The sequence below is a fragment of the Phragmites australis genome, chromosome 6 (assembly GCF_958298935.1).
Source record: "Phragmites australis chromosome 6, lpPhrAust1.1, whole genome shotgun sequence".
NCBI lineage: Eukaryota > Viridiplantae > Streptophyta > Magnoliopsida > Poales > Poaceae > Phragmites > Phragmites australis.
The window spans coordinates 37,715,112-37,787,200 of NC_084926.1; the positions used below are offsets into that span (position 1 = coordinate 37,715,112).

Below are 72,089 nucleotides of genomic sequence, written 5' to 3' on the forward strand. Positions count from 1 at the left end.
TCAACGGTAGGGATGGATCCGTCTTTGTTCACATGTGTACACGGTACCGATTAAATTTTTATTTTTTAATTATCTATTATATGTATTAGTTTATGTGATATTCTCTAGTTTAACTAGTGAGATATCTAAACTTCTAGCAGATCTATTTAAGATATCCGATTATTTTATTCTAAACTCACGATTGATCAATTTTGAGACGTAATTATTTTTATTCTAATTCTGTCAGTGATAATGACCAGCTCCAGCCAACGGGAACCAACCCAGCATCCAGTCACCTCAACGCATGGAATCAATGGAGCCGGCTTTCTTTCGCTGTCCATCTCTGCTCGGTAGTACGTACTGGCATGGCACGAGCTGCGCATGACCCACCAGTCGGGGATCGAAACCTCCGCTCCGATGCCTTTGTTGTGGTTGGTGAAGCACTGATGAGGCTCTAAACGATAAGTGAACTTATAAAATACTAGCTATATTTTCTCTTAATTATCATTTAAGATATCGATACGGTCATCAACATGTATATTTAATTATTATTTTTAATAATTATCTCTTGTTAAAATTTGATAAAAATTAGATGATTTTAAAATATTTTTCATGATAAATTTATTACTATTATTTTTATGTGCTAAATTTTAATGATTTTGTGTATATTAGTGATTCAAAATAGAGGTAAGTATAGGTGAGCAATAGCCTCACTGAAACTAATTAAAGCTGGCCACACCTATTTGTTAGCGAACCATAAAGAGGTACTACAGTACTGCCCCCTCACATTGAATTCCGACGCTGAAAATTGAAGTGCCGCTCCATGATTATGTTTCATTGCAATCTTAAGTTAGCGACAACGGTTTGTCGAACCATGACTCGTACTTGGATCAGACCTGTGTTTTTGGCCCTTGTTTTCAACCGTACGATCACTCCTTTTCTAGCTGTCTCAACTGTCCGATTAGGAATTGAATGGCCAAAATTAAAGTGATCAGTGACCATGGGAGGCAGCCGATCTTTTATATGATCACCCTAGTGTGTTGATCGGTGGTTAAAGGGTGTGATTGATTGTTCGTATAAGTATCTTGTCTGTATTGATTATATATAGGTAGAGGAGAAGTAGGTTAAATAGAATAGTATGTGTTGAAAAGAATAGTATTTGTTTAGTTGTATCTGTTTGGATGAGTCGAGTTGAGTTTTTGTTTAGTTGACCAAATTTAAGAGTGTGATTGGCTGTTTATATGGGTATTGTCCGTATAGATTGTATATGTAGTTGAGGGGAAGCAGGTTGAGCAAAATTATATTTATTGAAAAAAATAGTGTTTAGTTGGTTGTATCTATCTAGACATACTGAGCTGAGTTTCTGTGTGGTTAACTGAATCTGAGACTACATGAACGGATGCAAGAGTTGAGTCTATAATTGGTTATTTGCATAAAGATGATTTTATGGTACTGATAAATAGGTCTGTCTGCATGAGCGGATGCATGTTCCTGCATCCACCGGGACAGGCTGAGGAGGGAAGCTTGAATCCCAGGTCAGATTGCAGACGTATATTTGCATTTACTGGGCCAGGTTGGAACAGTGAATGTGGATAATTAAATACGTTTCTCTTTGAGATTATACGCATCCCCTTGTATGGATCGGTGACGTCCTAAGAGGGGGTGAATTAGGATACTTAGAACTATTTTGACTCTAAAAATAACACAAGATAAACCTATATCAATACTATCCAAATATACTCTATGTTTATCTAGTATGTCCCATCGACTATATTGGCATTAATCATCAAACTCACAAATATAGCCTAATAGAGCCATTTTCCTTACAATCTCCCCCCTTTTGTTGATAGATGACAATACAACCAAAGCAAATGGTAAATAATAAAATGATACCAAATGTAAAGATCATAAGTGAGCACAAAGTCTTACCATATTGCTTGGATGCATATTCTTACCAATTAGTCCCCTTTGTTGTGGCTCCCCTTTTCTCTATTACCATTATCTCCCTTGATCGACTTATGCAAGAACTTCTCTTTTATCGATCTAGGCGCCTTATATTGCTTCTAGCATCTTCTTATTCTCTCTCTTTGTCAAACTTCGGCATTCCTAGACCATCTTGCTTGTTGCTATAATGTCTCTTACCTTGTTACTTGTTTTTTTTTTTTTTACTTTGGTCGTCCAAATTCTCCCGCTTTGTCAACAGTTCCCAAAAAGGACTATATGAACTCAAAGAGAAAAATAATAGAACACATGGGAGAGAGCTTCACAAATCATGATCTAATTGAAAGAATACCAATTGAGTGGATATCACTACAAATTGAGCAATTCAATTGTAAGTTATGAAAGTATATGGATCACAATTTATGAAACTTGCATAATATAGTCTAAACTCTCACTATATGTGTATACATATGATAAAAATAAAATATATGCATAACTAAACAATATGTCAAGATAGAAAGTTTAAGCTATATTATGCATGGAGATAGCTTAAATGAATAAAGATTTGACAGTGATACTAATTGAAGCATTTGAGCATTACATACCTCCGGGGACATGTTGATTACTCTATAAGACTACAAAAGATATCACTAACAACACATATTAGTCTCAAAATCACAATCCATAGGGTAAGCTCCCCTTAAATATGTGCATACAAGTGTTGAATATTTGTGAGATATATGCACTTGTTATTGATAACAATGAAGACTTATCATATAGATTGGATCATGGCACATAAAAGATATCAATTGTAAAACTAGTGGCATAAAAGAAACCTATCACTAATAAACCATGTAGGTTGCTCATGGATAAGAGAGAAATACAAGCAACCTACCATATGAGACTTACACTAGGTATTGTAATAAATTAAAATGAACACATGCAATCTAAATTAAATTTGCACAATAATTGTTCATAATTAAAAACAAAGGTATCATGAATGTTATTAAGTGTATTGAATTTCTTAAGCTCTTTAGATTATTTCTTAAGGGCCCTTTGTTACTCATTGATCAAATAAAGAAGTTCATCATAGGAGGGAGAATTCTTATCGGATTCATCATCACTTACATTGTTATCCATATCTTTGGCCATAGGGCACTTGTGAGATAGCTTGCGAGACAACTTATATGATGATGACCTCAAGGAAGAGCTTTTCTTGGATGGGAGGATGGTGAAGCTTTCATCACTTGAGCTTGATTCTTCATCATCGCTCACTCATCTTCCTATGATTGCAAATGTTTTAGCTCTTCCCCTTGTCTCCCTCTTAGTCTTGGTCTTTTTCTTCTCCTTCTTGATATGATCAATTGTTTTGATCAATTGTTTTGATCAAGTCTTTCATAGAGATTGGGTGATCAATCTTGGCATTAATATTCTTGATGTTCTTCTCTACTTGTGAGATGAGCTGGCAACTTCGGGATCCATCTCTTCATCGCTTGAGGTGCTTTGCTCATCTTCTTCATAGCTCTCTTCATCTTTATCTTCATTATCTTCACTTGAGCTTGACTCTTGCTCTTGTCTCCTCATCATTACCTTCATGTGTTGACATTAAGCTTGCTTGCTTGTGAGAGCAAGATTTTTTGGCGTCGGATGAGGAAGAAACTTCCACCTCCATGTTTATTGTCATCTCATGGGCGGTGATATTGCCGAGCACTTAACTTGGAGTCATCTTCTTAATGTCATTATCGTCGTAGATGATGGAGACGATCAACTTGTACTTTGGAAGAAGTTGAAGTATTCTTCTCACCACTTGGTCATCTTCAATTATCGTCAAACCTAACTCATTGATCTCATTAACAATAATATTCAAACGAGAATACATATCATTAGCACTTTCATGGGATAGTTGCTTGATGTCATTGAGCTTAGTTACAAGCACATGATATTTCTTATTGCGCATATCATTTGTGCCTTTATGTATTTCAATGATATTAGTCCAAATATCATGTGCATTGATGAGAGAATAAACACGATTAAATGCATCAGCACATATAGATGATAAAATGATACTCTTTGCCAATGCATCTAATTGCCTCTCTTTGTTGGTGATGTGAGGTTTCATTTCTTCCTCGGTGACTCTCCAAACATCTAAGCCTCTAGCTTGCAAATAATAAGATGTTAGAATTTTTCAACACGGAAAATTTGTGTCATCGAAAAGTAGAGCACTATAGAAATCCATTCCAATCCCGAACGTCACAACTCTAGGATGTTAAGCCTATCAAGAGCACGAGACTCTGATACCACTTGTAGAGATCAGTGACGTCCTAAGGGAGGGGTGAATTAGGACACTTAGAACTATTTCGGCTCCAAAAATAACACAAGATAAATCTAGATCAATACTATCTAAATGTGTTTTAGATTTATCTAGTGTGTCTACTCTACCAATCAAAAGAGCTTGTAGCCTATCTAAGAAGGTAAATTATAAGAATGTAAATGTGGAAGAAGCTTGAGCAACCTATCTAGATCAATGCACCAAGTCAGAGGGTCAACAAGCTAGATCGATGTAAATACGGAAGAAGCTTGAGCAACCTATCTAGATCAATGCACCAAGTCGGTGAGTAAACAAACTTGAGCAACTCCGGCTCAAGTGGCCGGTGAGTCACCAAGACTTCAAGATGCTGATGTACCAAGATGTACAAACTTGGATCACTCATTGATCCACTCTATAGGCAGCAATCACCTAGCAACACACTCTCTAGGCCTATAAGCACTAATCACTCTCTAATATTGTGCTTAATTGCCATGGATGATCACTTTAAGCACTTTGGTGACTTGTATGTGTATATGAACTTCTCTAGACTCCAGCTGCACGCCACACCTTCAAATGACTGAGTGAAGGGGTATTCATAGCCTCAAACCCGCGCACTAGTTGTTAATTGAACGACTCTGAAAAGTTGTTAATACCGGATGATCTGGTAAGAACAGTAGTACTAACACCGGATCATTCGGTGAGTACACTCTCACAAACTAGACGTTGGAACTCCACTCAAGCCACTATGAACACCAGACACTCTGATGTATACTCCTTCTTCATCATCGGACATTCCGGTGAGTATACCTTAGCCATCTAAGCCAACATCTTCTCTATGTAAATTGCTCCAGTGCCTTCTCCGGTGCTTATCAATCTATCACCGGACTATCCGGTGAGCAATCACCACAAACATGGCCTGATAGGGCCATTTTCCCTACACCCCTGGACCAAGTTGCTCTCATGCAGGCAAACAATCAGACCCTAAGGTCATATGAGCGGATGCAAGAATTCATATTGTGATTGGTTGTTCACATGAAGGTGATTTTATAACACTAACAAGTGGGCCAATCTGTATGAGTAGATGCAGAAGTCTGTATCCGTTGGGTCAGGCTATAGAGGGAACTCAATTCGAGTATCCTTTCTGGCCCAGGTTGTAAGCGTATGTACATTTACATTCGTCGAGTCAGGCTGAAACAATGCATGTGATAAACCAAACATGTTTCTTTCTAAGATTATACGTATTCACTGAGCCAGGATCCTACAACCAATCAGCCCCTAGATGATCACAAGTCATATAAAGATAATTTTATGACAAATCTACTATCATTACGAAAAAAAGGGTCTTCTAGTGACCTTATATTTTGCATATGTAGATGTTGTTAAGTGTCTCGAGCTTTTGAAGTGACCTTTATGAAGGGTCACTGAGAGGGAAACAAACTCTATAGGACCTGATATAAAAAGACCTCTGCAAGACTCTGATCCACACTATGCGTCCCTAATCCAACAGTTGAGAGCGGTGCACGTGAAGAAGAGGGACACGTGTCATGCTAAGAGCGGGGTCTTTTAAAGAACTCCTATAGAATTTATTTCCCATAGGGGGGGGGGTCACAGGATGAAGAGTCAAGAAAAATACTGGGTGACCCTTGGTGAAGTGCCACAATTTGATGACCCTTGCTTGGTGACTCTTACAAGTGTCACATGTTATATTATCTACTATGATATGTATTTCATATTTTTCAAATAATTTCTTTACCTAATCTGGCATCATTTCTACAAATGCTGGCATTATTATTCAAATTCCTTTGTTCCACTAGCCTTGCTAAAGAGTTGATCATTGCTGAAGAATAAGATGTATATCCAATACCAAAAATGAGGTATCTATTTTTTCATATTACACCGCACTACATCTTCTATCTATAATAAATAATAAAAGAGCGAGTTTGGCAGATCCAAAAGATTTTTGCCATCCATCCCCCCCCCCCCAATCAAATGGTACACTGGCTCCAATGTTGTATCCCATCAAACACCAAACACGATTTGTATGGAAAGTCACAATCAATTAGCTGATTAGCAATCAACCTTCTCCTCACACGTCGTCCTTGATTACTGCATAGTTACGTACTCTCTTTCCTTATGTCACTCTATTTTCAAAACTAAAATTAAGATAAATGATCACCGGATAATAAAAGGCCAAAGTCAATCCATGATGGGTTCTATTTCCTTTTCTTCCTCTCTTGCAAAAATATGGCAAGATCTTCAACGATTGTGTTCTCTTTCCTTCTCTTACTCTATTTCAAAAATTCAACCACAATCTCTAGTCCCTACATCCGCCCAGACGGATCAGCAGGTGGCCATCTCAACTATGGTCACACACCGATCTGTTGGTGATATTCCCTAGTGGCAACATAGAGATGATTATATCACGTCTATGTTTATGTAATTTTAAATAATATGTTATCTGGTTCCTTAAATAATTATCATTTACATTGATTCATAAGTATGTGACTTGTTTATGAAGTTTTTTATTTTATTGTGATGTTATTCTAAATGATCCCTAGTCTTATATCATTATATGGGACAATAATGATTCACAGACTAGGATATGTATTGATTGATGATCATATTTTACAGTTTATAGATATAGAGATATCAAATCAATAATGTAAACATATGTTGGAAAACATGATGTCAGATAGACCCACTTTGAGACATTGCTAGGATTGTTATATGATATGTCATCAATTGTAATTTTAAATGATGTACTTGCAAGATCCTTAGATATGAGATCATTATTGATTTCCAAAATGTGTACTGACACACTTAGAGGCTGCCAAATGCTACTCCATAATTGGGTCACCATAAAGGTAGTTTTTTGGTTTGCCATAAAATATGTCGTGGGGTATGAGTGATCAACATAGAATTTGCCCCTCCTATATGACGGGAGAGATATCTCTGGACCCCTCAATGTGGTTGGATTAGAAAGTGTATGGCCATGCCAATGTGATTAAAGAGTTAATCATGAGGTTAGTATTCTGCTACAAGATTAAGTGAATAGTCCAGCTATCAAAAGGATGGAACGTGACTCACCTTAAGCTTGACTGGTATCGTGAGGCAAAGAGATTGGTGCGTGTATCAAGGTTCAGTCGATATGACCTTTATGTATAATCGGGAGTCAATATGCCCTACTAGGGACCACTACTGATTTTAGTTTGGAAAAGGGTTTTCAAGTTGTGTAGTTTATACATGAATCTAACGGGTCACACACTTAATGGGTTGGAACAACATATATGGATTGGATCGGTTAGTGAGTTTGATTGGATCGAGATCCATTAGGGATTAGAGTCCTCATGGGCTACCAAAGTGGAAGCCCATTAGTGAAATCTATATAAGGAGAGATGTGGGGTGAGGGCACGCATGGTTGAGCCACTCCAAACCCTAGTTGTGCCCCTCCACCCGACCTCTTGAAACCCTAGTTGTGCGCGCGGTGTTAGCACACTAGCGTTCGGTGTTCCACTCCAGGACGTGTGAATATCGTAGAGACGCTGCTACTATTGCAATGCTAATTGGCTTGGCGACTAGAACTCGAGATGGTTGCCGATTTGACTTCTGTTCCGAGTAGGAAGTTGGATCACACCTGACAAGGAAGTCGATTGTTCTGAGTACGAAGTTAGAACACACCCGATAAGGAAGTCGATCGCCTATATCTACTAGAGGAGGAGATTGCATGGATGGGATAACTACCCACCTGAATTCGACTACTTCCTCTACTTCGACACGCATAATGTTGGACTAGTCTGCTCTAACTCTTCTTTTGTTGTGCTGCACGTCAAGTGGTAACTATCTATGATCCCCTACTTGTATGATTTCCTGGTTGAACGTGGTAAATTTTTTTATTTGCCCTATCGTAGCCTACCCATTCCCCATCACAATCACCTTCGTGGATTAATGCTTGTTACCTCCTTAGTGCGGGCCACCTCCGCTCATTGGTTCTCGCTCACCACATCAACACTGGCCACCTCCGCTGATCGCAATGACTATCTCCTCAACGCTGACCATCTCCATGCCGTGCGGCCACCTGAATTTGATCGTGTATGTAAATCCTTCTTTTATTATACTATATTTTTTTACTACTTTAGATTGCTATATTCGAGATTTATTCCGTATGTGTATATAACACGTGTGTAGTTGATAGTATCACAAAATTAGGGAGAGAAAAAAAGAATGTAGACTACATCTCTAACTTCATTTGTCCAACTGTGTTCTATATATCCTTGTTGTAGAAACTGTGAAGTTCCTCCAAACTTCAGTTGAGCATGCCATTCTGTTCAGGAGCATGAGCATCCAGCACCCAATTTGTTGTTCAACTTTCTTGCAACTTGCCAAAGAAAATCAAGTCAGCGAATTGAAGAGACAAACACAGTAGTGTTTAATGCGCTGAGAACTTAAACATTATTTGTACTTTGGATGTATGCAACTTCATTCACATTAATTTGCCGATACCTCAACAATGCTGCATCATATTTCTGATTTTTTTAATAAAGAAAATACAACTTTCGGCATATACAGCTATTTCATAAATGTGAGTACCCGTCGAGCAGCTTCCACATCACAGTAACCCTAACCAATGAAGCTATTCCTAATACACGAAAGAAAAGGTGACACTTAGAAGTTCATATGTTTTGAGAAATGCATATTTTCCCACATTCTACATATTTATTTGTTGTCATATCCACAAATGTGTCGTTTGGAAGAGTCACCAACACTACGAGTGATGGCCCTTGTTTAAAGCATCATACAAAAAGTCACCAAGTACCATGAAAACTCTTTGGAGAGTCGCCCATAGGTCACCATCTCAAAAACCTAAAAATTGTTGGTGACACTTTGACCGGAAGCAAGTAATAAATAGCGTTTGTAGTGGTCGCTATTGCGGTAGCGGACCCCTGCTGCCACCACGTCGAGGTAGCAGGCCAAAAGTAGCGGGTTGTAACTTTGCGGCCGCAATATCATTTAGCAAACCGCAATTGTGGGCCGCAATTGCACTTATCAGGCCGCAACAGACCATTAACTTATGATGTGCAGAACCTAGCGTTAATCTTGAGTCCGAGAGGAGACGCCGCCACCTCCAATACAAACCTAGCGTTGAGTCCATGAGGACTGAGGAGTCGCCGCCACCTCCAATCCCGTGCTTGTGCTCCATGACCGCTGGTCTCACCGTATTTCATTGTCGTCGTCCACGCTCCAATCCAGTGCTTGTGCCCTCCATAGCCTCCGCCCATTGGCCCACCGTCGGTCGCGCTCCAATCCAGACATCCAGTGCTTGTGTCCTCCACAGCCGCCAGTCCATCGGCCGCAACCTAGGGTCAACCCTCAACCGTGAGTCCACCGTGAGGACTAAGGAGCCGCCAGCCCGCTGCCTGCTCGCCATGAGGACTGAGGAACCATGAATCTAGACATGCAGTGCTTGTGCTCTTGCTCCACAATGCCGGCATGTCAGCTACCAGCACCGCCGATAAGATCTTCCAAACATACTTTACAAGACTTCGGATTTGCTAATGAATTTTGCCAACAGATCTATTTTGCTTGTTATTCATTGTTTTCTAGTTGCTATTTGCTATCTTACAATGTTGTTAACTCAAGTATCATGATCTATACTCAAAATTTTGAGTATTTTTTTAAATTTCGCTATTAGAACTTTATATCCGCAATATCGCCTGCTATCCATAATCCGCACTTCGACACCAATCCACTACCACTCAGTTGTCTGCTATTTATTAGCTTGACTGGGAGTCACTGAGAAAAGTCGATTTGTATTTGCAAAAAAAAAAATGTATACTTTAGTTTAGACCTATTCAAATTTTGTGTTAGATTTTGAAAAACCCGACGGGAAAACCACAAGCCCGACGTCGGACTGGGCTTCTAGGGCGAGCCTAACCCGACAATATTTTTTGGGCCAGGATTAGGCTTTTCTAAGCTTTTTTGGGTTTCAAGCCTATTTTTTTTAAGCCTGAGCCTGGCTAAAAAATCTACAGACTGAAAAGTTAAACCTAAACCTAGACCTGTGCACTGGTCGAGCCGGGCTATTTTAAGCTAGGCTGCCCATGAGCAAGCCTACTTTAGTTCATATTAGTTGGCAAAGTCTTTAAAATTTCGCTACTCGTATTCTGAAGTGAAATATATTTTGGAACAAATCAAATACGTAACTGTCACTCTTATATTTGTGATAAGGTTTCCCCGAGGAAAGAATAGTACTTCTGATAAGGCTCTATTTTCTTTCCCTCTCTGGTGGGTAGTTGGAGTCGAACTCAGTTTTTACTTCCAACCCTTCGATCACGCTTCTCAGATAAAGTATCCCTCTACAAATCATCTCAAGATGCAAATACCCCTTACAAATAAATAATTATATTTAACACCCTACAAGTCTAACTCCAACGAACAAAATCCCACTGAATGTGCTTAGACTATCCATGTCAACATAACTTCCATGATTTGACATTGTCTGCTGCATGTAGATTCATAAGGGGGAGGACGTAATATTGATGGTATTAACTGTGCATTAAATCCTGACAGATCTACTATTTCATTTTAATTTGCCCCACCAACTAGACCAAATGAGAAGTCCAATTAATCATAATATGTTGTTAAACCCTCTTTCCATCCTTTAGTTTATATATGTAAGTCTACATACAAAACTCAAGTACACATCACAATAAATATGTTGATGTGAGATCTAGTAAGAACTCTTAAGAGAGATTTTGTATCGAAATTAGACTTAAGGGTCGTAAATGTAACTATTTTACTTGTAGAGAATATCTGCAACTTCAGCTGACTTGCAGAGGATATTTGCAATTCCAGATAAAGTTATAATCCAGATTAGCATTTCCACTGAAGCAGTACCTTTGCACGGTAATCTCTGGATAATTACCTCGAATTACTACACTAACAAGATGCACCAGCCAGAAGGCCGAGTCAATCCAAACGGCATGGAAAGCGATAGCGACGAGTAGGCGCAAGAGAAGTTGGCGTGGCGCCAATAAATAGGCGCCCGGGTCATCGGCCAAACCATCGCCCCCTTGTTTTTCTCTCTCCCTCTCTCTGTTCAGTTGCCTCTCTGCTCTCTCTGGCACCTGCCTCTCCTGCGCCCCGTCTGAGTGTACCACACGAAGAAGAGAGAGAAGGAGATGGCAGGAGGAGGCGACAACTCCCAGACGAATGGAGCTCACGACCAGAGGGCCATGGAAGAGGGCAGGAAGGAGGAGTATGCTGACCAGGGCTGCGCCGGCATGGCCACCTCCGTGCCCTTCATCCAGAAGGTGAGGCGAGATGAAAGATACAGTTCTTGGCTTCTTCTCCTCCTCCTTACTGTGCCATGCATGTCTCAGTGAAATGATCCTTCATTTTTTGAGATCAGAAGTGAATTTCAACTTATCTTCTGATCTACTCTTGTCACTACCTATAGAAATAGGAGTTATCTAGGCTTTTGCGCTGCCTTTTATTTGATCTTTACTTGCAAAGTGTTGTAGATCCTACCATACATAGCATACCAACAAAAGAAGAACTTCCAATCCAGGGATGCTGCACCAGTTGGCACATCCATGGAAAGAAATAATGTCACACCAAATCTGTTACTAGCTAGCGCCCACCTAATGCCTTGTTTGCATCTGGAGCCATGTCAAAATCAAGTCCCAAAATGCCATGAACAGTCCTGAGCGGCACTCGCATCACAGGATCCGTTCTTTTGTCGGTGACTGTTCGCAACGACCTCGGACAATGCTGCCCTTCGTTTTCTGAAACTAAACTTTTATGCGTCGTGCAGATCCTCGCGGAGATCTTCGGCACCTACTTTCTGATCTTCGCGGGGTGCGGCGCGGTGACGATCAACGCGAGCAAGAACGGGCAGATCACGTTCCCGGGGGTGGCCATCGTGTGGGGGCTGGCCGTGATGGTGATGGTGTACGCCGTCGGCCACATCTCCGGCGCGCACTTCAACCCCGCCGTCACCTTCGCGTTCGCCACCTGCGGCCGGTTCCCCTGGCGCCAGCTCCCGGCCTACGTGCTGGCCCAGATGCTGGGCGCCACGCTCGCCTCCGGCACGCTGCGGCTCATGTTCGGCGGGCGGCACGAGCACTTCCCGGGCACGCTCCCCGCCGGGTCCGACGTGCAGTCGCTCGTACTCGAGATCATCATCACCTTCTACCTCATGTTCGTCATCTCCGGCGTCGCCACCGACAACAGAGCCGTAAGAATTTGCAGGATTTTGATCGTGATCTTTTTTTACTTTACTTACTACTAGTAACAAATTCCGTATAATAATTGATAATTAACCAACTAATAATTAACAAACCTGCTTAAAAATAGTGTCCAATCTGATGAAACAAGTGTTGCTGTGCATGCAGATCGGGGAGTTGGCAGGGCTGGCCGTCGGTGCAACCATCCTGCTTAATGTGCTCATTGCTGGGTAAGTACACTACACTTCATATGACATCATCTCAATTAATCTTGACAAAATTCATAGGAATTCAATTCGGCCTAGAGTTCACTCATGTTCAAAACAGAAATATGTAAACTTTTTAAAATTTTCACATTTTACATGATGACTAGCACCAAAATAGATTAATGAGCTGAAATTTTTTCGAGTCACAAGAAAAGAAAATACTACCTCCAGTCATAAATACACATTTTTTGATAAAACACAGTCTCTCATTCATATTTTTTACCACTATTTTATAATAGAATATAATTATAAATTACATTGAATTTATGATATTATAAAAATATTTTTCAAGATAAATCTACATATATGATTTTAAGGTTTTTAAATTAAATATTTTGAAAGGTATTGTTAGTCAAACTTTCAAAATTTTAACTGAACTTCTTCAAAATGACAATGACATGCATTTAATTATAACCGAAGGGAGCTGCACCGCATGGTTTGGTGTGGCTGTCCTTTTCAGTAGGGGAGTTTTAAGGAGCCATGAAGACCGTCATGTGTGAGGACTTAGGAGTGATGGCGCGGCTTTGAGTGCGCGCTGCCCTGGTTGGTGAAGACCAGCGCACCAGCACTAATGTGAACGTGATACTACCAGGACCGTGAAGTGTGTGCAGCCTTGTGAACACTCACACAGCCAATGGTGCTGCTCCTGACTTGTGGAAAAATATTCTCCGGACTCTAATAAACACGGTTGATTATTATTTTTGACAACTATTTTTTAGTAAAAGTTAATAAAAATTAGATAATATTAAAGTATTTTTTATGATAAATTCATTACTATCATTTTTATATGTTAAATTTTAATATTTTGTATATATTAGTGGTTAAAATTTTTAAAGTTTAACTATACGTATTTTAGGACAACATCTATTTTAGAACGGAACGGAAATAGTATATGTTTGGAACTTGTTGGAACGGTCTCACGTTGATTTTGGAAGGGCAATAAATCTTAACTTAAAAGCGAGAAACCCCTTATCTCATTGGCTAATTTTCAAGGTGTGGAAAGACCCGTCCGATACTACAAAACTGGATTCCTGCTCTACTACCTTGCCCCAAAATAGATGTCTTTGTCATGAAATACTTCTAGATCACCACGTTATATCTTTTTTTAAAATAGCTTTAATTTGTTCATACGTTCCAAGTGTAAATTTGGCACACGATCGATCTTCTTTTTTTGTTGACTACCAAGGGAAAAGGAAAGAAACGAAAAGAAAGCTTATGACGTACGCGGTTGTGCGTTCTGATCTTCTCCTTGATTCTGGCAGGCCTGTCTCGGGGGCGTCGATGAACCCGGCGAGGAGCGTCGGCCCGGCGCTCATCAGCGGCCAGTACAGGTCGATCTGGGTGTACGTCGTCGGCCCGGTCGTCGGAGCCGTGGCCGGAGCCTGGGCCTACAACCTGATCCGGTTCACCAACAAGCCCCTCCGCGAGATCACCAAGAGCGGCTCCTTCCTCAAGAGCATGAGCAGGATGAACTCCTCCGCCTAGCGGATCGACTCACTGCAGGCCATGCTGTGCATGCAATGATCGAGGCACCAGTACTGGGCGTGTATCAAGCAGGGGATCAGAAGTTTACCCTGGTGACGGGGTATTTTAGTAATTTAGCCTAGTATGACCAACCTATTCACCTATGAAAGTACGTATGTATATTTTTGTGTGTGGATGGAAAGGTACGTTTTGGACTATGTGGTAGGGTTGATCAAGGTGATCCCTTGTATGCTTAGCCTTTTCAGTGTGAAAGAGGATCGTTTAACTCTTGCATTGTGTGACATTCTATGCATGCTTAGCCTTATTCCCCATAGCTCCAGTTTTTAAGAGGGAAATAATACTTGTTTCGAAGCATAGGGCTAATGCTACTATCTCTTAGCCCTCCTAGACTCCTACTACAAATATACTTCCAAGTAAGTTTGTTTTGACATCAACACGATCCACAGGCAAGGGTGAATTCAGAGCCACGAAGTAGAGCAGAGGGCCTCTGCTTTTACGCTACTTTGCCCCTGAGTTTGCATCTGCAAGACTGCAAAGAATGATTACTGAAACAAGTCTATTCGCTGTGAAGTGATACAGTAGCTGAAAATGCCTCGGTGTTTCTTTAGAGTTAACCAATAGATAGGGATCCCAAAGTCATTTTCTGAGTAAATGGTCGAGAACTGAAAATGCAATAGTATTACCATGAAATGGTAGAACTGTTTGATTCGACCATTGCATTCTACTGGTAGAGGCGAACGGTACCTCGCCATTCCAGTTCGTCGCAAAAACCAGGCTTTCGATTGACCACTAGGAAGAGAAAGGCGACACAACTCATCACTAAATCATTTGCCATGTGACGTGACCAAAGAAACATATATGCAGAGAACATAACATGTGTAACGGTGATATTTTAAAAGGAGATAAATTAGAACACTTAAAAATTTAAAATAAATTGACTTTAAAAATTTTACAAGATAAGCTTATCTCAATTTTGATCTAAAGATGCTCTAGATTTATCTAGCGTATCTACTCTACCGCTCAAGAGGATTACAAGCTACTCTAACTAGATAAATTGTAAGTATGTAAATGCGGAAACGTAAATAAGGTAGAGAGACAAATTCGACATAAAGGATTTTTATTTCATGGTATCGACGGCATGAATACCACTCTTAATCCACATTGAAACTCCATAAAGGATATGCTTCTGGTCGGCACGACTTTTTTAGTCACGGTTCTTGAGCTACTAAGTCACCAAGATAAGGTTTCAAGCACGATAATCCATCAAGCTACCAAGGCAAGGTCTCACCACTAGCATCTCTTCTGGTTATTTGCCACCGTAATCACTTCGAAGCTTAAGCCACCAAGACAAGGGTCTTCGCGTCTCCGTACACGTGTTTTGCAACCACTCTACTCCAAATCAGAGGGTCAACAAGATTGAGCCACCAAGACCCAAGATGCCGACGAGTCACCAAAACTTCAAGACGCCGACGTACCACTCGGTACAAGCTAAGATCACTTTTTGATCCCTTCTTTAAGCTGCAGCACCTAGCTACAACTCACTCTAGGCCTATAAGCATTAAGTACTCTCTAATCTTATACTTAATTATCTTGGATGATCATTTTAAGCATTTTGGTAGTTTGGATGCCTTCTCAAGTGTATATGAGCTTCCTCTAGACTCTAGCAGCATGCCACACCTTTAAATGACTGAGTGGAGAGATATTTATAGCATCAAACACACTAACTAACAGTTTTTCCAATGACTTATAAAAGTGGTTAACACCGGATAATCCGGTGAGAATAGTAGTACTAACACCGGATCATCCGGTGAGTACAACATCAAAAACTAGTCGTTGGACTTTTACCCAAAGCCTCTGTGAACACCTCCGGTGTGCCTTCAAATCCATCACCAGACCTTTTGGTGAGTTATCTTGAGTCATCTGAGCCTTTGCAGCCTCTCTGTGTAAATTACTCCGGTGCATTCATTCGGTGTTCATTCCATTCATACCGGACCATCCGATGGGTTAAACCTTCTTTTTTCTGGAAATGCTCCGGTGCAACTATCTCTGTGATCACCAGACTATCCGGTGAGTTAATCTTCATTCTTCAGCACTGGCAGTCGTCTTTGCAAGAAATGCTCCGGTGTTATATACTTGTGTGCACAAACCAAGCAACGGACCTTCCGGTGGGTTGATCTTTAATCTTCTGCACTTGCATTCTTCTTTACAAGAAATGGTCCGGTGTTACCTTATGCAGATCACCGAACTATCCAGCGAGGTCCCCAACCTCTGTGCACAATGCTCCAGTGAGTGTAAATTCATCTGCATTGGACCTTCCGGTGATATCAATTCTCCTGAAAGTTCTTTAATTCAATCAAACTTTGTCCCGACTACAGTGACTTATTGATATATTGCATCCATGAGACCTACTAACATATATTCTTGACAAACATATTAGTCCCAATAACTATAGTGTTATTAATCATCAAAATCACAATCATAACTTAATAGAACCATTTTCACTACAATCTTCTCATTTATGGTGATTGATGACAACACAACTAAAACAAATAGCAAATAATAAACGACCCCTTCACTCAATCTCTCTCACCTCTCTCCATACCCCTATAATGATGGTAGAGTCAGGGGGCTCCAAAGCATGATACCAATTGTAAATAGCACAAAACCTTACCACATTGCTTGGATACATGTTCTTACCATTTAGTCCACTTTATTGTGGATCTCCCTTTCTCTATTATCACTATCTTCCTTGATCGATCCATGCAAGAACTTCTCCCCTTTGTCAACCTAGGTGCCTCATATTGCTTCTTATATCTTCTTTTCTCCTCCTTTGTCAACTTTGAAATTCATAAACATCTTGTATATTTCTTCTTACTTTGGTCATCAAACTTCTCCTCATTTTTCAACAATCTCAAAAAGGGCTACAAACATATATGAAATTCAAGGAAGAGCATTAGAGAATATGGGAGAAAGCTTCATAAATCATGATCCATATGAAATGATACCAATTAAAAATATATACCGGTTGTAAGGATATGAGGCATTGATATCAATTGAAAGAGACAAACAATAATCATAATTTATGAAACTCACATGATATAATCCAAATTCTCCTTTATGTGTGCATACATATAATAAAACCTACTTATGAATACCACTTGTAGAAATATAGCAATATATGCAAAATCTAGACAATAAGTAGAGGTAGAAAGTTTATGTTATATCATGCATGGAGGTAGCTTAAATGTAAAAATGAATTAACAATGATACGAATTAAAGCTTTTAAGTATTGCATACCTCTAGGGACATATTGATTTCTTCATGAGATTACAAAAGACACATCTAACAACACATGTTAGTCTTAAAATCAAAACCTATAAGATATACTCCTCATAAATATGTGCATACAAGTTTTGAATACTTGTGAGACATATGCACTTGTTATTAATAATAATGGGAAGAATACCCTATATATTGGTTCATGCCATATAAAAGATACCAATTAAAGGTGACCAAATGGGTCGAGCCAAATGAGCCGGCACGACAGCTAACGGGCCAGGTCAGCGCGGCACAACAGCTTGGGTCGTGCCTGGGCCAGAGCGGCAGCACGACGGGCCAGCACGGCACGATCTATTTAACTTTTTCTATTTTCTAATATCTTATATAATCTGTTTAGATCTAATACTATATATGATGTGTGATGCAATGGTAGTGTGTTTGACTCCCAAGCAAAAGATCATGTGTTCGATTCCGGATGAAAGCAAGTTTTTGTGTTTTTCTAATTTTTCGCGGGCTGACAGGCCAAAAAAGGTCATCGGGCCTACCGTGCCGCGGGTCAGCATGGCACGGCACGGTCTTAAGTGGGTCGTGTCTGAGCTGGAGTCGCGGTACGTGGGTTGGCACAACATGGCACGTTTAGCTGACGGGCCTAAACAGGCTATGCCTAAACGAGCCCTGCCTCAATAGGCCCGTGCCGTGCCAAGCCGCCTATTTGGCCACCTCTGATACCAATTATGAAACTGATGCTATAAATAAAATCTACAACTAATAAACCATATAGGTTGTTCATAAGAAAGAGAGAAACATAAACAACTTACCATATGAAAACCTATATTAGGTATTACAATAAATTGAAATATGCACATACAATTCTAAACAAGGTAAATGAGCTATAACAATTAAAAGAATTTGCATCTATCTCCATTACCTTTGCCTTATTTACCTTGCAATACCCTCGTGTAGCTGTGTGGATGTTTTGATTTAGTTTTCTGACGTTTGGCCTTTTTTGTGGAGCGAAATTATTGTTCACAGTTTGGCGAATTGTAGCTTCTGTTTATATGTTCATGTGTTTGCTATCTGTAATGCTGTGTAATTATCATTTCTTGAGTTCCTAGCTGCGCAGATGTGTGTGTTTCACGATGTTATCAGTTTATATGTTCATCTGTTTGTTCTGTTTGTATATGGTAATTTGGTTCTGATGACTAGTTGGTCAATTCTTCTCAGGTTTACAGACACGCAGAGCCACCATGTCGCGGCACGGAAGGAGAAGCAGCTTGAGACTCTGCAGGCTGCTCTTGGGCTGGACACTGAGGGTGTAAAGAAGGGGGATGTAGAAAGTGATGTGGAGTCTGGGGAGCTTGTTCCTGGGAAGTACTCTAAAGAGTTGGATACTGCTGGGCAGAGAGATAGCGAGGCTTTAAAGGATGGCAAAAAGGATGCAAAGAAGGTAAAGAAGGAAACAGGGAATGATGGAAGAATTCGCAGCAAAAGTTCTAAGAAGAGTAAGCATAAATATGATTCAGACCATGAACATGACAGGAAGAAGAAGAGTTCTTGCCATGGTTCAGAAGATGATTCTGAGACTGATTATGATGCGAAGAAGGAAAAGAAACACATAAAGAAATCTCGTCATGATTCAAATGACGATTCTGCAGATGATTGTTACGAGAAGGAAGAGAAACACAGCAAGAAATCTCGTCATGATTCAGATGATGATTCTGAAACTGACCGTAAGAAGACAAAACCAGGAAATGGCCATCATCATGATTCCGAGTCTGATTTAGATAGTGATCATGGAAAGAAGAAAACAAAACGTGCGAAGAACAATCATGATGAGAGAAAGAAGATACCAGAGAAGAGCTCTCATCATGACTCTGAGGATGAAAAGCCCAGGAAGAGCAAGTACAAGGAGAGTTCTCATCAAGACACTGAGGATGAGAAGCCTACAAAGAACAAGTACAAGGATAGTTCTCGTCATGACTCTGAGGATGAGAAGCCTACAAAGAGCAAGTACAAGGATAGTTCTCGTCATGACTCTGAGGATGAGAAGCCTAGAAAGAGCAAGTACAAGGGTGGTTCTCGTCATGACTCCCAAGAGTGATGACTCTTATAGTGACTCGCAGAGTGATCATGATCAGAACAAGCAGAAATCTGTTACGAAGAGCAAGTATTCTGCTGAATCTGATAGTGATTCGGACAATGACCATGGTGAGCGATCCAAATATGTGAAGATTTCGCACAACTCTGAACACTATAAGTCTGGAATGGATGTTAAGGACCAATACCTTGATAAATTGAAGAGTGACTCAAGGAATGATGACTACATAAAGAAAAATTCTGTGAAGAGTTCTCACCATTACTCTGAAGATGAGAAGCAACCTAGCAAGGTCCTTCAGAAAAACAAGTATTATCATGTTTTTAAGGATGATAAACAGGTGCAAAAAGGTAAAGAGGAGTAGGATGACTCTAGGAAGGACATTGATAAGCGCAAGAGGCACGGCACTGATTCAGATTCTGAATTGGATGGTTATGCCCGTGATACGAAAAGACAATTGAATTCTGTAGGGGTAAAAAAGAGAGGACTTTTACAGTACACCTAAATGAGTGTATACCATCCATTTTCTTCATCCGGTGGTTTAGATTGGCCCAATGATACTCTATCGCCCATCAGTATCATAGGTATCATTAAAGAGTATCATGGGTATCATAAGGGTAGGATTGAAAAAAAAACTATAATAAACTTGTAAATTATATGTTTAATTAGGGAAGATCAAAATATTAGTTTATTCTTCGGATAAGCTTTCACTTATTCTGTTTATTTCATTTATTAGGGTTTCCACTCTCCGTCGATCGGTCGATGATGGGTGGCGAAGGTTCGAAGTCCGGTCAGTCAATGACGTAATTACTCCTAAGGGTATCAAGATAATTACAATAATACCTACTAAAATAGACGGTTGGATCACAACAATGATACTCTCCATCATCTTAGTATTATGGTGTACTGTAAAGGTGCTCAAAAAAGAATGTGCCACAGAAAAGAATGGTGCTGGCTCAAGCGAGAGTTCAGATTACAGCGGTAGCAGCAGTAGTGAATCAGATTTTAGTGCTGACAGCTATGAGTTAGAGGAATGAAAAAGGATTCAAGATGAGGGAAGGAGCTTGATAAACAAAAGCAGAGGGAGGAAGAGAGAAAGGAGCTGGAGAAGCAAAAGCAGAGCGAGAAGAGAGAAAGGAGCTGGAGAAGCGAAGTCAGTGGGAGGAAGAGAGGGTGGAGCTAGAGAAGCAAAAGCAGAGGGACAGGGAACAAGAGAGAGAGGGAGAGCATGAGAGGCACAGGGAGAGAGAGCCAGATAGAAGGAAAGATGGAAATGGCGCGGAGAGAGACTACAAAAGAAAACTTGGAGAAGATAGGTATGACCCAAATTCAAGTATAGTTAGAGAAGATGGAAATCAGGATCGACAAAATAAAGATGACAAGAGGGATGAAGAGCAGCGCAGAACTAGAGATGTGTATAGGCAGGACTCCAAAAGGTTTCGATATGATAATTCTTATCATCATTCAAGGAGGGATGAACAACGCTATTCTAGAGATGATTATTAGAGACAGGAGGCATTGTTGAATGCAAAAAGTATATGAAATTCATGTTTGTGTTATTTCTGGAGCTTACTATCCGGCAACAGTAAGCTTTTGCTTTCAGGATATGGAGCTTTTAATCTTACGTATGCTTATTGCACATTTTCATCCGTTTGGATGGTGCATTTCAGTATTTGCAGCCTTTGTGTTTACTATCTTCATTTCTTCGGTGCATATTTATGAGTTTATCTCACCAGGCTTTAGTGCTTCCTTTGCAGCCACGTTGGGTACTTTGAATCAAAAGAGAGACATCTTCTTGGACGAGGCCTGTCGATTTTGTGCGCACACTGAACTTTCAGTCGCCTAACAGAAGATCTTTGCTGCGGCAGTAAAATTCAGTCACCTAGCAGAAGAACTTCGCTGCAGCATTAATTAGACTAACGTTTAAGTTTGTATCGACTTCTTCTAAGTTGTCTGTTGTCATACTTGAAATATGCAATGCGGTGGATATATTGCATCGAGATATAGGCCCTGTTCGGTACAGGGTTCGTTATATTCCCTGTGGTACTAAATTTTCCCATCTGATTGGTTTGCGACGAAGGATCATTATTTTGCTTTCAATGTTCTCATGAACCCATCAGCTTCAGTCTTCAGCCCATCTGCGTATTTTAGGTTCTGTTAGGTAAGTATTTCTCTTGCGCATTGTTGATTGAAAATCAATATGCCAAGCAAGACTTATTACCGCATTTGGTTTATATCTTTGATTTCTGTAGAAGCCAGATCAGACGATCACGAATAAAAGAGTCGATCATGCCAGAGCACTGGCCCATGAGCTACGTTTATTGTATCTCTTCACCTTCCGTGCTTAGAAAAGTTTAAGGTACGCAGGACGCGACCACAAAGATAAACACCACCACATGCCTTTCGACAGTATTTACATTGTAACGGTGCAGTTCCACGAGCATTATTGCCGATATACGTGACAGCAGAAGGCCTACAGCTCCAAGTTCGCACCTCTTTGGCCTTGTGGGCATACAGAATGCCCACTTGTTTATTGCGTAAACTGGGGTGGTGTAAGTTGAACTCTTCTACAGGGCAGAACCTGAACGGCGACGTCTTGTTGCGTTGGAGGTAGCAATCTGGCCGAGCTGCTCGCTCTGGCTTGGCGGCGTTCGTTCTCTCACAGGGGTGTAATGCCTCAGCCAAGCACCAGTGTATACCTGAAGAAATGACAGACCATCAGCATCAGGAGCAATGTTAGACAAGCTGGAGAAAATATGGTCAGTCAAGTCACTGATGCCACAGTTTATGTGTTCTTGCAAACCGCAACATGTTGAAAGAAAATATTTGCTCTTCCAATTTTAAAACAATGACAAGATGAAGTATACGAAGTACATGTGGTAATCTGTCTATGGTTTTTTATTAGCTAATAACTCATTTAGGGAGTACACATTGGTTTCATAAACAGAAGTAATAGTGCTAGATAATTTTTTGCTATCTACTGACCTGTTGGGGCCTCATAATCTTAGTGTCGGGATCATCAAGTGACTCTTTCCAATGTGCTAACCAACCAGCCATGCGAGGAATTGCAAACAGAACAGGGAAAAACTCTGTAGGGAATCCCATTGCCCTGAAACCAATGCAATAACAATTAACTGCTGCAATAACAAAAGGAGGAAAAGAAAATCACGAGTATCTCCCAACTGATGTACCTATATATTAGACCAGAGTAGAAATCCACATTTGGATACAGCTTCCTCTTGATAAAATATTCGTCTGACAGTGCTGCCTTCTCCAGAGCAATAGCAACCTGGCTTAGCATGAAAAACAATGTAAGGATTCCCTATTGGTTTTGCCAAAGCACTATTGCTGTTGCACACAGGCCACCATGTGTAGAATCCCAACTTTAAGAGAAGCACAGTACTCCTAGAAGTATCATTTACTTGAGTGAATTCTTAAGCATTTAGTGAACCAAAAACTAGTTATGTAGCAAAATGGTTGAGTAAACACCTAAAGAGTATATTAATCATCGCTTGTGGATTTTGTCCAATGAACTTCTCTAGACTGAACAATAATCTTTGAGACAACAACCATATGAGCTAGCAACAATCTACTAGGAACTAGGGATGCCAAAACGTTCCACAGTTATATATCTCACTGAGTTTCAGATCCCAAGTGAGTGATAAGTTGCATTTCATCTTACTCAGTTCTACAAAGTCAAGATTAAACCTTGGGTACAAGAAAGGTTCATATTGTAATTTTGCAAAAGTACACATGACAATGCAATTGTCATTTAGCACCCTATACATAGTCAGAGCAACTCTATTTCCTGATTACTACACATTGCATGAACGGTTGAACGCTTGGCCAAATGTATCACTAATTAAAACTAAGGTTAAATAAAGTTATCAGAAAATATTTCTTGGACACAGTTAAACAGATGAATAAAGCTAACCTCAATAAGAGGATCCCGCCCGACAATTGAGAAGACCTCCTCCGCTAATTTCCGAATGACTTTAGCACGAGGATCATAGTTCTTGTACACACGGTGCCCGAAACCTGACATCTTCCTCTTCCTAGAAAATGAGCAGACAAATCTTGTAAGAACAAAATAAGAAATCATATAAAAGGGTAACAGATATTCCATTGAAAAGACCTCCATTGACACCAGAAAAATTTAAATCACGTAGGAGCTATATGTCACCTGTTCTTCACTCCTTCAATGAAATCTGGGATGTTTTCCATACTTCCAATCTCATTCAACATTTTAAGTACTGCCTGGCATACAGAAAATAGCATTTAACACCCTCTACATCATAAGATAGAAGCAGCAAGTGTAGTGAAACTTGACCTTATTGCTGGGATGTAAGGTCTTTCAATTTGACAAAAGGATGTAGGAAAATTATCGTGTCTGATTATACACAGGTTAAACTAGCTCTAAATGGACACTAGTCAGAAAATGTTCGAAAACAAATTACATACTAAGTAAAATAAGTCACTTTATGCTTAATTTCTGATGACAGTGACTCTGGAATATGTAGGGAAAATATAAAACATGAATTCCTGAACCAAGAAGGGGCAATGCTCAATATATCTTACCTCATTTGCGCCACCATGAAGTGGACCATACAGAGCTCCGACACCACCAGAAAGAGCAGTGAAGACATCAACACCACTATAGACATAAACATACCTCATTACGCAACAGTTTCCATACTTATTTGGAGGTGAATAAAGAAATTGATTTACCTTGAAGCAAGGTGCCTAACAGCAGCTGTTGAGCAGTTCATTTCATGTTCAGCATGAAGAATGAAGAGGATATCTAGAGCCCGAGCAAGTCGAGGATTTGGCTTGTATGATTTGTTACCCCTGCAACATTTAAAAAAAAAATATGTATCAATATTACAGTCATGGAATTGAACTGTTCAGCAAGTTCAATTGCATGGAACATAAATGTACAATGGAAACACAAATAGTTTAAAGATGTTCAAAGTGATGTGACTTACAAAGAGTCCAACATGTACAAAAAGTTCTCTGAATAAGAAAGATTATTTGAAGGAAAGATGGGAGGCCTTCCTGCTAATCTCAAGTAGGCTGCAGCTGCTATTGTTGGTGCCTGCAAAGATATAGATACACTAGTCAAGCCAAATGCATGACAAAAGTCAAATAACCAGCATTTCAATTTGCAAGGTCTCCAGTTATGGGGTACTGCAGAATATGATATTTAGTGGGATAGATATCCTAAAAATTCGAATGCAACTAAAAGAATTAGATACTCTGTCATACCTTCCCAAGCACTCGCACAATTTGCTTATCCCTCACCTGCTTCGACTTATAAAGATCTTGACCCTACATGAGTAGAATATGTAGTCACTGAACCGTCAAACATTACATATAAGAGATGGATACACAAGATTAACCGCATGATAAACTGCAAACAAATTCAAATATAAAAAACTAACTTTGACTTCAGATTTTCGGTTGATGGTGTCACATCGACAAGAATTAGGTGAAGAATCATCTGTCTAATGAACGAATTTAGAAAGTACATACTCTAAGAGCAGGGTTTGCATCTGGATGGAAGACAGAAAGCATGCTCATTGCACCGGCAAGGACACCCATGGGGTGAGCGTCATGAGGCATTGACTGTATGATATCCTGCCAACATTAAAAAGCAACAAGCTATTACATTTTAATCCAGGCCAAACCAAATAACATCTTGAGTACAGTGCATCACATCAAGTTTAAAAAAGTAAAAGAAAACAAAGCATACCAAGAGTCCTTGAGGAACAGCGGAGTGCTGAGACATAGCGGACTCCCAGCCTGCCAGTTGGCTTTGAGTAGGCAGATTCCCATACACTGTGAATGCAGCATGATAGTCAACAAAAAAATTGCATGATGCATGGTTACACCGACATTAAACAGGAAAACAAGGTCAATAATACTTACTTAAGAGGTATGCCACCTCAACAAATGAACTGCTTTCAGCCAACTCTTCAATTGGATATCCCCTGTAGCGAAGGATTCCCTCATCCCCGTCGATGTAGCAGATGGATGAGCGCACTGGGGCTGTATTGAGGTAACCGGGATCATAAATCTTTAGACCCTTGTCATCCTTTCCAGTGGTAATCTGCAGCATTTCAAAAGAACCAACATCATATGTTTAGCAGGTCTTTATATTGCTAACAACGCTTTATAGCCAGTAAAATGCTTAAGCAAGTTGCATACTTCTTAAAAATTTGGTGCTTCAAAGCTCAAAAGCACACCAATTTATGGACAAAATAATGGCAAGGTATTTGCACAAATAACCAAGAGTCTGTGTAGTGACTTCAAGCAGTCACACGAGCAAAGCATGTACTAGTTCAATAAGGACCATTTTTTTCTAAAACTAGAAGCCACAAATTGTATGTTTCTACTAACGGAGGAACTTCAGCCAGGGAGATGATTAGCTAGTATTCCCATATCTAATTTCATACTTTAATCCATAAAACTTTGATCTTCCTATTACTACCAATCATGATTTGTCCAAAAGGAGATAACTTTACGCATTGCTTAGTCACCCTCATCACACACTTGCAACTACCACACAAGAATTACTGAACCAGCACACGAGTTTCGCACCAAGGCTGACCCTTTCACACGCGCGGTCGCGCGGGCACAATCAAACCCCAATCCAGTAAATTCAAACCGATCCTGCAACAATCCATACTACACCACGTAAACCGCACCCCGGAACTCCACGACCACCGCGGATCACGGCACGGCGGCAGCGCCTGAACTGTCGATCCGTGCTCACTGGTCAGTACCTTCTTGAAGTCGGTGGCGCGCACGGTGCCGTCCTCGGAGACCCTGACCTCGTGCCGCTTCCCGGTTCTCCCGTCCACCACGGCGAGCGCGCCTGCGAGGGGGCCGGGGGCCGCCGCGGACACCGGCGACCTCTCAAGCAGTCCCGCCGCCGCCTCCCCGGAGCTGGGGCCAAGGTGGAGGGAGAGCACGGCGAGGCGACCGCGGGCGGGGTCGGCGCGATCCATCGGGTGCGGGCGGCGCGGGATCGAATCGGCCGGTGGGAGAGGAGGGGAGGGGGTGGAGGGAGCTGGAAGTGGTTGCTTGAACGCTTTCGTTTTGCGATGCGTTTGCTCCTTTATTGACGCGTTTGGAGGGCGGACTCGGGAGTCGTGAGAAGGTGAAACTCGTGCGTGCAAGCTTATCGTGATCCAGCTGAGCTTCCACGTCACGCGTGTTAGCTTTAAATTGTGTTTGGGTTTGAATGCTATGTTTTGATTGGAAATTTGGAACTGAACGCATCAATGTGAAGATAACAGAACAATGCTAGATATCCGTCGACTGACTTAGGACGCAAAATCTGACAAATTTCTTACCTTTGGATTTGATTGGATTCGTGTGGTCTTCTTCTCCGATGAGCTCCATATACTCTAGCGAAGTTAGAGTTTTGGGTTTAGGATTTGGGGGGATTTGTGGCTCCTCGCTGTAGAGGGATGGATGGGGAGGTTGTCGGTCTAAAGGTGGTGGAGGGCGACGAGCAAGACGAAGAGACAACGATGCGGTGGTGGAGGATAACCTATTGGATGGAGTTGGTGACAGGGCATCTCACTTTATAATGGTCAGTGAGGGAGAGATGGCACACACAGATCCAACCACGGGAGCCATCAGAGATAGAGGAGGAGGTCATGATGGGTTTTGGCATCTTGCTACCGGAGGGGAAGAAGAAAGCGCTGGAAGAAGGCCAAAATAGAAAGGGAAAAGCCGACGGTGAGGGAAAGGAAGCTAGGGAGCCTCATCAATGATGGATGGGCATCAAGTGGCGGTGTTGGGTTGGGAATGGGGATCGATAGAGCGATGCAAGAAGGGAGCAATGTGTTGGGAGGTTGGAGACGACGAGATTGTATAATGAGAGGGATGAATCAAAGCACTCTGATTATAATCTAACAGTTGGAAAAACGAAGATTTAGGAGAAAAAAATCAGTCAACAGATGTCTAGTCATTCGCTAATTTGTACCTTGACTAGTTGAGTGTCGTGCGTTGCAATAGAAATAAAAATTGTATAAAATGACATCAAGCAGATGCAAAAGCTATGAACTTCAGAGTCAGGAATTACATTGAAGATGCCAAAAAACAATGCAATGTTTGGATTATGAGCCTCAGCAGGAATCTTGTAAGAAGCCAATTTCAAGAATGAAAAATATTCCTAATAAAAACAAAATGCACACTATATGAGATTCTAGACCTCATCTATGCCGTAAGGACCTCTCTGTAGACGGTGTTCCTTGCGTATGTCCCACTTTGCTTTGAGCACTTCTTTTTTTTTCATCAGCTAGGATGGCGATGATCTTGATGTTCGCTTTGGTGGTGGTTCTAGATAGCACAACGTATAACTGATTGTGAGAGAACATCGGCTTGGTGCTAGTAAATACCGACGTTAGGGATGGTCTACCCCCGTGTCTTGTTGACTATCATGGCGAAGCTGAGCGTGATAGCAAATTACTTCTATTTAAACTGGAAAGAGAACATCTCATCATCAGAGGGGCACAGTGGGATCCGAGGTAGAAAAACCCTATTTCCAGCATGCTGCCTTAGCACAATCTCTGCATCAATAGCATTTTTCTGGAACCCCTGGACCATCAGTCTTGTTCCATTGCAAAGTCCATTCGTTGGATCAATGTTCCTAAGTAATATGGTAGGGCAGTTCATTTTGAGCTTTGGAACATATGGAGGCAGCCCGTTAGGTGTTAGCAAGTTAAGAAGCTCAGGGGGGGTAAAAGTTATGGGGATCGTCTTCTGCACGATCAAAGCTATGATACACCACCTCCTCCCCTCAAAAGCAACCGATCATCTTCATATTAATCTAGTCCACACAATCGTTCCTTGTGGACAAGATGACTCTCGAGGTGATGTAGTTTGGATCCGATATATTATCATCAAGTATTAGAAAAACATTGTCTACCAGTTTATCAAGATCCATGTCCTCTCTTGTATACAACACGCATATATCATTAGGAAGGTGTACGTCGCTATCACCATTGGCATTCTCGGTGCCACCATCGATGCGTAGTAGGTATTCCTCAAACCACGAGTCGCTCTATGCCCTCATGTTGCGTACAAGCTTTAGTTGACACATGTAATCCCATAGGTACGACCTACGTAGCGATGCACCAATTATTTGAGCCTTGACCCCTTTCGGACAACAGGGAGGACTTGCTTGAAATCTCTAACAAACACAACCGTCTTCCCATCGAACGACTGTTTTGGTCGGCTCATTATGTCATGCATGCTATTGTCCAATGCCTCCACCGTCTATCTCTTAGTCATGGAGGCTTTGTCCCAAATAATGAGTGAAGTTGTCCACATAAGCTTGGCAATCTCACTTTGTTTTGTGAAGCTACATAACACATCATCGTCAACACTCAGTGGTATCTTGAAGCGCGAGTGCGTGGTTCTTCCTCCAGGCATTATGGAAGCTGCAACATCAGACGTAGATGTTGCCACGGTAATCTTCTCCTACCCATGTATCGTTGTGAGCAACAGCTTGTACAGAAAAGTCTTCCTTGTCCCTCCTGGTCCATCCACGAAAAACACACTGCCCTATCAACAACAGATAGAATCTCATTGTAGATGACCCTCTGCTCGGTGTTGAGGGAGTCCAACAGAGTTGCATCCTCATGGCCAAGCTCGATCGTGGACTCCTCAAAGATCTCCTTGGGCACACCATTTGCCATGACGTGTGCCTCATCGATCTCAGGGAGAGGGAATGACTGTATATCTTTAGCCATTGATTGTAGCATGTTTGTGATATCTATTAAAACCATTTGTTGGACTATGAGTGTGCACGATTGATGCGGCGATAGTCTTCCGACATTGCCTACAGGTGCTTGTTCCAGAGTCCACGCATGTAGCTAGGCTCACAGAATACCAATATTGTTGCAAAGAGCCTTCAGGGCGACGGTGGCATCTGGAACAACTCGGCTTCCATAAGACACTCATCCAGTATGTTGTCTGCCTCGATCATGCCCCTTCTCTCTGTGACTTCATGAAATGTAGGTAGGATCTCACTATCAACCATCCTTAGGTCATCAAAGGAGGTGATGCCAGTCATGTGGTTTAGAAGAACCCACAGATAGTAGTGTCACGTCCCAAAATGCTAATTACAGGACTAAGCATGCAGAATCATCATGGTGATATGTTTTATGCAATTAGTTATTATTTTGGATATTTCAGGAGGAAAATGGTATAGTAAGAGATAGAAAAACCCTAAATACCTTGGAGAAAAGAAGAAAAGAAAGAAGAAAGAAAAGAGGGAGAAATTAGAACAAAATTTAGCAAAAACCCTTCTCGCGGTCTGACCGGGCTCAACCGCGGTCTGACCGACCCTTCCCGTGGTCTAACCGCCAGTGCATTGAGGCTCTCTTAAGTGGTCGATCGCCCCTCTCACTCCTTCTCTCTCTTATTTGCTTCTCTATCTCCTTTGTATTCACTCTCTAACTCCAACAAACCCTATAGAGAGAAAGAGAGCTCCAAATCTATGTGTCGATAGCTGGAGATCGGAGGTGGGGACTCCCATGAGCTTCCCGGAAGACTTCTCCAAGCTTCTCCCCTCCTTTCCTCCCTGTCGGAGGGGTTTTCTCACCATTTCTTCCTCCACGAGTTCATTCACCCTCCGGGAGTTAAATTGGTGGATCGAAGCTTTCCTGGAAGATTCTGATCCAATACAAAGTTCCTCTACACTGAGGTAAACATCCCCCTACCATTTTCTCATCGTTTCCTAGCCCTAGGCGATCGTTGTTTCGATTTTCGCCGTGAAACCCTATTGAATACTAGGTCTCGATCTCATTTTTGGGGTTTTACATGTTTGGATCGTGCATGTCGTCCAAATAATCATAGAATATATTCCCTTAGTCCTATGGAGTATTTTGATGCCCTTCATCGTTGAAGGTTTCACCAGAGTTCTCACCGACGACCCCGTGAAGGTGTTACCGACAGGGTCTAACGATCTGACCGCCAGTAGGTCGGTTCAAAATATTTGAATTTAGGAGTCAGACCATCGTTAGGGTTGGTCTGACTGTTGGTCGACAGTCCGACCACCACTGACCGTTAGGGCCCTAAGCTCTCTGCACGCTCGTGGTCTGACCGCTACTTGCACGTCGGTCTGACCGCCAGCCATTCAAGGCTATGTGTACTTAGGTTACCTTGTCCGGGGTTTCAAACTTCGGAACCCTAATCATTTGGTGGTCTTTTGTAAATGTTTTTGAAACACCACCCCTACGCCTTATCTTATAGATGCACCCGGAGCTAAGGTTTTTATTAAACAATGCGTGTCCAACGCATCGGTGCTTATCAACGAGATACCTTTCAGTGCCAATTTGTTGGTGATGGACTCTAAGGGGATATATGTCATATTGGAGATGAATTGGCTTACCAAGAATGAAGCTGTCATGTATTGTGCTCAGCGGACCATCACCCTTAATGGTCTGTCCGGCAACCGAATTCATTTAAGGCTCGAGGTTGTTGATCCTTGCCTTTACGCTTTGAAGGTTGTCCCCACCATGGATCTGTTGAATCTTCCTGTGGTGTGTGAATTTCCTGATGTCTTCCCAGAAGAACTGCCAGGAATGCCACCCGACCGTGCTGTGGAATTCTCTATTGACCTTGTGCCCGAAGCGGCCCCAATTTCAAAGAAGTCTTATAAGATGTCGTCAGTTGAGCTAGCTGAATTGAAGAAGTAGATTCAAGAGTTGCTCTCAAAGGTTTTCATTCATCTGAGCTTCTCACCTTGGGGATGCTGGGCACTCTTTGTGAAGAAAAAGGATGGCACTCTGCGGATGTGTGTTGATTACCGTCCGTTGAATGAGGTCACGGTCAAGAATAAGTATCTGCTTCCTCAGATTGATATTCTATTCGATCAGTTAACTGGTGCCAGAGTATTCTCCAAGATTGATTTGAGTTCGGGCTATCATCAAATAAAGATCTAACCGGAGGATATTCTGAAGACGACTTTCTCTTCTCGATATGGGATATACGAGTTCACGGTTATGTCCTTCGGCCTGACCAATGCACCGACCTACTTCATGTATTTGATGAATACGGTTTTCATGGAGGAGCTTGATCAGTTTGTCGTGGTTTTCATCGATGACATTCTTATTTACTCTAAGACCGAAGAAGGACATGCCAGTCATCTTCGAGTTGTTCTTGAGAGACATCGGGAGCATAGCCTTTATGCCAAATTGTGAGGAACCGTCCAAACAGTATTCTAATTAATCACCAGGAGGATCATTATTCATAATTCAACCTCGACGATTTACCAGAATCCTGTTCCGGTAGTCCCGGCACGTGTTTTGTACCCAAGGATTGGAACACATGCCTCCAACATAGTACATTACAACATAGCTTAATAAAGAGAAAGTAATAAACATTTATATTACAAATATTAAGCATGCAACAAGTTAGCACAATTTACAATAAAAGAGAGCTAGGTGGAGACTAACACCTGCTCAACTCCTAACCAGCAAAAGAACTAAGCAGTGGAAGACTAAAAGTTATACAACAAAAGGATATGGAGCCACATGCCCTTAGGCTCCATACCAAAACACTGAGTTCGGAGTAGAGTGTGCTACTCCTGCCCGTCACCCTGATCGGCAGGCACAAAGTAGCCAAATACCGCCCCCTCCTCGCCGACCTGTGAACCTGCATCAACTTAAGGGCTGCACCCTGAGTATGAAGGTACTCGCAAGTCTTACACAATATAGGTATATAATATTCTGACTCCAAGGATTATGCATTGAGCTGTTAGCAAGAGTAGGCCACAAGGTTAAGTAAAACATATGTGGTAAGTAACCTAGACATATGTGTGAGCAACTAACTTAACCAACATATATGAAATTACCTTGCAACTACCAACTGATCATATGAAACTGAAACCACATTAGTATCAATGTATGACAAGTGCCAGCTCGACCACCTCCCACGTATCCGAACCACAAACCACATATCCGAGCTATATAACCAAACCAACCACGAGAACTCTATGACCGGGTGCAAATGAAACAATAACATGCTCATGACCGAGAGCGCGGTAGTTCGAACTGTTTATACACCTTGCAGGGGGATATTCCTGGACCCATACGCACGAGGACCATTCGGCTTGTGCCACCGGCCAAAGTGCACACAAGGGGGTACTCGTGACAATATTTCCCAATCAGCCCCAACCGTGTGCGGCATGCATCGCTTGGCGTGACGGTACTAGAACTACATCCGGAGCAAACTAGTACCACTTACAAGCCTGCCCGATCACACCGTCGATGTTCAGGCCCCACAAAGCCACAACTGCGAAGGTATTCGGCTCGCCTTACCATTAGATTGGCATGTGGTGAGTAAGATAAGTGCTAAAACCAACTACCTAAACATGGTCATACACTATATAAGGGGTTTAAATTCAATTAATTATGAAATGTTAAAGATTGAAACTATTTCAATGACTCATTAAACCTCAGCACGTATTTCATTAACAAATGGAATTTAAACACTCATCTCATGGCTTATAGTATTTTTAATGTGTAGAGCATGTTAATACAAGGCTAACAAAAGTGGTTTCATAATTTTAGGACATGGCAACAACTAACCGTGATCTAAACAAGCCGAAACACATTTAATTAACTCAGTAATTCTCAAAAACATTTTCTGGAGTTCCAACATTTTTAACACGTATTTCACACTCGTACGAAGCTAACACAACTGGTCTCACGTCGTTTGGAGTTCGGATGAATTAATTATGAATTTTACAATCTTCGACGCATGTGATGAATAGTAACTGCGGACCCTCCGCACTTTTATGCGGAACCTCCGTATTTTTGCAGACTATCCATACTTTTGCGGAGGTTCCAGACTGCGGAACCTCCGGACAATTTTTCGGAGGTTCCGAACTTTCCAGAATTGCTCCTGTTTGAGGGGAAACTTTGCCAAATCGATTTACGATCTTTTCCACTCCAAAAGGGGATATGTTTGGGAGAGTTTAGAGAATCTAAAACTTAACTAACCACCTAGCAACTCAATTCCTAAATTAAATCTCAACCAAATCCTCATTTTAGTCCAAAATCTCAAAAACTCATTAACTTTGCTAAAACTCGAAATCGATCAACCAAACCACGAATTCTTGCTATGGGAAGCGTAAGAGACTTACTCAAGATGCTTGTAGAGCTGGGTGACCGTCGGGAAGTGGAGGAAATAGAGGAAAATTGAAGAACTCCTGTGTTCCTTGTGCTTCAACCAAGAACACCAAAAGACATAAAACCCAGCTCGAATCTTTCGAGAAAACGAATATGAATTGGATGGATGAGTAGCTTATGAGCTCTAGAATGCAATGGTACCACATGCATACCTTCAATCATTCTCTAGAGTTCGAATTTGAGAAGAAATGGAGAGAGGACTTGAGAGAGAGAGAGAGAGAGAGAGGGAGAGGGAGAGCTCCCAACTGTTGTTGCACGTGTGGGAGTGAGGGAGGAGAGAGAGGGAGCAGTGAGTTGCTCCTTTTGGAGTGGAGAAGGTGTGGGGCCGGGTGGGTCCCACATGTAAGTGAAAAGGGTCCATTTTCGCTGTGAATTCAATCCTTTTCTCTCCCGGATTTCTTTCTCTCATCCAAATGATTTCAAACAAATTGCATTAGTATTCCGAATATAATTACACAAAATTAAACATAATGCTTAAAAAGCATGGTTATGCTTAATTACGTGATTAAGAATTTTGGGACGTAACACAAATTCAGTAAGTGTGCATTCTAGCTAAAGGAAGTCTCTTTTCTTGGATATGTTCTTTTTGAAGGAGGCGTTGCAGTGGACCCGGGCAAGGTTCAGGACATGCCCAATTGGGTGCAACCTAAGAGTGTCACTGATATCTGGAGTTTTCTCGGACTTGCGGGTTATTACCACCGGTTCATCGAGAATTTCTCCAAGATTGCAAAGCTGATGACCGAGTTGTTGAAGAAGAATGTTAAGTTTGAATGGTCCAGTGAGTGTGAAGCAGCCTTCCAGACTCTGAAGGCTTGTCTCACAACGGCGCCAGTCCTAGCATAATCGGACATTCACAAAGACTTCGACGTCTATTGTGATGCCTCTCGCATCGGTCTTGGTTGCGTCCTCATGCAAGAGGGTTGCGTGGTTGCATATGCTTCATGCCAGTTGAAGCCACATGAGAACTACCCCACTTATGATCTGGAGCTTGCCGTAGTTGTACACGCCCTGAAGATCTAACGGCATTATCTCCTTGAAAATGTGTGCAACGTATACAGTAATCACAAGAGCCTCAAATACATCTTCACCCAAGCTGATCTTAACATGAGGCAAAGGAGGTGGCTCGAGTTGATCAAGGACTATGAGCTAGAGGTCCATTACCATCCCAGCAAGGCAAACGTCATTGCCGATGCCTTGAGTCAGAAGGCTCAATGCCATTGTCTTATGATCTCCCCTGAGGATTCCACCCTTTGTGATAATTTTTGGAGGCTTAGACTGGAAATGGTCTTGGAAGGTTTTCTTGCTAACCAAGAGGTCAGGTCTACCCTCCTCGACCAAATCAAGGAAGCTCAGAAGAAAGATAGAGGCATGGAGACAATTCATGGTAAGTTTAGTGAAGGACAAGCCAAGTGCTTTACGCTAGATGATGAGGGTACTCTGTGGTTCGGGAAGAGACTGGTGGTCCCTAAAGTTTCAGAGTTGAGGAAGAAGATTCTGGATGAAGCCCATGATTCATTGTTATCTATCCACCCGGGGAGTACCAAAATGTATCAAGATTTGAAACAGAGGTTCTAGTGGACTCGCATGAAGCGAGAAATTGCCTGTATAATCTCTGAATGTGATGTTTGCCGGAGGGTCAAGGCCAAACATCTCAAGCTGGCTGACACACTTCAGCCATTACCCATTCCCTCCTGGAAGTGGGAGGAGATCGGCATGGACTTCATTACCAGTTTCCCTAAGACCTCTCAAGGCTATGATTCCATTTGGGTCATTGTGGACCGACTTACTAAGTCAACACATTTTCTTCCTGTAAAGACCCAATACAACGCAAAGCATTATGCTGAGTTATTCCTCACACGAATTGTTTGCCTCCATGGGATTCCGAAGAAGCCTTCACAAGGCTATGGGAACCAAGTTGTTCCATAGCACAACCTTTCATCTGCAAACTGACGGACAAACCGAGAGGGTAAATCAAGTTCTGGAAGACATGTTGCAAGCCTGTGCCCTCACCTATGGTAAGAAGTGGGAGATTTGCTTGCCGTTTGCGGAGTTTTTATACAACAACAGTTATCAAGCCAGCATCCAAATGGCTCCATTTGGAGCTCTCTATGGCAGGAGGTGTAGAACACCGCTAAATTGGTCTGAGTCTGGTGAACGGGTTTTTTTAGGCCCGGATTTGGTCAAGGAGGCAGAAAATAAAGTCAAGACTATTCACCAGTGTCTCCTCATGGCTCAGTCCCAACAGAAAAGCTATGCAGATCGCAGTCAACGAGAGCTAGTTTTCACTGTTGGAGATTATGTCTATCTCAAAGTGTCACCTCTCAAAGGGTTTCAACGCTTTCAAGTCAGAGGGAAACTAGCACCTCGATATGTGGGATTGTTCTGGATCATTGCTCGGCATGGAGAGGTGGCCTATCAATTGGACTTGCCTTCGTCCCTCTCTGCCATTCATAACGTGTTCCACATGTCACAATTGAAGAAGTGCCTTCGAGTTCTGACTGAAGTCATTGAAGTGGTGAATCAAGAATTGCAACTGAACCTCTCATATTGCGAGCACCCAATACGGATCTTGGATGAAGTGGAACGCAAGACTCGATGACAATCCATAAAGTTTATCAAGGTCCAATGGAGCAACCATACCGAGGACGAAGCAACGTGGGAGCGGGAGGATAAAATCCGCTCCGAGTATCCCATTTGGAACCTCTCGCATGTCTATGTTCATCACCATGTTGAATGGGAGTTTGTTTCCAAAGGTTGTGCCTCGGAACCCGTCCCATCGGAAGCGGGCAAAGCCTAGTTTTACTCTCTATTGGCTCGCAGTCTGACCGGTGCCTCAGCCGGTCTGATTGTTGGTGGGCGGTCTGATCGGCACAAGACTTGCGGTCCGACCGTCGGGGCCCAAAACTCTCTGTATAGATTTTGGTCTAACCGATAAACCCATGGTCCAACCGTGTCACGGTCTGACCGGGCCTAGTGTTGGTCTGACCGCCAAGGCACAGTGGGGTCCGTTGGCTGTCTTTTCATTCCAATGATGAGTTTCGGCAAAATTCTACTCCATTCATGGAAGAATCCTTCCCGCCTTGTCGCCGTCAACTTCACCCTAACTTTACCAAATCACGGGTTGAGATTCTTTTTAGGGGGGGGGGAGGTTTGTCCATAATCACGTGATTAAGCTTAATCATGCTTCATTAGTGTCATAATTAAATTTGAGATAAAATATTTTGGCACACTAGAGTATTTTGTTCTGAGTCAATTGGACGAGAGAAAGAAATTCGAGAGAGAAAAGAATTGAATTTGCAGTTGAAACGGACTTTTTCTCTAACACATGGGGCCCACCGGCCGGCTCCACACCACTCTCTCTCTCTCACTCAACATAGTAGCCCCTCTCCCTCACATGCTCTCTCTCACTCTCACCCACTCCCACTCTTTCCCTCTCCCACGCCAAGCAGCAGGAGCTGCTGCTCCCTTCTTCCCCCAACCGAGCCAAGGAGAGGGAGCAAGGGGGAGCCAAGGTGGAGGTCTCTGGCGAGCTCCCCTGCTACAGCCACCAGAGGTGGTATTCCCCGTCGAGTTCAAGTCCCTCGGTCACGCCTTCTTCCTCCTCAAGCCGGTCACCACCTCCCCGATGGTGATTTCGAGCTCCGGCCATTCCTCGACCTCCATGATTGGACCACTAGCTTGCTAGGGCGTGGTGAGCACCCCATCCCCTCCCTTTCCATTCCCATGGCCAGATTTGCCGGCATCGAGCTCAAAGGAGCCCAACAATGGCCTCCACCACCATTAGAGGCCATAGCTGAGTTTTGGTCATTTTTAGCATGTGCTTGTTATCCTACGCGATAAAGTAAGTCAAGATGATGCTCTAGGTCCAAATCTCCACCCCAAAAGGTCACCGGAATCATCGCCGACGAGCTCACCAAGTGCCTCCGGCCACTCCCAGCGGTCTGACCGCTATTTTCCATGGTCTGACCGCCCCTCGGGCCGGTCTGACCACCAGAACCCAAACCTCTCTGAACGCCGACGGTCTGATCGCGACTCCCGGTGGTCTGACCGCGGTCAACTCAGTAGAACCATTTTCAGCATAGTTTTTTGTTTGCTGAAACTTGTAAAACTCATAGTAAATTCTCTATAGCTCCAAAATTTATGAAACTAATTTTGTTGGTTTCATAATAACATAATATACCTATTAAAAATATCCATAGCCATTAAATAATTAATTAATTTTCTGAGATTAATTAATTAGATTGAAGCTTAATTAATTCACCGTTAATTCATCGCAAGTCCAAAATGAGTGAAATCAATGTTGCTAGTCTTCTTATGGATTGTTCCAACTAGGAAAAATGTTTTCATGCATTATCAAGCTTATTTTATGGAATTTTCATCATATTCTTATTGCGATACATTATTTTCTTTAGTGATCGATGTTTTGGAGAGTGGCGGATTTCCGTGGAAAGGCTTTGTGGTCGATCTTGATTTGAAGAAAAGCAACAAGGCAAGCATCTACGCATATTGTACCTATTAGTTTGGATCATATGTGTCTAAATTGATAAATTACACTTTATGTATGTTTGCATATTAGTGAATCATTTGTCGGGAGATATGGGTAGAACCTATGTTGATGCATTACCTCTACCTTGTATTTTTGATGATCCGTAGCCCTTGTAGCGGGGTTTTAATGTGATGATGCCTAACTTAAAAGTGTTGTGACATGCTTAGTAATGCATAGGTCACCGGTAGAAGTCGAGTGGTGGTATGTTCCATCGTTCGCGAGCTTTATGTTTATTTATTGTTCACAATGACAATGTCGATGGTGTTGGTTGAATGAATGGTGAGTATGAGACGAGATGTGGGCGGTGTTAGAGTGTTATCTGCTCCGGAGGAAAGTCCTGGGGGCAGACCAGGAGAGGAACCCGGGCACTGTAGACCGCTTACATCGTTTAAGCATCGTCTGTTGGTGTTGTTGGCTTTAGCACTTTTTCGTACTCACCACATGTTGCATATGGGAATAGTAAGCCAAGTATCGTAAGTCACCACGTTCATTTGACCCTGTGGTTGAGGTGTGAGCGGGGATGCTGTTAGGGGTGCTTGACGTTGTGCCGGTAAGTTGTCATACGCACGGGACCTAGGTGGCCTCCACATTAACTCAACTAGGGCACAAAGGTTCGGGGTGGGTACGTGAACGGTTGATACGTGAATCATCACTCGCGACTGACATGTCGTGTGGGCAGTGGTCTCATGTCGTGTGGGTCCAGGAGTACTCCCCTACAGGGTGTAAAACCAATTCGAATTGCCATGCTCTCGGTTATCGAGCAAGCTTCTGTCCATCTGCATCGGTCGTAAAGTCACGATTGTGGGATGATTGGTATGTTGGGAGGTGGTTGGTCATTACTATTGTTGGTCTATTACAGTTCCATTTACAATATTTGTTATATTATGTTGTTGGTTACGGAATAGTTTGATATAGGGGTTCTAGTGTAAATACTCACACAGTTGTGCTTTCGTATAATAAGTTACTTAACCATGTGGCCTTTTTCCTTGCTAATGGCTCAATGCATAATCCTTGGAGTCGGGCTATTTATATGTGCTCTATATGGATTAAGTCTTGTAAGTACCTTCGTACTCAGCTGCTCTACAGATTTTGCAGGTGAGGAGGAGTCATGTTTGGCTACTTCATATTCGCTGATGTCGGTGGCGGGCAAGAGTAGTGCACCCTACTCTCTTGTAGCGTGCTTTTGGGTGGAGCCTAAGGGCATATGGCTCCACCTAGTTTTTGTGTTCTTAGGTTTTGTTCCGTTGCGTAGTTTATCTTTTGTTGTAAACTGTTGTAAACCATGATGCTTAAGAACTTGTAATATAACTTTAATTATTTGCTCTTTCTTAAGCTATGTTGTGATGCTAAATGTTGGAAGGTATGTGTTCTGATCTTGGGCACAAAACACGTGCTGGGACTACCGGGGCTATATTTGAGTTAATCATTGAAGTCGTGATTAAGTAAATGATCGACTTAATGATTAATTTGAATACTGTTTGGACGATTTCTCACACTGTCCAAGGTAGAACTCACAAGTGATCTCTTCCAAGTTTGGGTTGTATGTTATTGTGAGGAAGATGTTCGACTTCCCATACTTGCGCACTAAAGCCATAACATCCATGTACCGACACCTCTTATCTCAAGGTCCTCGATAAATGATGTAGCTAACATAGTCCGTATGCCGACCACATCCACTCTACCCTCCTGAGCATGGATGCTGTCCACCAAGCCTTGGTACAAGTCTGCCCTGATGAACCCATATGTTGTCCAGCCATGAGCTCTCGATCTTGATGTATGTATCGATTGCGAACTGTTGGAAATGATGCTTGCCAAACAATATTGGGTTGAATATCCTGGTCATATCTGAAACTTGTAGTAGTAGTAATATCTCATGGACATGCGTAGACTCCCATTCAAATCTGCACTGGGAATATGACATTAAAAGTTAGTGCCAGAACTAAGCGAATACAATAATAACAATTGAAGTTGCAAACATAATTTAAATAGAACACCAACCTGGGTCCCCCTGATTATCACCACGAGCTGCACGAGCCTAACGAGCCGCACGGGCCGCTCTCACCGCATCCATGGACACACCAACATTTTGGATATCGGGATGCCAGCCGAGTTCGTCTCTAGGGAAGAAGAGACGGTATGACAGAGCATCATAGCATCCGGGATACAACTGAATGCCATATATTTGCTTATTCTCTCCCTGCATGATAATGCTATTCTCAAAGTTCCTTCGTCGTTCGCTCCCCTCGACTCACACAGCGGCCACCTCTGAAGTGGCTGGCACGTTATATATTCTCTAGTCCATCCTATGGTTAAGGTTTAGTGTCACACAGTAATCATCAAGGTCCTCAACCTGTCCCATACTATTGAGGTATTTAGAGTACGGGTTGCTATGAAGTATGCCAACCAACATTGCAATGACTTCCTTGTCTTGCTGGTACTACTCTCGGTGGCTGCAACAATACCAGTGCTCTAGACTAGGATCGTCATCATAGAAGTAAAGTTCCAAATGTTTGAGTTCCGAACCATCTCTACCAAATGACCGTATGTTGTGGTATATTTGGCTGTAGGCACGAAATGTATAACTACCACTTTTTTTTTATGTTAGTGGTCTCACTGTCAAGGTGATAGTAAAGTGAGGTGAACGAGAAATGACCATTGAAAGACCTTATACTATCATGAAAATGCCTACTGTCAACATCTATGCTTGACCAGAGCCTTATGAGCTTGGGTGGCGTATCTGGAATGGACAAACTAATCTTTCCATTCTGATAGTAGAATCCCTTCATTTCATGCTCGAACTTCTTCACGTCGCAAAAATTGCAGTTTTCAACAGGCTTCAGCATGTGCATAGTTGGGAGTATATTGCTATACGCGTGGTCGTACGGATCGGGTACGCTAGAGATAGTAGCATCGATGTCATCAACTTCATCGAATTCGACATCCTCGTCAGTCTCCCCTTGTGAAGTGATTTAGTGTTAAGAAGTTAGATAAGGCTCCATAAGATATTGACAAGTGGGGAAACAATATCAAAAGCACCTTGACTAGTGAACATGAAGTCCTCCATTTTGGAGTCATCTTTGAATATGACATCATCATCATCATCATCACATGTCACCTCATACAGATTCGTATAAATATATGATGGTCATGATTGTATTTTGCAATATAAATAAAATAAACGCAATCAAGAAAATGATTGTCATCTGTAATCAATGGCTGTGTTGCAAGCGTTATGGCGTTGTCAGTTTGAAAGGTTGGAGAGGTATTTTCTGTCAACACAATATGAGTACCGTACATCAGGGTACATTTTGTATTGGAATATGGGGAAAGCTAAATACAGGTAAGAACGTTACAGTTATTAATGATGTATGATCGTGTTGGAGGCTCTATACCATTTGTGGCTTGTGTACTTATGGAAGGATTTTCTTCTGATGAGGCAGAAGCTTTCCTGTCCCGTCTAGTTGCAAAGCTTGCATTACGATGGGTTAGTAGTTCTTGCCTTTCTCCAGAAGTTACACGTTGTCTACGTGATCTTTGACTGGAATTCATCTCCTGGATCTCCATGTTCATCATCTTCTCTGAACCAGCTTGCATGTTCACAGGGGAACCTTTGGCTGCAGGAATGGCCCAATCACCAGTGATTTCAGATCCAACTGATGGGATATGCATAGGGTTCCCTAATTTGGGTTTTGTGTTGCAATGCATTTCGCACATTTTGATGATATCGTATTGCTTGCCTCTACTTGGGTGTCATATTTGCATAACGTGCCCTACCACTTGCACGCCTTGCTTTGATTTGCACGATTGTTAATTGTTTTCCGGGAGCAGTTTCCTGATTACGTTGTGATTGCCTTTGCTCTCCTAACAAGCTAGCATAATTACAAGCATGTATGTAGAGTAATAAGGGGTAAAGGTATTTGGTATAGAGTAATAGGTGGAGAGAGTAGCACATAATTGTACAAGGTACCTAGTATAAAGCTATTTGGAGTCTGAGTCAAGTCCATGATGTTGTCTCGCCTAGTAAGCACTCTAGATGGTAGTGTGAAGTCACCTGCATTGTGTTCAATTTTCAATAAAACTTTAGACAACTGTTCCTAATCTCATATTGAAACTTAAAATCATAGTCAAAATAGATATATAAGCAAATATAAACTATAGACCCCATTTGTATCTTTAAACATAGATTGCACTGAACTTCAAAAACTATACATGCAGTGTAAACGCGTGGTTTCATCTTTTATATTTTAAAACAAGTAAGATACCGTTTTTACATTTTTGATTGGTAATATTGTAAGATGGCATTAGATATCTATTCATTTTAACTAGCAACGGAGTAGGGGGATTTGTTGCCTGAGTGCTAGTCATGATGTTTTCTTGCCGTCGGTATGTATCATTTCTACGTAACCAATTAGTACTTTCACCTGGATTCATATTTTTCCTTGTTGCATGTTTCAGAATGCTCTAAAAGTGTTGAGTTTGTTGAATAGGAGTGCACAACATCATTGGAGTGCGCTATAGACACAATGTGAAGCACTGAATTAGACCGATAAAGATTATGCTTGCATGCAATAAGGTGATTTGTGTGGATGTGATACCTTTTGTAGATGAGGTGTATTCGGGGAGTGCGGGTTGCCCTAGTCCCATTTGACCATTATGAAAAGTACCAGACCGATGTTGTTCAGGATTTATAAGGGCTGGCACAACTTTCTTTTGCTGATGGGCTTCACGGCGCTTTTTAGTATTTCATTTTTCTGCTGCGCATACTGTTCCCTATCCCTTTGCCTCTTACATTCTCTGGCATCTGTGAGTGGTGGCTATGCACTGGATGTCGTGGATTCACCAACATTGCTAATGTTGACGCCGTCTATAAAACATGTATTTAGCAGTGGAGTATCATGCAGAACATTAAGATAGTAGTTGTTTAACATTACCTATATTGCTCGTGTTGGTTAGGTCTTGGAATGGAGTGCAATCTGCGTCTTGTTTCAAAGATGCCATCTCCGAGGTAAACAATAATGTTGTAAATTCCCAGTCTACTTTGCACTATAAAACTTATTGTGGAAAGACAATTTATGTATGATAAGAAAAGCCGTAAATTCATGAGTTTTGGTACAGAATAGGGAATACATAGGGATCAAAGAACAAATCATGTATATACCTTTTACCCGATAATTTTGAAAACGCGGCAATTGGATTAAAGGTACATGTACAAAGATTCATTTTATCAGTTAGAGATAGCATTTCTACAAGCCTTCTACAACTATCCAATTATTGGATGACTTGATAATCAGTTGACATGGTAAATAATTATCAATCTTAAGATAGACAAATCGAAGCAGTACACTGGAAGCATGTTCAACTAAAATTTGATTGGCCTAATCAAGGGTTTATGATATAATTGGGGAAAATAAAATCATTTATTATCTACAAAAATTTCTGGGCTTTGAGACTCTAAAAGGAAGAGTAGCATCTCCTAATCCACATAATTAACACAGCCTTTGTTATCACTCATGATCGCATAATGAATATGGCAACTGGCTCTAAACACCAAATAGGTAGATGGCTCCTTTAGAACACAATTGCATCATTAGTGATTTAATCGAATGTTTCGGTTTCCAGTGTTATATGCCAGCAATTAAGAAAAAAAGGCTCACCAATGCAGACAATTGCATACTGACATTGTATCGACTGGATAGATGAGAAATTTCAAGCAACCAGAATAGGAAAGCTGGTTGTGAGCCCCTGAAAATTACAAGAGGAAGAGCTTTAGTGTCTGAATTTGCAGTTGACAATGATAAAATATGAGAGCTATAGGTTTTCCAAATACTAATGCACAAGATAATAGTAATACTAAACACTTGCTAGAAACATCCAAGGCACATGATGTGGTTAAGCAGAGAAACCAGGCATGGAAACCAATTAATATAACTATGCAACAACCCTGACAAGGGCATTGGAAGTATGTCTCTGAACTTTGTTTAGCGAGACAAATACATGAGTCAAGTGCCAGCTGTTGTTCCCTATCAATGAATCTACCTTGATGAGCGGTATTGCCAATAACTAAGAAGAGATAGCGGTCTTTGTATAAGCAACCCAAAGTCTGCAAGATCAAAAACAAGATGAACTTGCCAATTATAATGACACTATTTATGTGAAAACCTTTCAATTCCATTATACATGCATGAAATATGAAAATTTAGCATGGAAGTTTCAATATTAGGAAGCGCAAAATAAATAATCCCTCTAAGTAAGGCTGGAAGACGTTACATCTCGATCTATACTAAAGCAAAAGCAAGATTAGCTCAAACGCACATATAATCATCACACAATGCCATCCCTCCCTCCCTCCCTCCCTCCCAGGGCAAAACACTATTTTTTTTTATTAGGAATAAATGAAACTTCGATCTTGCACAACTTAACAACATAATCACTGCAATATTTAACGTACCGGCAAGAACTTCATATGGTACCAAAGCCTCTCATAGTTTTGTATATCTGACCATGTTTCATTTATCCAGCCCTCTCATAGAATATGAATGAAACAGGAAAAATACACAAATTGACTCAATAAAACATCTATATCATTGAAGCGGATTTATAGGGCTCACATTAATGATAACTATAGTTGTGCAGTTTCTCATATCAAGTTGCATCCCAATATATTGATTACGTGACTTATTAACATCTATACCAACAGCAACAGGTTCAAGTAAATAGGAGAAAAGGAAACAACTAGTGAAACATAATCCAAGCTGTTTCATTGACATACATTAGCATACAAAAGTTGTCTAATTTTGCAAAGTATGATGGTGGGTGCAAATACAATAGCTTGGAGAAAATCTTGGTGAAAGACTACCTCATTGGTGAGGGATATATAGTGAGTTAGTGACAGATGAGACCAACCAATTTGGGCAAAATCATGTCAAGCAATCAAGCATGTATAGTGCCAACACAAAACAAAAGAATCAACTTGTCGCAATCAGATATGAAGTGTCAGCAGCAACAGTTAGGAACATGAGATTCTATTTAACAATAAAACAAATCAACCATCACTAACTTTTTTATATAGCCAATTGATCTTATGATTACAGGAGGAGATCACTTAATCAATCTGAATAAAAATAGGGCAAGAGCTAATTTTATTTAACCATCAGACAAGAGGTAGCTAATTTTAACGGCACTGAGATTTCATTCCCAGCATATTAAGGGGAACAAATCAAATTTTATATGCCATGATTGTGATTGTTGTATTGTTAGTAACAAAAGGAGCTATCTTTCTGTAATTTTTAGCACTTCCTTTTTGCTGTCATGAGACCCTATAAACCATCCATTTAAAAAAAGGAGGGACATTTGAATAATTATTCTTTGATAGTCACATTGTCTACCCTAAATAGAACATTCTAATAATGTACCAGAGATTCAACAATGCAACACTAATCAAGCAAACAACAGAGAACAAGAAAATAAAGCTATTCAACCTGCATAAAAAAATATTTATTAAACTTGGAACAGCAACACACTATAGCACACATGGATATTTCTATTCAGCAGGACATTCCCACTGGATAAGAAATCCAGAGGGTCTGTGTGCTAATTGTCCAGATTTTATCATAAGAATTAAGAGCTTGTTAGCATGACAACTTTCACTAACCAATTGTATTGGTAATACTTGGCACGCTAGGAGAGTTGGGCATGCTAATATTGAAAGCTAAGTTAATTTCATTTTTAGGAAGCCAAGGCCAACTACTGATCTAGCAGGCACTTTAGAAAAACACAACCAATTTTAGCACATACAACTAACTTTAGCACAACTCATACCTACCAAATCCATGTGCAGTAGTGAAGGAATTGGTGGAAGCAAGCAACACGAAAAACACCTACCAAATCCATGTGTAGTAGCGAAGCAATCCATCTAAACAACCCAAACTTATCCACACATTAGAGAGTGCTTTGGGGATGGAAACTATGAACCAACTGAAATTGATCGATACGGAAGCTACTAACGACATTTTGAACCAACTAAAAGGAATGCACTACCATCTCAAAGATCCATAAAAAACTACTTGTCTTGGTCGATATCCAGTTCATAAAGGGGATATCGTACAGAGCTGGCAATTTTACCTTGTCCGTGGTGTCAGTCAGCAGTGTCGAGGTCCTTTGCTGCGTGGGGCAGCTTGGGGTTGTCAAAGGGCTGGGTGTTGGGGTTGATGCGCGGGCACCGATACAATCTGAAATGATGGCAATGACGAGGTCCTCTGCTGTGTGGGGCAGCACGGGGTCGTCGAAGGGCTAGGCGTTGGGGTTGATGTGTGTGCAACGATCCAATCTGAAATGACAATGGCATTGACAATGGAGATGACGCGCGGCTATCGATTCGATTAGAAACACCGTGGGGGATGACGTGGAGGACAACCATGGGCGTCGATTATCCAACCAGATGTGGTAGGGGAGGACGTGGGCGGTGATGGGGCATGGAGGAGGAAGGAGAGGGGACCGACAACGTGGTTAGGGCGGCTGGCGGGTGGGCTGGGGAGCGGAGGTGTGGGCAGAAGGAGTAAAAATCGGAGGCATCTGTGCACGATTGGGGCCGTGGCTAGACGACGTCCACGAGTGAGGATGAGCGGGGCTGTAGCACCTAGGTCCCTAGGTTAGTGGTAAGTGTTTTAGTGATTAATGGTAACCATATCATTATGACTAACAATTTATTTTGAAGGGAATAAAAAATTAGTTCACATTGATATTTGGGTATTCTTAGTCCCTAAGGCGATTATATGGACAATCAAATGATATGTGCATGAAGATTAAGGATCTTCTAGTTCTAAGTGTCACAAAGGAGATGAAGGACATTTGGAGCAGTATAGGTCTCCTCTTTTAGTCTTTTGATCATACTATAAAGAGAGGCTAAGAGTAATAGCTTGATCTAGTTGAGTCTAGACTTGGTTTAATACACACTTGTGAAATTGTAGCACTAGGTAACTTAGAGAAGCCTATGGATCAGTTGCTGAGGAGTTAGAACTCAAGATTGGTTGAATTGGATGAGTTCCGAAGGTTTTTTGCCTCACCGGATGATCCAGTCCTATGTAGAGTGAACTCACCGGAGCATATTTCTTCTATAGAGTCTAAAAGCTATTGAGTACACAGGATAGTCCGGTGATTAAGGAGATGAAATCACCATAGCCTTTTCTTGGCGACACGTGTTTAGAAAAAAGGGTGAAGTGTTACACCGGAAGCTCCGGTGCTCGAGCATAGAGCATAACCAGACTATTTTGAACAGAAGTGAAAAATCTTCGAAAAATGGATTTGACCTCACCGGATGGTCCGATGATCTGTGGGACGGATCACCGGAGTGTTTTTTCCAGAGAAGATTGCAACGAGTAGTTTGAAGTGGTTCTACTCACCGGATAGTCCGGTGATGGACCAATGTTTCCACTGGAGTAATTCTTCCAGAAGCGATTTCAAGTACTGTAGAATGAAGATAAATTAACTGGATGGTCCGGTGATGATGTTGTGTACACCGGACAATACACCAAATAAATTCTACTAGAGAAGGTTGCAACTGTTGAAGTTTAATGAGTAACTTACCAGATGGTCCGGTGTGAATGGAGTGCTCAACAGATGACCTCATCAGAGCATTCTCTGTAGTAATGGCTAATGACAGTTGGCACAGTGGGGCATTGAAATTTGAACTCACCGAATTGATCTGTGTGAGTAAGAAGATACTTACCGTATCATCCGGTGTCAACAGAAAAAAGTGGGTGGTCAGGCAACAGCTAATTTTAGATCTCTAGCCTATAAATACCCCCTCATTTCATCTCACTGTGATCTCTAGCGACCCAGAGAACCATACACTGTGTGTGCCATTAAGATGCAAAAGTGAGCACTTGAGTTGATTTGCAAGTCACTAATTGAAGGTTAAGGACATCATTAGTGCTTGGAGAGTAACAAGTGTGCATCTAGCTGTAGTCTAGGCTTGATCTTTATCAAGTGAAGCTATTGGCTGGCTACTCTTGGTGGTTAGCAAAACCTAGCCGGTCTTGGTGATTGGAGGTGTTCTCGGTGAGCTCCTGGAGTTCTTATGGGAGCTCTGAGAAGGGTTTGTACTTAGTTTGATGCCCGCCAATCCGGAGATGGAGAAGTGGCAATCATGAGGGAGCAATTGACTCTTGGTGACTCAAGGGAGAGTGATATCCTTGGTGGATGCTCCAATAAGGACCAGAGGGAGTGCCAACTTCTCGATACATCGGGAAAAAATCCGATGTCCTCTTGCCAATCTCTTTACTATTCTACTTTTACTTTGAGCATTTACATTCTTGCAAGCTTTCGTTTTTGCATTTTTCTTAGTATCTTTGCTTGCTAGTTTGTTGGTCTTGTTCTAGCTTGTTCGTGTAGTCGCATTTCCTTTCATCTAGACTAAGGTTGCTACTTGTTCTAGAAACCAGTAGAAGTTTTTAATTAGAGCCTAATTCACCCCCCTCTTGGGTTATTAGATCTTTTCAACTGGTATCAGAGTCTCGTGTTCTTAATAGGTTTAAAATCCTAGGGCAATAGCCCCTGAGAGTGGAAGTATCGTACCAAAGTTCGAGGGAAAGAATATTGCTTACTGGAAAGTTCGCATGGCGTGCTATTTTGAGGCTATTTCTCTCGAAGTTTGGCTAGCCACCTCCATTGGGTTTGATCAACCTTTTACCGATCAACAAGTTAGGTAGAATGCTAAGACAAAGAATACTATATTTGAGGGAATTGGTGAAAAGGTTTTTTCTAGAGTTAGGAGCAAGGAATTCGCTCATGAGATTTTGACCGCTCTATGTGAAATTCATGAGGGTTCTAGTAAAATTCATGAGGAAAGATATCATGTGCTTATGAATGCTCTTAATCAATTTAAGATGCTTCTTAATGAGTTATGAAATGATATGTATTCTCCCATAATATGCTTATGGAAGAAATCAAATCTCTTGAACTCACTCAATTGTCTTATGGAGACATCACTACACCAAAACACCTCATCAGTGTCGGTTCAAAATCGCCATCAGTGACGGGTTTGAACTGGCACTGATTACTCGGCAGTGATAGTCACTGACTATCAGTTCCGGGTATGGAACCGACACTGAAAATCACTATCAGTGCCGGTTGGTGGCTCCAACCGGCACTGATAGTCGATCACTATTCAACATTTTTCGGTCCAAAAAAAGTTTCAATTTTTTTTCGACCCTGGCACCCGACCAGAGCCTGCCCACCCGACTACGCTCAATATTCGCAAAGTCACGTGATATTCGCTCGCATGCGGCAACCAAGACTCGAACTCAAGACCTAACAGCCTATGCGCACGCATGATCCCTCTAAGCATCTCAACTATCGTCCGTTCATGAGTATAGTAGCAAAATAAATCCTTTTGACATCTTCTGACCGAACATTTGAATAGCTATTTGGATATCTAAATGATCTCAAATAAAAAAGTGATCAACTACAAAGTTGTAGATCTCGTCGAGAACTACAATTTTCATATAAAGTTTTCCCCCATCTGACTTTGTGTGAAAAACTTATGAATTTTTTAATATGAGCTATCATCGACCACTGCTGTAACTTTATTATAATTATTTGGGCATTAAAATGACCTCAAATTAAAAAAGTTTTCAACTACAAAGTTATAGATCTCATCGAGAGATATAATTTTCATATAAAGTTTTCCACTATCCGACTTCATGTGAAAAAGTTATGAATTTTTAAGATGAGTTGTGACAGTAGCAATCACCAGTGACGATTCGTAACTAGAACTGGCACTAATACTGATTATCAGTGCCGGTTCGTGGCTAGAACCGGCACTGATACTGAGGACCGACACTGATACAGTCACTATCAATGTCGGTTCCAGCCAAGAACCGACACTGATAGTGACTATCAGTACCGGTTCTTATCTCTTTAGCTGTAGTTCGCGCGCGGGAGTTTAAGAACTGGAACTGATACGTCTTCAATGCCGATTACTATTGAACTGGCATTGATGGGGTGCTACATATGTGATATTTTGTAGTAGTGCATTATTCGTAGGATCTAAATGGTGTTTCCCAAGCCGCAATATAATATTGTCATCTCTTTTCTTCATGAAAGGGACATCAATGATATGACCGCCACCGATGCCGTTAGAAAGGTATGTGCTCATGAAATATTCTTGTTTAGAGATTATGAATCTTCATTTAAGAAGAATCTTTCTCTCAAGGTCAAGATGGTTGATAAGAACAAGAAGAAGATGAATCTCCCATCATCAAGCGAAAGTAACGATGATGATGATGATGACTCTAATACCGAGCTTGCCCTCCTCACGAGAAAACCACAAGGATGATATTAAAGTTTTGAAAGAAGGGTTACAACTATGATCCTAAGAAGAATAAATTTCACTTAAAAAAATTTGACAAGTCCGATAGCGGAGACAAAAAGAAATGCTATAATTACGGTAACTATAGCCACATGTTATATGATTGCCCATCTGTTCATCAAACAATAGTACATTTTTTTTTGAGTAATCATATAACACTTTTAGTCTCCAATTTTAGTCTACCATGACACCGAGACCCGCATGCCATGGGCCTGCGTAATAGATCAACCTGACAAAGTGAACAAAGCATACAACTATGACACTATATTTGTTGTACTGGACTTTTTTACCCTCTGTCAACCCTCGGTCAACCTCATCGACCAGAGAGACCATATTTTGTACAAGGTCATATCAACGGCCTATATATATACCTATGTAATAACCCTCTCATGAGGAAACTCAACTCATGTTCACTCATAATACAACACATTCACAGGGCGACACCAGAGGGTTCTCACATCGTGGAGACCTAGGGGCTCACCAAATGGACGTAGGGTGCTTCATAGCCCCGAATCAAGATAAATCCCGTCTCTTACTTTAATACCAGACACAAGGCCTATAAAATGGCCGGACGTCCCTTGCTCACGTTTACATGGCTCCATGATGTGTCCCAATCCGTGTCTAAATCACGTGAACGCACATACCCGTGTTTGTTTACAAATATATATACACACACTTTATTTGTTTGTAAGTGTGCACCTATATATATGTTTGTTTGTATACTTTACATTTCAAAAAAACTAAGAAAATCATAAATGTGGAACATGCATGTTTCAACGTGTTCTCATGCAAAAATATGTGCAAAAGTATGAACATACGTGAGGTGTACCAAAGAAAAAATATTGGGCGCAGAGTTTTGCATGTGATCTTTAATGTGTATTTTTTACAGCTCACGTGGGATCATATGTGTTTGCACAAAGTTTTGCAGGTTCCAACATGATCAACACCTATATATGATCTTTTTTAGATTTTGATCTAAATGCAAAAGTGTACGAATCCAACTAGGTGCACAAAGAAACATCGACGCTGAACTCAAACAGAATCTTGTTGTAATTATCACACTTGTCTTAATATATATAGAACCTTTCATGATTGCATATGCATGACGCCATTGTGGCTGGTCCATATGGCATAGATACAAGAATATTTCGGTTCCTTTACCACACCTTCATACAAACGGCACACCTATATATGTATCTTGCTATCTGTATGCAGCTAGCACACCAAACACACTGTGCGTATGTGAAGAAACACAACATTCTGATGACCTTGAGGACAAACACGGTAGACTAGAAGCTAACTACTATACGTGTATTGCATGCATGCTATACTTTTATTCGTATATATATTCTGTAAGTGTACGTCTGTACTAGATGTTGCCACACTCACACCCATGCATGCATGCATACACGTACGTGCAGTTCAAGCTCGATCGATCAAGATCAAGCCGCATGCCGGCCGCTGGTGTAGGGCCCGGTGAACCTCCGGCCGCCGGAGCCGTTCTGGCGCTGGCAGTTGAAGTACATGGCGGCGACGGGCGTGCCGAGGTTGTACCGGCGGGCGAAGCCGCGGGTGCTGAAGTTGTGACGCCTCGACGGCGCGTACACCGTATCCCGCCCGAGCTGCCGAAACAGCACCAGCACCATGCGGTGGATGCCCGTCGCCGGCGCAGGGGCCTCGTAGCACATCGCCTCCCGCCCTGCAAATAATCCAATTAATCACGGTTAAGTGAAACACAAATTATATCTTGTGTGCAATGCAGCATCAGCATGCATGCATGTATATATGTTTGTGTTCAATTGGTCATAATATATACGTACATACATACATACATGCATGCATGCATGCATGCATGCATACATACATATATACATGCATGCATGTGTGTGTGGGGCCTACTTGATACTCCACGCGTTGCCGCAGGATTTATTCATTAGTCAATGTATTTGAAACTAATTTGAATAAATGTCATGCAACGAAAATAAGCAACACTGATTTTTTAAAAAAATACAGTAATCAGTGGGCAAGCGATCGAGCAGCTCGATGCTAAAGCAAGACGATCGAGTGGTCAATTTTGAGGATGATGTAACAAAGTAAGAGAAGAGACGAAAATGGATGAACTATATATACGTGTACAATATATAAGTTTGTATTATTTATGCATGCAAAATATCCATATAGCTGGCAACCCCAGGTACCACAAAGAAACCATAAAAATAGACGCGTGCCGGCTGTTGCATGCAATGCGCGCACGCGTACTCACCGTAGGTATCATCAGTCGATGCCGGGATGTCAGTCACCATCCTGCATGGACATGAATCGATCAAAAGTTAGCATTTGATCTCATGATTTCATACAACGAATCAAACAGTATAGAAACACGTATATGTATTATATATGACGACCAACTTATATATATATTGTTTGTCCACTTGCATTGACGCGTGTAGTGCATGCATACGCCTCGAGATGCATGGATCGAGGACGTACATTCATGCTTACAGCTGCGTATATAAGCCAGTGTACGTGGGCAACAAGCCAATACAAGGGTGCATCGGTGTGCATGCTATGTGCATAGCTAGCCAAGCTAGGGCTGCTCTCACCAGTGTAAGTACTCCCTCAAGGTTGGGTTGCTTGGGTTTGGAGCATCAGGATCAACCATCACCTATTGCAATATTCACACAGTTAAAGCAATATTATTACATTAATGTTAATTAAACTTATTAAATACCAAATTAATCCTGCTCAACAATATTGATTGCATGGTCACCAGCACCTAAACTAGTTAACATATAATAATGAGCTTAAGTACCAGGGTATATGCAACTCGATAATCGTCTCCTCCAATCTCGACCCTCGGCCTCTCAGAGACCGTCGGAGATCGCATCTCCATGCCGCTGACAATGGGCATACCATTGAACAGGACCATCAGATCAACGGAGCTGTAGAAAGGGTCCAAGACGTCTCCAATGACACGAGCAGTAACCAAGGAATCATTGGCCATTTCCAGTTTTTAGTTGGACGTGTGAGAGAGAGTACCAGTGTGTATGTGTAGGAACTTGGAGTACTGTGTGTGTCTTGAATGTACAAAAACTGCAAGGGTGGTGTGATATTTGTAGAGAGGGGCATGCAATGCCATGAGAAACCAGTAGCTTGGAATATTTTGACGAAGCTAGCAAGCGTGGAGTCTCCGAGTTTGGAGATTGCTGGAGATCCTCCTGCTTTGAGGGCGCATTGAAATATTCTCTGGGCAATTGGGGTATCGTGGTGAATTTTCACTTCACCTTTAATATAGAAGATACCAAGGACCGACAACTTATAGCTCTATACATAGAGTCGAAGTCAACTCAAAATATTGACCAGTTCCTAGAGCTGAGGAATATATAGTTGAATTGCATGGTGCCCCACTGCCACTTGCATATTTTTTCACATTTCTATATGGTTTTCATTTGGTGGCCTTGAATATGTTTTAAGTTTTCCGAAGGACACGCGTTTCAAATTTAACGGTACTCTCCGTCCGGCGGAAGAGAATGTAGAATCCAATGCTTCTCTTTCAACTTTAAGGAGAAAGTAACGCGCACAGCCTATCAGATGGTGTAACGTGTAAGGACACAAATGCAACGGCGGTGATCATGCTATACTTTATCCCGACCTTTATGCCTTTCAAATCTGATTGGGGAGCTTCAGCTTCAAGAAATTTTGAAGCAGTGGATCCCTAGCTTTAAAAATTAGTGGAGCTGAAGTTGATGTTACACTAAAGATGTTTAGTGAGTTATCTTACTTACGTTCTAGATTAAAATAGATATTTAAATCATTTTATATTAACCTAGAAGGGATGTTTGTAACTTTGTATGAGAGGATATTACTCTGTTTATTTTTAATTTTAGATTTAGCTTGAACTAGTTGAACAAGATCTTAATCCTCTTATTCAAACAAGCAGTCCAAGGAAGTGCAAAGTCCTTCGTTTATCCAATGCATGCTTCTAATTTAGGATATCTCGGCTGGAATCATACGCGGATAAAAATACTCTCTCTCTCTCTCTCTCTCTCTCTCTCTCTCTCTCTCTCTCTCTCTCTCTCTCTCTCTCTAGCCTGACCTTTGCATTTCTTTTGTGCAAATTAAAGTAAAGTGCAAAGTTAAGGAGCTAAGTTGATTTACTACTATGCATATTCTCTGTGCAGATGTGTTTGTCAAAATGTTCGGATCCACTTAAATACATTATAAAAAACACGGAATTAATCATAATGGATATTTGGCAAATTAAAATTTGTCAACTAATAAATCAACATGGATATTTTAATAATAAAAATGAATTACTAGGAGAGCATAGATTAAATTCAAAATAAAATACCTTTATAAACACAACGCAAACATGTACCACACCATTAAGATTTTGGCTAATTTAACATTCCTAAACTTCAAGTTATATGACCCTCAATCAATTTCTGGCCAGAGTTAATCTATTCCCTTTTTTTTCCATGGCAAGGGGATCGAAGAGAAATCTAAATGCTTTTGTGCAATGAAAAAGTTATGCATGATCATGTTATATGTCAACTACATGGGGGCATATTTACACCGATCAAGCAAGATGAAGTTGGCGTCGATCGAACATGAAAGTTCTTAGTTTTCATCTGCCTAATTAACCTTTCTTATTGTTGTTTCATGAGCATTATTTGGTTCCCTGATTGTGTGTGTGTGTGTATATAACTGGATGGTTAAGTTGCTATTAGTATATATTTCTATAAAATTAACGAGTTATGATAAATTTGAACGATTTTCACAATTAAAGTTGGTCACAAATCTCTTTCCCTCTTAATTGTTTGAAAACTTTCAATCAATTTAGAAATCTGTAATTAATAGACGCTATTAGCATTAAAAAATATTAATACACCATTATTTCTTTCCATCTATATGGGTGCATCCTTAACCTTTTGTTTTTCAATTATTTTTTCTTGTGAAAATATTTTATTCCGTCATAATATTATTAATTTTACGTTTGTGGTTGCTAGTCTTATTAGTAGAGTTGCTTTTTTTCCTAAACAAGCCAAAATCATAGGGTTGGTATTATAGCTTGCTATTTCAATGTACCCACACCCAAGTGCGTAATCTAGCACACGCGTAGAAAGTCATGTAGTACGAACACGCGGTTTACCACTGAAAACTCTCGCGTGTGCCAGCTAGATTGATCCTAGTGGGAAAAGTTACACTCTCATGACTCCACTCCGCCGAGGGGTAAGTGTAAACTGGGTTGGTATGTATTTGGATCATATCATTCGCTTTCAATAAATTAAGGCACGCACGTCCGATCCGTTTAGGCCTCTGGGGCGTGTTTGGGTGCAGACCAAAGTATGCCAAGCTAATTTTTGGTCTTGCTCGCCGATTTTGGCTGCCATTTGGTTGGAGGCCAAATTTTGGTCAGCCCGCGCACAGTAAACAAAGAAGCTGGCAAATTTCCGGGCGGCCGGGGCAATTGTGCTGACGTGACAATATTTGCTAAACTGTACATCCGATTACAAATCCGTTCTAACCATTGTACTCCTGCAATTAAATCTATAAATCAAGACTGATATTGACTATATGAGTCTTTAAAAAAATTAGTTACATATAAGTCTCACATATTATACTCATAGCTTTTAGAAACTTTGACATGGCTTCAATCCAAACGTTCATTTCTACTCAATTTTGGCACTACCTAACATGGCTTGATCACAAACCAAATATTATTATTTTTACTAAATTGTAATATTATCCTGACTTTAACCATGACTAATATTTTATCAAACTTTTGGGGTACGCAACCAAACACGCCGGCCCCTGGTCTCAAAGAATAGTTGACAACATATTCAGTGAAGTCCTAGCTAGAGGCGTCGTACACTTACCTTTGCTCTTTTCCCAATTTCCTCACGTGCGTTTGGCCGCCTTTGCCCTTTTGCCACACCGCGAGGTACCCGGTCCCCTGCATGCAAATCTGCTAATAATCTACGTACCATCGATGGTCGGTCGCGCATGGTTCCTGCAGACCGCCGGCGGCCGGCCGTTCTTCGCCTCACGCGATGACCGCCGGAACCGACCGTGTGTACCGTAGAATGGGTCGAGACAGCCGTCTTCTTCCAGCGCTTTGGGGCTTTTGTACCATCGATGAGCTTATCTTTAGGTAGAATAATGCTTGCATGCGTGCGTGGCGCGTATTTTTTGTTTTGTTTTGAACGAACTAACGTTTTGGAGTCCACAAGATCGAGTCGCACCGTATTTTGTTGAAGCCGTAACTTTCAGAGCATTAAGATTCGACGATGTAGAAAGAAAGTAAGGACTCTAATTTTTCTGAGGAAGAAAAGAAGATTCTCCGGTTGCGTTGGTTCTTGTCGCCATCTACAAAGCACAAAGGTGCCCATATCATATTACAATTGATTTATGTCGGTGTCAACAATGTGCCAATGTTACGTGGGATACAACAGCGGATCCCGAGCATCATTTCATATATAACAATAATATTATTAAGATATTTACATAAAATTATTGGTGTCACATGACACCAATATTTACATACTTACATTGTGGATCCGCCCCTGGTGAGATAGGATCATCTAGACACCAAATTAGGAGGCAACTCGCCGTTCTGAGGTACTTTACCAGTATCATTATCATTGGAAATTAAATTTGGTTACACACCATCGAAAGATCTCGACTTCAAATATTTACGCTGAAAGATTCAGGTAAATTTTAATTATTACCACCGAACGATTGCTCTGTTCAGTTTTTTTAGTACCACCACTTTGTCCATTTAAGTGTCACCCCTGTTCACTTTAATGATGTTGCCGTACCAATAATCTCAATGCACAGATGATGAACCCTGTCCCAGTCCGCACCCAACCCCCTCTGGCGGCCGCGCTGCCGGCGCTGATCTCCTGCTGTGGTCCTCTTACCCACGTGCACCATTGCATCGCCGTCACGGCGTCGCCTCCTGCCTCTGTGTTCACCCGTCGGACAAAGCTGCCCACCGGCCGTGGCACTCCATCGTCGAGGAGGACTGGAGAAGCTCCTGTAATTGACAAACGAAGGAGAAGGCTGAGGATAAGTGCCATGTCTTAGGACGTTCAGGCAGGCAGGGATCCGTGGTAGCTACCATTCCATGCACTGCTGGGTCAAGGGCCCCTAGCACTTGATGAGCTGCATGCATGCATACTGCGCGATGTGGTCATAGTGCCAGTGCTAGCTAGACCTTGCCGCTACCAACGCTGCGTGCCTCAGCAGGGCTCGCCTGTCCGCTTCTACTCTACTGGTCGAGCAAAGAAGATGTTTTGGAACAGATGGGAGGCAGATCTTCGACACTCACCTGTGGCTAGAGCTGGGACTTAGGCCGTGCTTTTTTGGGCCGGCTCAAGCACGACAAGGCACGGCCTAGCCCAAGCATAGCCCGGCACAAGCATAGATGGGCCAGGTTGGCCCGGCATGATTTATGGGTCAGACCGGACCTTGATATCAGGTGCGATAGGTGGCCCAACTCGGCACGAAAAATGGGCCTTGCTTGGGCCAGCCCGGCACGAAAAAGGCACGAGGCATAGTGAGGGCACGGTGGCCCAGTTCGCATCTTTGCACTGCTCCTGCCCTGGCGCGTGTTTGCCTCCTGTAGCTCACTCGTACAAGCGTTGTGTGCACCCCAGAGCGGCGGCCAAGGCGCCGAGGTCACCAGCCCAAGCACCGGCGCCACCCACGAGCGACGGCCGACTCTGAGCGGCGACCGAGCTTGCCGGTCCGAGCGTCGCGTGCCACTCCCGAGCAGCGGCCGATCTCGCTTGCTGCCCAGATCCAAATCTCACTGGCACCCCAGTCAAGCTCGCCAGTCGCTCCATGCGAAGCTTGCCGAACATGGCCCCCTATAGCTAAGCGACGCCGCCGTAGCCTGCGCCCCGGACTCGCCTCCGCTTTCTTCAACCTCTCGTCAAACATCCCGCCACCTCGGCAACCTCGCCGCCAAGAGCAAGCTCGTCCTCGCCGGCAAGGCCCCTGCGAGTTCTCCAGCGCTAGCCCGCGCGCCCGTGGCCAGCTCGAGCGGCAGCGACAACGATGTAGTGTTGCAAGTGGCTAAATGGGGGTGAGCAGACTCGGCATGGCGCTCATCTTGGAGACTTGGATAGTGGCCATCGCGTCAAGTGAAGAAATTATGAATTTAGCTTTATACCGTGAGCCCGTGACTCATAAAGTGTACTGTGACACATTGAGTGATACAATGGAGTGACTCATCGACTTTAGCTTTATGCTGTGACTCATCGAGTGACATAAAGTGAAAAAAAGCAAGGGCAAGGGCCAGGAGTAAATGGCTACTTCTCTGCTTCTATTTAATCTTCTAGTCTGATCTGTATTTTTTTACCACACTAAGTCACCAAACACAGCAAACAATCATGCTGCCTCGTTCAAAGTCATGTGTTGTTCGGAGCAAGCGCGCCAGAGCCGCCCAACGCTCCATTATCCCCTCTCCAGTTGTCCCCGAGCATGGGAGATTATGGCATGGATGACCGTCACATGGACGGTCTCGAGGGGTACGAGGACGACCCTACCGATGCAAATCCGATCGAGCCTGAGGATGTGAATCATACCTCTGTTGGTAACACGTCCACCTCGACTGGACGGTGGTTAGAAGCGTGGAAGCACATGAAGTTGGTTGAGGAAATATGGGGTGGTGAGAAGGTATTTCTCGCAATTTGCAATTATTGTAATTGTGAATTATCTGCATTTGCAGCAATAGGTACCAGACATTTGAATCGACATTGGAAACAGTGTCATGAGAGGTTGTTGCAGCTACGCAGATAGCTGGGCAACCTATACAGACACAACTTACCTTCACGCCTGATGTTTCAGTAAGCACATGGATATTTGATCCTTCAGTGTTGGGACTTCGTAGGCCTCGACACCAAAAAGACCAGGTCAGCTGAGACCGCCAAGGGCCAAAGCGAGACCCCTTCGCCGGTAGCTCGGGCCGCTGATGGAGGTGAAACGAGAGGGGGGATGGCACACCTGGTGCCTCTTCCGGGCACTGACATAGACCTGATTACTCCAACTTCCGAGGATTCGAGCTTCGATGTGGCCAATGTTCTCTGCATGATCCCCAAAGATTCCTAGGACGAGGCAACTTCTCCAAGGGCCGAGCACAAGATATCGAGCAAGGGCAGGACTTCAGGTACATAGCGTGTCAACTTTTCTTATGTCTTGTAACTTTTGCGCTGACTAACATGTAATTTGCAAAAATAGAGAGTACATCTTTGTGAGTGGCCCCTCCGCTCCATCAAGGAAATGGGGAAGAGGCTCCATTTTATGATGTGAGAGCCCCCTCACCCAAGCGGTAGCACCTCAGTGTTCGATTGCTCTGAACTATTTAGACAATCGGCGTCACAAGCGGCCTTTGCTGCCCTTGGGGAGTTGTCCCCCTAACGAGCGTCGAAGACTTGGATCTGAACTTTACCCCCTTCGTGCTCATGGAGCACATCGTCGCTAACCAAATGAGGGTATCTTTGCGAAGATTTGCTGAGCCTGTCAAATTTTTTCCATACTTTGCTAATCCCTACATTTTATACGGGACTTCCTCCTGGCACACAATGCTCAAAAGGCAGTCGACCAAGTAGGGTCTCGACTGCAAGAGGCGCTGTTGAAGTGCCAGCAGGCCGAGGAGGAGGTGTTGAACCTAAGGGCCGCCCTCAAAAAAGAGAAGAGGTTGCGCCACAAAGAGGTCAGTGGCTTAAAGGCTACCCTCATTGAGGAGAAACAAAGAGGCCTCAAAGATATTGGTGGTCTGAAGGCCGCCCTCGAAGAGGAGAAGGCGGCTCGAAGGCAGGAGATCTCCGCTATCGGAGGTGACGCCAAAGCAGCGTCCACAGAGCTGACCGCTCTAGCGTGAGTTGGGGCTAGGTGGCGGACCCTACCCTTCGGTGACCGACAACCTATGCAGGACCCTTGCCTGGGTCTGGTGCACCACGAGAGCCCTCAAGGCCATAACACTGGCCTTTGGGGACTTCTACGCCAGAGGCGCTCTGAAGGCTACCCTCAATGCTCTGAAGGCCACTGAGTGCTCGCACTTCGAGGCCATCTCCTCGCTCAGCTACGAGTTTCCTCTAGATCTTGGCTTGGAGGTCACGGACCATAGAATGTTCAAGAAATATTGGTTCACCTGCAGTTGCGACGACGCCGTCTCCACCATCCGGAGTGCCCGCACAGGAGGTGATGCTTCGGGATCAGCTGCCCCTGGGGGATCGCACAGGGGTGATAGAGGATCCGAAAGAGGCGACACTGGTGGAGCCTAGGTGTGAATCCTATGGGCCCTGGCTCTGCCATGTCTCTATAGGTCATAGGTTCAGAGCCTATCTTTATAGTTAGGTCATATGTCCAAAGCATAGCTTCTCTTTTGTAAAGACCTTCGTGTCTTAAGTTTATCATTATGTAAAAAACTTCTTATCAATGGAAGGGTGTCATTCACACTTTGTCTTGTTGTTTATGCAATCCTTTCATTTCAGCATTTCAAACATGCAGCAGGGCGAGGTCCTCTTCTCCCTTCCATTTGGGAGAAGACCTTATCTTCGAGGCCTGGGCCGAAGAGGTCTTTGCTAGGTATGCTCTCGTTGGCAATTAACTACAACGGCCTATACATGCTTGGTGCCACCTGGCGAAAATTCTTGCTTCGACACCCCGACGGAGATTTTCATGATTACTTGATGGAACGCAAGACCCTTCAAGCTGTTGTAAATATTGACACCCAGGAATTCTGGGAGAACTTAGATAACTCGGTGTTAGCAGCTTGAAGGGAATGAAGGGTCGCACAACATTTGATCATGGACAAGCTTCTGACTCTGAAGGAAGAGCCTATTGAGTAACAAGAGCCTTTCACTTCTGGCACCTTTGGGTGTCCTCAACTTCGGACTCGCCTTGCTCTGGGGACTAATCTAACAAAGGCATTGACCCAGAGGCGCCATTTGATGCTAGGCAAGGCTTTGCTTTTCAGTTAGCTCAAAGCTGTAGGTATAGGCGGGAGTTAACACGGGACCCTTTGGGTTCCATGAATAAGTCTCCTTCTACGTTGTAACATGTAATTCTTCCTATGATTCAATAAAATTCCTGTTGTGAGCTATTATTGCAAGCTGTCAACTTGTTCGTTCGAAGCTACAATTCAAGTTTGAGACTTTTCACTTCGGGTGTCGTTAGGCTTAATCTTGCGACAGGGTTTTTAGAGTGGAAAGCTTTTAGATTTTGTGGCCCTAAGGCTCACCTAATCTTCGAAGTGGCAAGTCCTTAGACTCTAGTCACGCAATAGTCTTTAGACTACGACCCCTCATCGTCGTAGGCTAGTCCTTAGACATCAGTCTTCGGGGCCCTTAGGCTCACTCGGTCTTCAAAGTGGTGAGTCCTTAGACTTTAGCCACGGGGGAGTCCTTAGACTAAAATCCCTCATCGTTGTAGGCGAGTCCTTAGACATCAGCCTTCAGGGCCCTTAGGCTCACCCAGAACAATCTACGAAACATAGTAGACTAGAAGCTGTCAAAACTCTCCTCCATTTTCTTTTCTTGTACCAAGACCGCGCTGACTGTCGAAGGTGATGCCGCAACATACAACAATAAGCTAGCCCTGGGGTATGGACTGGATAGGGTGGTGAGGGTGGCTAAATATTCTTTCAAAGCTTCAAATGCCACATGCTGCTCATTGGTCCATATGAATGGGTCTGAGGCCCGAATGACCCGAAGGAAGGGTAAACTTTTCTCTGCTGATCGAGCGATGAAATGACTCAGCAAGGTCATTTTTCCAACCAAACATTGTGTGTCCCTTATGGACTTGGGGGGTGCTGTCCATGATAGCTCGTATTTTCTTCAGGTTAGCTTCAATTCCCCTTCGGGACACCAAAAATCTCAATAACCGGCCAGAATGGACGCCGAAGACACATTTCTCTAGGTTCAATTGTAGCCCCATCGCCCGAAGGTTTTCAAAGGTTTCCTTTAGATCCACTAGATGGCCTCCTTCGCACTAGCTGTGAACAACGATATCATCGATGTAAGCTACGATATTGTGATCTAGCTATAGCTTGAGAACTTTGTTGACCAATAGCGTGAAGGTCGCTCTGGCGTTGCGAAGGCCGAATGACATTCATACATAACAATAGGTTCTAGAGGGTGTGATAAAGCTCATTTTCACTTCATCTTCTTCGGCAATCCAAATTGGATGGTACCCAGAGTTTACATCGAGGAAGCTCAGCATCTCAGATCCCACAGTTCCATCGTCTAATTGATCTATTTGAGCTAGAGGGAAGTCATCCTTCGAGCATGCCTTGTTTTTTGATCGACATCTTTATCATGCACCGCACAGTAGAGCGGCCTAGAGCGTCCGGCAACACGCCCGTGACCCCTCGCTGAACTCATATCCTTTTGTGTACTCCTGTCTTGACCTTCGTCAATGTTGTTATGCTTTGGTTGATGGAAGTGCTGGTGTGACTTCTACTTCTCAGGGGGGGGGGCGAGGTCTTCTCAACCGCTCTTCTTTTTTTCTTCCCTCAAGGCTTTCCCTCGTCGTCCACCGTATGGCTTCGGGGCTTCGAAATTGAACGATCAGCGTGCCTTCATGAGTCATCCTCCTCTGCCCTCAAATACTCCATTTTTTTTGAAGAGCACATCCACATTTTTTGACCAGCTTTCATGCTAGTTGCGATGCCAATGCTCCTGCCCGAAGCCCCTGACGGGCTGCATCAATCACTGTGTCATCGCTTAACCCCTTCGCTTGACACTTCATTCGCACAAAACTGTGGGTGTATTCTTTCAAGCTTTTGCCCCCCCCCCCCTTTGATTCACCATGAATAAATCCCCCTAGTTGCATTGGAAGTGTGAGAATAACGCTTCCCGAACCTGCTCCCAGGAATATATCTTCTCCGGCGGGAGCAAAGTATACAAAGACAGAGCTATCCCCTTGATGGCAAGGACGAAGGCCTTAGCCATGGTTGTGTCGTCTCCTCCCGCGAATTCAACCCCAGCTTCAAACTCATCACGAACTCCCTTGGATATGTTTCGCCATTGTATAAATAGAGTCGCAGTATCTTGAACCTGGAAGTCCACTGCCGCGCATGTAGTCCTGCAGACAGTGGGGAGTTTGGGTCAACTGTTTGTAGTCGGATGGGTTCCTCCTACACCTGCCATAGCACCACATTCGGGTCCCTGCTTCCACTAAGCCCCCCCTCCCCGAAGGCCCTTGTTGAGAAGGCACAGACTGGCAAAGGGACCTGGGTTCTTCCAGTAATTCATGTACTTGCTTCGCTGCTTCTTCCGCCTGACGGTTGTATTGGACTTCATCGTCATCATGGGCCTTGACTCCACGAGCTCCTCGGACTTCAGCTTTGATTGCTTCTCCGGTTCCAGGTTCGCGACCTCCTTGGAGTTTGGCTTCATGGACCTTAGCTAACGCACCGATCCCTTTGGCCTTCTCAGCCCCTACTCACTACTCAGGGTAGGTCGGACCGCCTTCGACTTCCTCCACCTCCTTCGACTTTCCTTTCCTAGTCTTCGGAGGCATGTTTGATCACCACATGGTTGTGGGTTCGATCCCTTAGTACGGCGCTAAATGTTGGTATTTCAATCACAACACAGTGAACAATCACCACACAATGGATTAGTATTTTGTGTAATATCTGCTCATATCCACACATCAATAGGGTGGGAGTATTTATATCCATACCTCTAAAGGTGATATGCCCTAGAGGCAATCATAGAGATGATTGCATCACACGTCTATGTTCATGTATTACCGAATAATGTGTTATTCCAAGAATGAGATGGATATGTTTACATGATAGAATAGCTTCCCTAGGAAAAATTGAGAATAATTGATGCCCTTCCAATAGCTGTACCTACTTAGGTTTTGATCATTGTTTAGTAGGTCTGCCGAAGCAGGGTGCCATCTTTTATCTTAACCAGTTAGGGTGGATGTCAGACATCCACACGTATAGTGTTGGTTTACTTAACAAAGCTATCAAAACGGTTTTGGGCTTTGGGGCATAGTGTTGGGGCCGGGGCATTCGATGCCACCCAACAAACAAGAGTCACATAAGAATGTGATTAGCAAGATGTTGCTTACCTATGTCACCTAAGTTTCTAGCAGTGATACCAAAGCTCACTAGAACCTAGTTGAATATGGATCTTGTTCCACTATATGTCATTAGAGGGAAACAATTTCAAAACATATAGTGGGAGTATCTTTTGTTAAATTGTTTAATGAAAAGTTTACATAAATATAGTGCTAAACTTTGCATATTTATTTTTGTTGTAGATCATGGCACCTACTGTTAACGCCAATTCTAGTTTTAATTTGCGTTCGATTCTTGAAAAAGAAAAGCTATCTGGAACAAACTTTATTGATTGGTATAGAAATATGAGAATTGTTCTCAAACAAGAGAAAAATGAGTATGTTCTAGAGGTTTTTATCCTGATGAACCAACTGATAATGCATCTGCCGCTGATCGGAGGGCTTACGAGAAGCATACCAACGATTCACTCGATGTTAGCTGTCTCATGCTTGCCACTATGTCCTCTAAGCTTCAGAAGCAATATGAGAACATGGATGCTCACGATATGATTGTGGGACTCTGATACATGTTTGAGAACCAAGCTAGGGCCAAGAGGTTCAACGCCTCTAAGTCCTTGTTTGCGTGCAGGTTGACAGAAGGCAATCCAGTTAGTCCTCATGTGATCAAGATCATTTGTTACATTGAGAGCCTAGAAAAACTTGGTTTTCTCCTTAGTCCTGAGTTGGCTACGGATGCAATTATCTAGTCGCTCCCTGCGAGCTTAGAGCCATTATTTTGAATTTTCATATGAATAGCATGGAGAAGAGCATGGTTGAATTGTATGGGATGCTTAAGACTATTGAGGAAAGCATTAAGAAAAGCTCTAGTCATGTGATGATGGTTCAGAAAGATAGCAAGAAGAGAAAGCGCAAGGCCAAGGCAAAAGCGTCAGATGAGATCTCGAGCTCAAAGCCTAAACTGTTGGAAAGTCTAAGGCTGGCCCTGCTGCTTCTGATGCTTGCCACCACTGTCATAAGCATGGCCATTGGCCGAGGAACTGCAAACTATACTTGGAAGAACTCAAGAAGAAGAAGGGAAGTAAGACTTCCACTTCAGGTATAGATGTTATTGAAATTAATCTTGCTACTCGTCCTAAAGATTCATGGGTATTTGATATCGGATCTATGATTCATACTTGCAAATCATTGCAGGGACTGAAAAGGACTAGGAAGTGTGCAAGAGGCGAGATGGATGCTCGTGTCGGTAATGGTGCAAAAGTTGTTGCGTTGGCCGTCGGTGTTTATTCCTTATCGCTACCCTCATGATTAGTTTTGAAATTAAATAATTGTTGTTACATTCCTGCTTTGGGCAACATCATCTCTTCTTCATGTTTGGAAGAAGATGGATATGATTTCACAATAAAGAATAAGAGTTGTTCGATTTATTTGAATTGTATGCTCTATGGTAAGTGTCCATTAGTGAATAGATTATATATTCTAAATCTTGAGGGTATCCCTGTGTATAACATTAATACGAAGAAGCCTCGGCTTAATTATTTGAATCCCACTTTTATTTGGCATTGTTGCTTAGGTCATATAAATGAGAAACGCATGCAGAGGCTCCATAAAGATGGTCTTTTCATTTGATTTTATTTGATTTTGAATCATTTGATACATGCGAATTTTGTTTACTTGGCAAGATGACTAAGGCTCCTTTCACCCGTCAAGGAGAGAGGTCGAGTGAGTTGTTGGCCCTTGTACATACTGATATATGTGGACCAATGAGCTCTATCACTAGAGGTGATTTTCAGTACTTTATTACTTTTACCGATGACTTTAGTAGGTATGGTTACATCTACCTAATGAGACACAAGTATGAGTCCTTTGAAAAGTTAAAGGAGTTTTAGAATGAAGCATAAAATCAACTTGGCAAGACAATTAAATTTCTGCGATCTGATCATGGAGGTGAATATTTGAGCCATGAGTTTGATGATTGTCTAAAGCAATGTGGAATTGTTCCACAGTTGACTCCACCGGGGACGCCTCAATGGAATGGGGTATCCGAACGGAGGAATCAGACTTTGTTGGTCATGGTTTGGTCCATGATGAGCCAATCTGATCTTCCATTATCCTCCTGGGGATACGCTCTAGAAACTACTGCATTCACTTTAAATAGGGTTCCATCTAAAGCTGTAGAGAAGACACCATATGAGATATGGACCGGGAAGCGTCCCGGGTTATCTTTCCTAAAGATCTGGGGTTGTGAGACCTATGTTAAACATTTGACATCTGATAAGCTCACTCCCAAATCAGATAAATACTTCGTTGTGGGGTATCTTAGGGAAACCAAAGGATATTACTTTTATAACCGAAAAGAAGGCAAAGTGTTTATCGTCCAAAATAGTTTTTTTCTGGAGAAAGAGTTTCTCTCAAGGAATATCAGTGGGAGCATGGTGCAACTCGAAGAGATTCGGGAACCATCAGAAACTATTTCAGCTCCTACTGAACCACAATTGGATGTTACAGAATATGTTGTGGAGACACTAGCCCCACGACAGTCGGAAAGGATCAGTCGTGCACCTGAGAGGTTTATGTTCCTAACAACGGAGCAGCGCGAGACAATGATGAACCTAAGACTTACTCGAAAGCGGTGATGGGACCGGACTTTGAGAGATGGCTTGGAACCATGAGATCCGAGATAGAATCCATGCATGATAAACAAGTTTGGAACTTGGTTGGTCCACTTGATGGTGTCAAAGCAGTTGAGTGCAAATGGGTTTTTAAGAAAAAGATAGATATTGATGGAAATGTTCACATCTATAAGGAACGATTCGTGGCAAGAGGTTTCAGGCAGATTCAAGGTGTTGACTATGATGAAACATTTTCACCCGTCTTAATGCTAAAGTCTATCCGGATCATCCTAGCAATTGCCGCATATTATAACTATGAGATATGGCAGATGGATGTCAAAACGGATTTTCTTAATGAAAACCTAAGTGAGGATGTGTACATAACACAACCTGAAGGTTTTGTCGATCCAAAAAATGCTAGGAAGATATGCAAGTTGCAAAAGTTCATCTATGGGCTGAAGCAAGCTTCTCGAATTTGGAATCTTCATTTTGATGAAGTGGTCAAAGGGTTTGGTTTCATCAAGAATGAAGAAGAGCCTTGTGTTTACAAAAGGGCTAGTGGAAGTGCACTTGTGTTTCTGATCTTATATGTAGATGACATATTATTGATCGGGAATGATATTCCAATGCTTGATGCTATCAAATATTCATTGCAAAAGAATTCTTCAATGAAAGATCTAGGAGAGGCAGCATACATATTGGGCATAAAGATCTATAGAGATAGGTCGAGGAGGCTGATCGGATTAAGCCAAAGTACATACATCGATAAAGTATTGAAAAGGTTCAATATGCAGGATTCCAAGAAAGGTTTCTTGCCAATGTCACATGGCATCACTCTCAGCAAGAGTCAGTGTCCTTCAACCACTAATGAGCTCGAGAGGATGAGTGTGATCCTGTATACTCCCGCTATCGGGTCCATCATATATGCCATGCTTTGTACACACCCAGATATCTCCTATGCTCTAAGTGTTACGAGTAGATATCAATCAAACCCGGGTGAAACTCACTGGGTAACAGTAAAGAATATTCTCAAGTACTTGAGAAGAACTATGGATATGTTCTTAGTCTATGAAGGTGAGGAAGAGCTCATTGTAAATGGTTACACTGATGCTAGCTTCCAAACCGACAAGGATGATTTGAGATCGCAATCTGGTTTTGTGTTTTGCCTCAATGGAGGAGCAATGAGTTGGAAGAGTTCCAAGCAAGAAATGGTGGCCGATTCCATGACGGAGGTCGAGTATATCACAGCTTTTGAAGCGGCAAAGGAGGTTGTTTGGATCAGAAAGTTTGTTTCTGAGTTAGGTGTGATTCCTAGGGCTTCTAGTCCAATGGATCTCTATTGTGATAATAGTGGAGCCATTGCACAAGTCAAAGAACCTAAATCGCATCAGAAGTCCAAGCACATACTGCAGCGCTATCATCTTATTCGAGAAATTTTAGATCGGGGTGACATGAAGATATGCAAGGTGCACATAGATTTGAATATTTCTGATCCATTGAAAAAGCCACTCCCGCGGCCAAAGCATGAGACGCACATGAGAGCTATGGGTATTAGATACTTGCATGATTGACTCTAGTAGAAGTGGGAGATTGAAGGTGATATACCCTAGAGGCAATCATAGAGATGATTGTATCACACATCTATGTTCATGTACTACCAAATAATATGTTATTCTAAGAATGACTATCATTTACTTTGATTGGCAAATATGTGACTTGTTCATGAAACTCTTTGTTTATATCATGATGTTATTCTTAGTCGATCTCTGGTCACATATCATTGTGATGATACATAAGATCAGCACATGTATTGATTGATGATTACATTTCATGTATCATAGGTATAAAGATACCAGATCAATAATATGGACATTTATATTAGAGAACATGATATTGGATAGACCCACCTTAAGATACTGCTAGGATTGTTATTTATGATGTGCCACCAGTTGTTATCTCAAATAGTGTACCTGCAGGATCCTTAAACCTGAGATCATCATTGATTCCCAGAATGTGTAGTGGCATACTTTGAGGCTGCCAAACGCTATTCCGTAACTGGGTAGTCATAAAGTTAGTTTTTAGGTTTGTCATGAAATATGTTGTGGGGTATGAGCGATCAAGATGGAATTTGCCTCTTGTAACACCCAAAAATTCAATATTTGCAATAATTTAAAATTTTGCTAGAAATTAATCAGGTGTTGCAACTTAGCTCAATAGGAAATTAATTTCTAAATTTAACTTGGCCTAGGATAATTGTTGGTATGCATTCATGCCGTTGTAGATGCAATAAGGTTTTATTGGGTGGAAAAAGTTTGCAAAATTTCGCTAGGTTTCGCCGCTTTAATACCTCATTTTGAAATGTGTTGAAATTCAATTGGAAAAGGTTTTGGAAATTAAGAAATTGCGCTTGGGCCGAATTCTTTCTTCCGGCCCAGTTTCCCTTCCTCCCCTCCCTTCTTTCCCCTCCCGCGTGGGCCGGCTTTTCTCTCAGCGCCAGCCCAAGCCGGTTGAGCGCCCGCTGAGCTGACCTCTCCAACCGGCTGTCGACCCCGCTCTCGCTGCCGCGTGGGTCCCGCCGAGCCGTGAGCCGAGCCACCGCCCGATCATCTCCTCTTCTCCCTCCTCCCGCCGCCGGACTCCCGAGCTCCAAATCATCGCCTCCCCGCGCATTGATTCGGCAATCAAAGTGTTGTAACACCCCAAATTTCAATTTTTGCAATAATTTAAAATTTTGCTAGAAATTAAATAGGTGGTTGCAATTTTGTTCAATAGGAAAATTAATTTCTAAATTTAAATTGTCCTAGGATAATGTTTGATGCATTCATGCCATTATAGATGCATTAAGGTTTTTATTGTGTGGAAATTTGCTAAGTTTCGCTAGTTGGCGCTCGTTTAAAAACCCTTTGCGAAAATTGGTTTAAAATAAAATGGAAACCCCTTTTTGGTTCAAAAGCATAAAAGAAAAACACTTCAAAATAACAAAACCTTCTCGGGCCGTTTCTTCCTTTAATCCGGCCCAAACACGCCTCTCTCCCCTTTCCTTTCTCCCTCCGGTCCTCTTCTTTTTCTTTCTTTTCCCACCGGCCCATCTCTCTCTCGGGCCGCGCCTCTCCTTTCCTCCCGTGTGGGCCGCCCCGCCCGAGCCGACCTGCTGCGCTAGGCCGAGCCGCCCCCTCCCGCCCTCTGTTCCGCTGCCAAGCAGGCCCGCCCGAGCCGAGCCAACCCGCCGGCTCCGCTTCTTCAACCTCTGGCGCGCCCGATCCCCTCCGCCAGCTCGCCACCGAATCGGCGCCTCCCCGCGCCCCCTCCCCTTCCAAAATCGGCTGGATTCAATGCCATAACTCCCCACCGAGTGATTCCGCCCGTTTCCCCCTTCTTTACCTCTCTCTATTGCCCAATCAAAGCAAGAAAACTGACACCATTGAACGCCATGGCCGCCGGCCGCTTCTCTTCAAATTTCGGCCGATGCTCTCCCTATCTCGCGTATTTAACCCATCCATCATCTCCCTTGCGACGTCCCGCGCATTTTGCACCCGTTTCCCCCTCCTTTTCCACTCGGATTCTTCCCCGACGCCGGCTTCTTCTTCACCGCCGGTGAGTGTATGCCGCCGCCACCATTTTCGCGCCGCCGTGTCATCTCCGGCCTCTCTAACCGCCTTCTCAGCTTCGCAAGAGAATGAGACGACTTCTCCGCCGCCCATCGGCGCCTCTCCGCCGCCGTAGCCATCTCCCATCGAGCTACGACCCCGCCGGCCGCCCTCCTTCGTCGCCGGCCGCCACCAAGTCATATCCAGCCACCGTGAAGCCTCGGTGAGGACCCCCTGCCCCTCCTCTCCATTTTACGCTTTTTCCCGTCGCAAACGGAGCCCGGATGCGCACTTTGCGCATCTCCGGTGAGCCCCGCCGCCATGCGTTGCCATCAGCTGGCCGCCGCCCGAGCTTGCACCACCGGCCAAAGCCCTTTTGATTCCTGGCTGTCGGATCTAAGATGAACGATCCGGATTAGAAGCAAAATAACTCTTCGCCCAGCCAATCACATAATTCCACGTGTCGTCTCCATAATCCCAATCAGCCGTAGAGCCACGTCATCGTCCATATCAGCCTGCCATGTCATCCAATCTGCCTATGTGTCAATACCACGTCATCGAAGCCTTTATCCAGTCATTTCCGAATCATAATAATTCAGGAAAATGGCAATCTTGCACTTTAGCCCCTAGACTTCTCTGTAACCACATAAAAGCTCTGTACTTTTATAGAAACCCCTGGATTTGTTTTATAAATAAGATTTTCAGTATAAAAACAATTCGGTAATTCTCTAAAATTCAAGTAAAATTTGTAGAATAGCCCCTATAACTTCAAAAGCTCAATACTTTTTGCTCGTAGCTCCGATTTAGGCGATTTTTGCGCTCAAACTATCGTAGCATTGCGTAGATTCTGTTTATAGGGTTTTTATCTAGTTTTAGGAATGTTTGGTGTATTGTTCTTATGTTAGATTGTGTGCTCGTGTAGTCGATTCAGTCCAGGAGTTCGGCAACTTTCAGGAGGAAGATTTTGAAGGACCTGTGCAACACTTCGATGAAGGCAAGTGTCTTGACCATGTTGTAAACCCAGTTTTCACATAAAGCTAGTCTTTGTCAAATATGCATGCTGTTTTACAAAAATGGGTAGTATAGCAAATACTAGTGTTAGATATAGATGTTTTATCCATACAAGATCATCATGTTTATGCTTAG

General features: G+C 42.5%; 4 protein-coding genes across 4 annotated transcripts; 2 read left to right on the forward strand and 2 right to left on the reverse strand.

The window, feature by feature from the left end:
* The first annotated feature begins 11,294 nt into the window (after positions 1 to 11,294).
* On the forward strand, positions 11,295 to 14,473 carry LOC133922366 (aquaporin NIP1-1). The gene is made up of 4 exons (XM_062367668.1): positions 11,295 to 11,538; positions 12,042 to 12,464; positions 12,622 to 12,683; positions 13,982 to 14,473. The coding sequence occupies exons 1-4, from the start codon at positions 11,407 to 11,409 to the stop codon at positions 14,202 to 14,204; spliced, it is 840 nt and encodes a 279-aa protein (XP_062223652.1). The 5' UTR covers positions 11,295 to 11,406; the 3' UTR covers positions 14,205 to 14,473.
* Positions 14,474 to 18,044: 3,571 nt separating this feature from the next.
* Positions 18,045 to 19,942, forward strand: LOC133923194 (uncharacterized). Its single transcript, XM_062368621.1, has 3 exons — positions 18,045 to 18,091; positions 18,708 to 19,547; positions 19,597 to 19,942. The coding sequence occupies exons 1-3, from the start codon at positions 18,045 to 18,047 to the stop codon at positions 19,940 to 19,942; spliced, it is 1,233 nt and encodes a 410-aa protein (XP_062224605.1).
* A 1,926-nt stretch (positions 19,943 to 21,868) lies between these two features.
* Positions 21,869 to 26,705, reverse strand: LOC133922367 (citrate synthase, glyoxysomal-like). Its single transcript, XM_062367669.1, has 13 exons — positions 26,364 to 26,705; positions 25,507 to 25,687; positions 25,331 to 25,416; positions 25,111 to 25,215; positions 24,844 to 24,906; positions 24,564 to 24,673; positions 24,307 to 24,426; positions 24,157 to 24,232; positions 23,762 to 23,835; positions 23,513 to 23,633; positions 22,770 to 22,867; positions 22,564 to 22,687; positions 21,869 to 22,277 (listed from the first exon to the last, which is right to left on the reverse strand). Exons 1-13 carry the CDS (start codon positions 26,586 to 26,588, stop codon positions 22,146 to 22,148), a joined length of 1,515 nt encoding a protein of 504 aa, XP_062223653.1. The 5' UTR covers positions 26,589 to 26,705; the 3' UTR covers positions 21,869 to 22,145.
* Positions 26,706 to 52,146: 25,441 nt separating this feature from the next.
* LOC133920636 (protein FLOWERING LOCUS T-like) lies at positions 52,147 to 53,708 on the reverse strand. The gene is made up of 4 exons (XM_062365237.1): positions 53,517 to 53,708; positions 53,308 to 53,369; positions 52,968 to 53,008; positions 52,147 to 52,403 (listed from the first exon to the last, which is right to left on the reverse strand). The coding sequence occupies exons 1-4, from the start codon at positions 53,706 to 53,708 to the stop codon at positions 52,147 to 52,149; spliced, it is 552 nt and encodes a 183-aa protein (XP_062221221.1).
* Between the last annotated feature and the right edge of the window lie 18,381 nt (positions 53,709 to 72,089).

Excerpts from the sequence above, each read along its gene's own strand:
- LOC133922366 (XM_062367668.1), top strand. The coding sequence starts at position 11,407 with ATGGCAGGAGGAGGCGACAACTCCCAGACGAATGGAGCTCACGACCAG. Across the intron at positions 12,465-12,621 it reads TCGCCACCGACAACAGAGCC|ATCGGGGAGTTGGCAGGGCT; the intron begins GTAAGAATTTGC and ends CTGTGCATGCAG. Across the intron at positions 12,684-13,981 it reads CTTAATGTGCTCATTGCTGG|GCCTGTCTCGGGGGCGTCGA; the intron begins GTAAGTACACTA and ends TGATTCTGGCAG.
- LOC133923194 (XM_062368621.1), top strand. The coding sequence starts at position 18,045 with ATGGCACGGCACGGTCTTAAGTGGGTCGTGTCTGAGCTGGAGTCGCG. Across the intron at positions 18,092-18,707 it reads GTGTCTGAGCTGGAGTCGCG|GTTTACAGACACGCAGAGCC; the intron begins GTACGTGGGTTG and ends AATTCTTCTCAG. Across the intron at positions 19,548-19,596 it reads GAGAAGCCTAGAAAGAGCAA|TGACTCGCAGAGTGATCATG; the intron begins GTACAAGGGTGG and ends TGACTCTTATAG.
- LOC133922367 (XM_062367669.1), bottom strand. The coding sequence starts at position 26,588 with ATGGATCGCGCCGACCCCGCCCGCGGTCGCCTCGCCGTGCTCTCCCTC. Across the intron at positions 25,216-25,330 it reads CTGTTCCTCAAGGACTCTTG|GATATCATACAGTCAATGCC; the intron begins GTATGCTTTGTT and ends TAATGTTGGCAG. Across the intron at positions 24,674-24,843 it reads TTGTGCGAGTGCTTGGGAAG|GCACCAACAATAGCAGCTGC; the intron begins GTATGACAGAGT and ends ATATCTTTGCAG.
- LOC133920636 (XM_062365237.1), bottom strand. The coding sequence starts at position 53,708 with ATGGCCAATGATTCCTTGGTTACTGCTCGTGTCATTGGAGACGTCTTG. Across the intron at positions 53,009-53,307 it reads TTGAGGGAGTACTTACACTG|GATGGTGACTGACATCCCGG; the intron begins GTGAGAGCAGCC and ends ATGTCCATGCAG. Across the intron at positions 52,404-52,967 it reads ATCGACTGATGATACCTACG|GGCGGGAGGCGATGTGCTAC; the intron begins GTGAGTACGCGT and ends GATTATTTGCAG.